General features: G+C 38.6%; 3 protein-coding genes across 4 annotated transcripts; 2 read left to right on the top strand and 1 right to left on the bottom strand.

Moving 5' to 3' along the window:
- The first annotated feature begins 33662 nt into the window (after positions 1-33662).
- On the top strand, positions 33663-37256 carry LOC116314664. The gene is made up of 5 exons (XM_039612576.1): positions 33663-34106; positions 34351-35021; positions 35110-35155; positions 35590-35937; positions 36816-37256. Exons 1-5 carry the CDS (start codon positions 34065-34067, stop codon positions 37008-37010), a joined length of 1302 nt encoding a protein of 433 aa, XP_039468510.1. The 5' UTR covers positions 33663-34064; the 3' UTR covers positions 37011-37256.
- A 3603-nt stretch (positions 37257-40859) lies between these two features.
- LOC120440350 lies at positions 40860-42589 on the bottom strand. Its single transcript, XM_039612683.1, has 6 exons — positions 42516-42589; positions 41945-42090; positions 41613-41844; positions 41444-41519; positions 41085-41362; positions 40860-40949 (listed from the first exon to the last, which is right to left on the bottom strand). The coding sequence occupies exons 1-6, from the start codon at positions 42555-42557 to the stop codon at positions 40860-40862; spliced, it is 864 nt and encodes a 287-aa protein (XP_039468617.1). The 5' UTR covers positions 42558-42589.
- A 2304-nt stretch (positions 42590-44893) lies between these two features.
- Positions 44894-58174, top strand: LOC116333565 (butyrophilin-like protein 1). Of its 2 annotated transcripts, XM_039612616.1 has the most exons (7): positions 44894-45065; positions 49833-50168; positions 50509-50516; positions 51888-51909; positions 52607-52885; positions 56561-56658; positions 56810-58174. In XM_039612616.1, exons 1-6 carry the CDS (start codon positions 44990-44992, stop codon positions 56638-56640), a joined length of 801 nt encoding a protein of 266 aa, XP_039468550.1. In that variant the 5' UTR covers positions 44894-44989; the 3' UTR covers positions 56641-56658; positions 56810-58174. The 2 variants fall into 2 exon arrangements, with proteins under 2 accessions (XP_039468550.1, XP_039468551.1); XM_039612617.1 differs by lacking the exons at positions 50509-50516; positions 51888-51909 and having other exon boundaries at positions 44895-45065.
- Positions 58175-71302: the final 13128 nt, after the last annotated feature.

Consider the following 71302-nt stretch of genomic DNA (forward strand, 5'->3'; position numbering starts at 1 on the left):
AGTAAATCTGCTCAGTGATATAACTTCTTCTATGCTGCAGTGCTTTTGCTAGATTATAGAATTTCTTCTAAATCAAAGTATTTCATGTAAATCATAGAGCAGTTTTACAGTCATCTTACTGTTAAGCCATAAATTACGTTTGTTTGAGGGGTGGAAATCTGTCCTCCTCTCACTTTTCAAACTCTGAAAATGAAGCCGTTTCTTCTCTCATCATATCTCCGTGACGGAGGTAAAAGGAGCAATGAAAATCGCAGTGAAAGTTCAGCAAAGTCTGCTGATTCACCCAGTACAAGAATTGTGCTTTATCCCACCTAGTTTTGGAGTTACATGACGTTTTGTAACTCCAAAATCGGCGTTTTACGCTCTCACCGCGATCTAAATCTGACAGTTCATGTCCCCGTTTTCCAAACCGCTGCTCTATTTCCCAGTGGCACAGTTGGTAATGACGCCGGTCGGCAGCCCAAAGCTCACGGGTTCAATTCCACCTTGGTTAACATTTTTTTTTTCCCTAGAAATTAATACAGTATCACAGACAAGTAATTCATATTCATCATTTATTACAATTCTGCAAAGTTTTATGATTTTAGCAGCTTTTCTAATATGGACCTCAGATTCTTCTTAACACTCCATGGCACAAATACTCTTCCCTTTAGGCTCAGTGTATCTGTGTGTATCAATATTTTTCCCATTTTAAAGTATTACTCCTCCATAATTGCATTTCTGTTAAATCAAAGTACTTTTACTACATCTTAGTACTTCTGCTCAATCATAGTATTTCTGCTGAATCATAGTATTTTTGCCATATCATGGTATTTGTGATAAAGCATTGTATTTCCACAAAATAACAGTATTATGTACTGTTATATTATTACTGCTCATAGTATTTCTGCCAAATCATAATATAACTGCAAAATAAAGATTTTTGAGCCAAATCATAGTGTTTGTGCTAAATCCTAGTAAATCTGCTCAGTGATATAACTTCTTCTATGCTGCAGTGCTTTTTGCTAGATTATAGAATTTCTTCTAAATCAAAGTATTTCATGTAAATCATAGAGCAGTTTTACAGTCATCTTACTGTTAAGCCATAAATTACGTTTGTTTGAGGGTGGAAATCTGTCCTCCTCTCACTTTTCAAACTCTGAAAATGAAGCCGTTTCTTCTCTCATCATATCTCCGCGACGGAGGTAAAAGGAGCAATGAAAATCGCAGTGAAAGTTCAGCAAAGTCTGCTGATTCACCCAGTACAAGAATTGTGCTTCTATCCCACCTAGTTTTGGAGTTACGTGACGTTTTGTAACTCCAAAAATCGGCGTTTTACGCCTCTCACCGCGATCTAAATCTTACAGTTCATCTCCCCGTTTTCCAAACCGTTGCTCTGTTTCCCAGTGGCACAGTTGGTAATGACGCCGGTCGACAGCCCAAAGATCACGGGTTCAATTCCACCTTGGTCAACATTTTTTTTCCCTAGAAATTAATACACTATCACAGACAAGTAATTCATATTCATCATTTATTACAATTCTGCAAAGTTTTATGATTTTAGCAGCTTTTCTAATATGGACCTCAGATTCTTCTTAACACTCCATGGCACAAATACTGTTCCCTTTAGGCTCTGTGTATCTGTGTGTATCAATATTTTTCCCATTTTAAAGTATTACTCCTCCATAATTGCATTTCTGTTAAATCAAAGTACTTTTACTACATCTTAGTACTTCTGCTCAATCATAGTATTTCTGCTAAATCATAGTATTTTTGCCATATCATGGTATTTGTGCCAAAACATTGTATTTGTACAAAGTCATAGTATTTCTTCTAAATCATATTATTTCAATCAAATCTCAGGAATTGTGCTAAAACACAATATTATTACCAAATCATAGTATCTGTACCCAAACATATCTGTTCAACTTATTTAACTCTTCTCAACAGTCCAACACCTCTTCTTCACCCCGTTTCAGCAGAATTGAGTTTTTTCACCCCTTTTCAGCACAAATCCCAGCTTTTTCAGGTGTTTTCAACAGAAATCTCTTTCATTTCTGATTGCTGATGTCTTTGTTTTTCAGCCACCCGCCCTCTTTCCAGGTGGCGCAATCAGTAATGACACGGCTCTGCAGCTCAAAGGTCGTGGGTTCAATCCCACCTTGGTCAACATTTTTTTTCACTACAAATTTATACACTTTCACAGACCTGTAATTTATATTGCTAATTTTTTCACTACAAATGAGTAGTGCAAAACATACTATGTCTGCAACATCACAGTATATCTGTTATGTTATAGTATTACTACTAAATCACAGTATTTCTGTCAATTCAAGGAGGCTGACTGTTACTAAGTGCATCAGTGTACATAGGTCATCTCTTGTGTTGGAGTGCCCTCTTGTGGCGCCTTTTGGGTAGTGCCTTAGTAAACGTGAACACTGCAAAAAGTGGTATCAGACTGGTTTGTAGTGGAGGAATTTGGTGCCAGTTTCTTTCATCTTTAATCCGTATTCATGTTGTAATGTAGTAGTACCACAATATGGCAGAAACACTATGTTTTGGCACAACACGTAAAAACGGCTGCACCTGTTTTGGCGGGAAAAAGTACACAGCCTCTCTGATTGGTGGATTCAAATTCAGCAGCTCCCAGGCTGCTTGACTGACCTAGAAAGTTTCTTCTCTCCCTGTTTGTGTGTGTGTGTGTGTGTGTGTGTGTGTGACAGAGAGAGAGAGAGAGAGGAGAGAGAGAGAGAGAAAGCCTTTTATGGGATGATCTCATTGTAAGATTCAAATTCAATATATTTAGACTGGTTGACTGAATTTGATCCTGTGTGTCTCTCTGTACATGTGTGTTTCCATAGGTGTCCATATTTGTGATTGTGTGACTGTTATACTTTTTTTTTTGCTGAGTTTTTTTTTTTTTTCATTTAACAAGTACATTTGAAGGATCCTTAGCATGATCAGCATTTTTCAGCTGTCCATTTTGCTTTTCCAATTTTTCTGTTTAAGTTATTACTATTGTGCTGAATCATACTATTTCTGCTATTTTACAAGATTTGTGCTAAATATAGTATTTCTGCCAAATATAGTATTTCTGATTAATTATAGTTTTTCTACCAAATCATAGTATAGTATTTCTGCTTTTTATAGGATTTGTGCTTAATATAGTATTTTTGCTTTTTATAGGATTTGTGCTTAATACAGTATTTCTGCTAAATGTAGTATTTATGCTTAATCATACTATTACTATATATTTCTGCCAGGTCCCCAGGCAGCCAATTCTCTGAGGACTGAGACATTCAAATTTACATATCAGGGCCTGCACGGCTTCCCAGCCAGCCAATCATATCTGAGGTCTGCCCTTTCTTCTCTCGTCATATCTCTGCGTCGGATGTACAAAGAGCAATGAAAATCGCAGTCAAAGTACACCAAAGTCCGCTGATTCACTCAGTACAAGAATTATGCTTCTACTCCACCTAGCTTTTGAGTTACACGACGTTTTGTAACTCCAAAAATGGCATTCTTCGCCTCGCACCGCGATCTAATTCTGACTGCTCATCACCCTGTTTCCCAAGTGCTCACTGTCTTTCCCAGTGGCGCAGCTGGTAATGACACGGGTCTGCGACCCAAAGGTTGTGGGTTCAAGTCCACCTTGGTCAACATCTTTTTTGCCCTACAAATTAATACACTATCACAGACCACTAATTCATATTCATCATTTATTACAATTCTGAAAACTTTTACCAGCTTTTCTAATATGGACCTCAGTTTCTTCTTAACACTCCATGGCACAAATACTGTTCCCTTTAGGCTCTGTGTATGTGTGTGTGTATCAATATTTCTCCCATTTTAAAGTATTACTCCTCCATAATTGTATTTCTCTTAAATCAAAGTACTTTTACTACATCTTAGTACTTCTGCTCAATCATAGTATTTCTGCTAAATCATAGTATTTTGCCAAATTATGGTTTTTGTGCCAAATCATAACATTTGTGTTATGTTATAGTATTACTACTAAGTGGAGGAATTTATGTCATGTTACATTATATGTGCTGATTACAGTATTTCTGCTAAATCATAGTATTTCTACTATATTATATTTTTCTTTCTAAATATAGCATTTCTACTATATAATTGTATTTCTGCTATGTTAAAATATTTGTGCTAAACCAGTGTATTTGTGCTGAAACATAGTATTTCTGCCAAATGTAGTATTTCTGTCAAATTACAGCATTTTTGCTATGTTGTACTGTTTCTCTAAATCATAGTATTTCTGTAATGTTTAAGAATGTTTGGCTAAATATATTCTTTCTGTCATCTTATACTATTTCTCCTAAATTCTTGTATTTTTGAGAAGTTATCGTGTTTCGGCAAGTTACAATGTTTCTGCTAAGTTCTGCTATGCTATTGTATTTCTGCCAAGTATTATGTTTCCTCTAAGATATTGCAGTTCTGCTAAGTTACTACATTTTAGCAACATTCCTTTGCTTCTGCAAAGTTTTACAATTTCTGCAACTTTTCAGCTTTTTCAGCTAGTTTCAGCTGACAGCTTCAGCGTTCCAGCATCCACACTGCATTTTCGCAGGAAATGCAAATTTTCTAGTTCTTTATTATTCTTAGGACTTCCGTGACGTTTTTGCCGTCTATCTACTGCCTCAGTTTTCAGCCGATTTTCTCCGTTCAAACTCTATACTGTTCTGCTCTTTCTGCTAATGTGTGCTATGACTTTTGGTGTTTATTACTATTATACTTTTTAAAATATTACACTTTTTCCTTTAATTTGTCCCTTTGAAATGAATGGAAAACTTCTACAATTCTGCTAAAACTTGCTTGTTTTTGAAACTTAACTACTTTGTCATACTTTCACCTAGAAACTCCATTCAAACTTTAAAATGTTCTCAGACTATTGGGCTATTCCTGAATGATTCAGCTTTTCAGATCTTCTACCGTTTTAATTTTATACCTCTTTAAGTTTTCAGTGGCAAAATTGTGATTTTTCAGAAAATACATGCGTTGTTATGGTTGCTATGCAATTAACTCAGAGTGTGCACTCGTCCTTTCTGAATTTTCTCTTCATGTCTGAACAACTTCTTGCTACTCGCTCAATTTCCACTCAACCCCACAAATTATACATCAAAACGTAGGTATTTTGCTGGCTTTCAGAAAATGTCACTATCATTGTTGTGGGAGTTATAGATTTTTGCAAATCTCCTCAGAGTAACATAAAGTCTCAAAACTCTCCATAGAAACTCAATGGAGAGTTTCTTCAAAATCAGCGCTGGAATTCTCTAATGAGAGGCATTTTCAAATCGTCATATCTCCTTAACGAAACAAAGTTGAGACATCACGCTTGTGTAATATATCTTCAGACATCCCTGATGCTCACAATTCAAGAATTTTTCCTCACCTATTACCGTTTGGCCATGAATTACACTTGTTTGAGGGTAGGAAATTTTTCCTCGCTCAGATTTCTTCAGATTTCAAACTCTGGAAATGAGGCACTTTTTTTCTCTCGTCATATCTTTTGATTGATTTCAACAGAGACCTGAAAATTTCCATGACTGTTCACCAAAGCCTGCTGTTTCTTACGGTGAAAGAATGATTTTGATGCTCCATATAGATTTAGAGTTAGAAAACGTTGTTTGAGGGCAAGTCAAGGCAGTTTTGCTTCGCCTCTACTCAGTTACAGTGTATTACAAGTCATATATCTTCAATAATTTATATTTTATCTCTGAATTATGAAGGCCTGAAGTTTTCCCCATCTCTTCTGAACAAATCGGTGTCAGAATGAGCGTTCTAGCCCCTACGGTTAGGAAATTATGGCCATTTGTTCGAGGGGAATCCTGAATGTGAGAAATACACTGCAGAAAACTCATAGCTGTCTCTGTGTCTGTGTGTGTAAGTGCTGATTACAGCAGGTGCAGCCAATTTAGCTGACCTAGATATACCAAGCCCAGACTCTTAACAGCCCCTGTACACTTTGCTCTATGTGTATGTGTGTGTGTATATCAATATTTCTCCCATGTTAAAGTATTACTGCTCCATAATAGTATTTCTGCTAAATCATAGTATTTTTGAAAAATCATGGTATTTGTGCCAAATCATGGTTTGGGGACAGAACCATAATATTTATTTTATGTTATGAGATTACTACTAAGTGCAGGAATGTCTGTTATGTTATAGTTTATGTGCTGAATATAGTATATCTGCCAAATCATAGTATTTATCCCAAATCATAGTATTTATGCAAAATTACAGTATTTCTGCTAAAAAGCAGAAATAGTACCTTTTAGCAGAAATTTCTGTGAAAAGATATTATTTATGTTAAAACATAGTATTTCTGCTAAATCATAGTATTTCTGCCAAATCATAGTATTTGTACTTATTCATAGTACTTGTGCCAAATCATAGTATTTGTACCCAATCATAGTATTTCTGCAATATGATCGTATTTGTGCCAAATCATGGTATCTTTTGCCAAATCATGGTATTTGTGCCAAATCATGTTATTTGTGGCCAGTTAAAATTTCTGTTATATTAGTGTTACTACTAAGTCATAGAATTTCTGTTATGTTATAGTATATCTGCTGATTATGGTATATGTGCCAAATAATAGTATTTATAGCAAATAATAGTATTACTGCCCAAACATAGTATTTCTTGTAGTATTTGTAGTAGTAGTTGTTGTAGTATTTGTGCAAAAACATAGAATTTCTGCAAAATCATAGTATATCTGTTATGTTATAGTATTACTACTAAGGCATAGTATTCCTACCAAATCATAGCATTCAAAATCATAGTATTACTGCAATTCCATAGTATTTGAGCTAAATCGTAGTATTTGTGCAAAACCATACTATGTCTGCAAAATCACATTATATCTGCTATGTTATAGTATTACTACTAAGGCATAGTATTTCTACCAAATCATAGTATTCCTTCAAAATCATAGTATCACTGCAATTTCATAGTATTTGAGCGAAATTGTAGTATTTGTACTAAATCATGGTACTTGTACCAAATCATAGTATTTTTGCAAATCATATTATTTGAACCAAAACATTGTATTTGTAACGAAGTCATAGTATTTCTTCTAAATCATAGTATTTCACCCAAATCTCAGTAGTTGTGCTAAAACCCAGTATTATTGCCAAATCGTAGTATTTGTACTGAAACATAGTATTTGTGCCAATAAGAGTATTTGTACTAAATCATAGTACTTGTGCCAAATCATAGTATTTCTGCCATATTGTGCTAGTTGTGCAAAAACATAGACTGTCTGCAAAATCATAGTATATCTGTTATGTTATAGTATTACTACTAAGTCACAGTATTTCTGCCAATTCAGTAGTATTTGTACTAAATCATACTACTGTGCCAAATCATAGTATTGAAATCAAAATATAGTATTTGTACCAAAGCATTGTATTTGTAATGAAGTTCAGTATTTCTGCCAAATCATAGAATTACTGCAATTTCATAGTATTTTGAGGAATCCCTTTTGTTATAGTATTACTTCTAAGTCATAGTATTTCTGCTTTGTCATAGTATTTGTACTGAAACATAGTATTTCTGCCAAATCATAGTATTACTTCTAAGTCATAGTATTTGAGTGAAATTACAGTGTTTCTGCAAAAACATTGTATTTCTGCAAAATCATAGTATTTCTCTCATCTTAAAGTACTCAATTATTGTATTTGTGCCAAAGTTTAGTATTTCTGCCAAATGATATTATCTCTGCTAAATCATAGTGTCTGCCAAATCATAGTATTTGTGCCAAATTATGGGATTTTGCCAAAACATGGTACTTGTGCGAAATTATAGTATTTGTGCCCAATTAATATTTCTGTTATGTTATAGTATTACTACTAAGTCGTAGAATTTCTGTTATGTTCTGCCAAATCATAGTATTACGGCTATTTCAAAGTATTTGAGTGAAATTACAGTGTTTCTGCAAAAACATTGTATTTCTGCTAAATCATAGTATTTCTGTTATCTTAAAGTACTTGCACTCAATTATAGTATTTGTGCCAAAGTTTAGTATTTCTGCCAAATCATATTATCTCTGCTAAATCATAGTGTCTGCCAAATCATAATATTTGTGCCTAAGCGGACATTTGTACCAAAACATAGTATTGCTGCTATATCATAGTATTTGAGCCAAATCATAGTATATGTCCTAAAACATAGTATTTCTGCCAAATCATAGTATTTGTCCTAAAGCATAGTATTTCCACAAAATCACAGCATTTCTGCTATGTTATAGTATTTGTGCTTGTAGAAAAACCTGTGTTAGTGTGAGCTACATTACCCAGCAGCCTCTGAGCAGTGAGGGAATTCATGGGACTTCTGAGCTAGATGGTCTTCCTTTGTTCCTGGGCTAACGATTGAGGAGAGAGCTGCTGGGAAGGGGGCAAATAGCCCATCCTGTATTTGTTGGGGATGGTGTGTGTCACATAAACGTGAGTTAATGTTCCATGCTTAAGATGTTTACCCTGCTACTTGTGTGTATTGGTTTTAGTTACCTTTAGCGTATGTGCTAGTTAGCGATAGCTATGGCAGCACAGTTATTTGATTATTTTGGGCTTGTTCCTGCTTTGTTTGTTCCCCTGCAAATTTATGTGAATTTGTACACTGTAATATTGCTGTATTACGTAGTGGCTAAGTAGGAGGCTGACTGTTACTAAGTGCATCAGTGTACATAGGTCATCTGTTGTGTTGGAGTGCCCTCTTGTGGCGCCTTTTGGGTAGTGCCTTAGTAAACGTGAACACTGCAAAGAAGTGGTATCAGACTGGTTTGTAGTGGAGGAATTTGTTGCCAGTTTCTTTCATCTTTAATCCGTATTCATGTTGTAATGTAGTAACTTTTGTGGCTAAATACCACAATATGGCAGAAATACCATGTTTTGGCACAAATACTTTGATTTGGTATACTTTAGCTTCTTCACCCCTTTTCAGCAAAATTTTCATCTTTTTCACCCCTTTTCAGCACAAATTCCAGCTTTTTGGCGTTTTCAGAAAAAAACTCTTTTCAGCAGAAACTCTGCTGATTCACCTCTTTTCAGCGCAACGTTCTGCTTCTTTGCCTCTTTTCTGCAGAAATTCTGCTGATTCACCTCTTTTCTGCAAAATTTTCATCCTTTTGCCTCTTATCAGCACAGTTCTCAGCAGCTTCTGATAATTTCAGCACAATTGTCAGTCTATCTACCTCTTTTTGTGAGAATGAGTTTGGCTCAGTGAGATGAGTAGCTGCCTTGAGACCAGGAGGTTCGAGGGGAATCCTGAATGTGAATGTGAGAAATACACTGCAGAAAACTTATACCTCTCTCTGTGTCTGTGTGTGTAAGGGCTGATTACAGCAGGTGCAGCTAATTTAACTGACCTAGATATACCAAGCCCAGACTCTTAACAGCCACAGTTCCCTTTAGGCTCTGTGTATGTGTATGTTTGTGTGTCTGTATCAATATTTCTCCCATGTTAAAGTATTACTCCTCCATAATAGTATTTCTGTTAAATCAAAGTACTTCTACTACATCTTAGTATTTCTGCTAAATCATACTATTTTGGCCAAATCATGGTATTTGTGCCAAAGCATAGTATTTCCACAAAATAACAGTATTTCTGCTATGTTATATTATTACTGCTCATAGTATTTCTGCAAAATCTTGGTATTTGTTCCAAAGCATAGTATTTCTGCCAAATCACAATATAACTGCAAAATAAAGGGTTTTTTTAGACAAATCATAGTGTTTGTGCTAAATCCTAGTAATTCTGCTCAATCATAGAATTTCTGCTATGCTGAAGTGCTTTTGCTAGATTACAGAATTTCTGCTAAGTCAAAGTATTTCATGTAAATCATAGTATTTATACCAAGTCCCAGTGTTTCTGCCAAATCATAAATCATAAATAATGTGGCGTGTTGGGGAACAGCTAGTTCTCTCCCATCATGCCTTGGGACATGTGCTGCATTTTAGATGTTCTTGTTTCATTGTTTATGGTTACGTTACTTTTAACTGTTGTCTTCAATGTTGTGTTTATACTACGGTACAAAGTCACTGACAGTTATTGTTTTATAGGAAGAATGCAGTACCATAGGTGAGTTCTGTTATGCTGTTATTGACCCTTGAAGCACATTGTGGCACAAGCAAGTATGTTCAATAAAAAACTCCCCCTACCAGCTTGGGGTGGAAATACAGGCTCAATCTCTCCCTGTGAGCTTCTTTGCAAGATTAATCTGCATGCCACAATAATTTTAATAAAGCAAAGTTAAGATGAGAGGCTTGTGCCAATTCATCTTCAGACACTGCTGACACTCACGGTTGGAGCAGTTTTTACTGTCGAGCCATAAATTATGTTTGTTTTCAAACTCTTGAGCCATAAATTACGTTTGTTTTCAAACTCTTAAAATGAAGCCGTTTCTTCTCTCGTCATATCTCCGCGACGGAGGTACAAAGAGCTATCGCAGTCAAAGTTCATGAAATTCTGCTGATTCACCCAGTAAAGGAATTGTGCTTCTATCCCACCTAGTTTTTGAGTTACACGACATTTTGTAACTCCAGAAAACGGCGCTACGCCTCTCACCGCGATCTAATTCTGACTGCTCATCTCCCTGTTTTCCAGGCACTGGCTCTCTTTGCCGGTGGCGCATTTGGTAATGACACGGGTCTGCAGCCCAAAGGTCGTGGGTTCAATTCCACCTTGGTCCACATGGTTTTTTTTCACTACAAATTTATATACTATCACAGACCTGTAATTTATATTGCTAATTTATTACAATTCTGCAAAGTTTTATGATGTTAGCAGTTTGTCTAATACGGACCTCAGATTCTTGTTAACGCTCCATGGCAGAAATACATACAAGTACACAGCCTGATGAAGCAGACAGAAGCAGTACCTCTGATTGCAGAAAGTATTACTACTCCATAATAGTATTTCTGTTAAATCAAAGTACTTCTACTACATCTTAGTACTTCTGCTCAATCATAGTATTTCTGCTAAATCATAGTATTTTTGCCAAATCATGGTTTTTGTGCCAAAACATAACATTTCTGTTAAGCTATAGTATTACTAATAAGTGGAGGAATTTCTGTCATGTTATAGTATATGTGCTGATTACAGTATATCTGCCAAATCATAGTATTTATCCCGAATCATAGTATTTTACAGTATTTCTGCTAAAAGCAGAACTAGTACCTTTAGCAGAAATTTCTGTCAAAAGATATTAGTTATGTTAAAACATAGTATTTCTGCTAAATCATAGTGCTTGTGCCTATTCATAGTATTTGTACCCAATCATAGTATTTCTGCCATATCATCGTATTTGTGCCAAATCATGGTATTTGTGCCAAATTAGAGTATTTGTGCCCAATTAAAATTTCTGTTATGTTATAGTATTACTACTAAGCCATAGCATTTCTACCAAATCATAGCATTTCTTCAAAATCATAGTATTACTGCAAATTCATAGTATTTGAGCGAAATCGTAGTATTTGTGAAAAAACATACTATGTCTGCAAAATCACAGTATATCTGTTATGTTATAGTATTACTACTAAGGCATAGTATTTCTGCAAATAAGAGTATTTGTATTAAATCATAGTAGTTGTGCCAAATCACAGTATTTCAGCCACATTGTGCTAGTTGTGCAAAAACATAGACTGTCTGCAAAATCATAGTATATCTGTTATGTTATAGTATTACTACTAAGGCATAGTATTTCTGCAAATAAGAGTATTTGTATTAAATCATAGTAGTTGTGCCAAATCACAGTATTTCAGCCACATTGTGCTAGTTGTGCAAAAACATAGACTGTCTGCAAAATCATAGTATATCTATTATGTTATAGTATTACTACTAAGTCGTAGACTTTCTGTTTTGTTATAGTATCTCTGCTGAATATAGTATATGTGCCAAATCATAGTATTTATAGCAAATCATAGTATTTGTGCTAACACATAGTATACTGCCACATTATAGTATTTGTGTAAAACCAGAATGTCTGCAAAATCATCATATATGTGTTATGTTATAGTATTACTACTAATGCATAGTCAAAGGAATTTGCAAAGAAAAGCGTCTGGACTTCTTTGAGTTGCTTGAAGACGTTTCACCTCTCATCCGAGAAGCTTCTTCAGTTCTAAGGTCAAATGGCCGAGAGTCCCAGATTTAAACCCAGTGGGAGTATCCCCCAAAGAGGGACAAAGGACCCCTGGTGATCCTCTAATCACATGAGCCAAGGTGTGAGAAAGCGGTGTGGTACCTAATCAGCCAGGGTTTCGGGTGAGCTCATTGTGAAACCTGGCCCCACCTTGTCATGTGAATTCCTGAGGTCAGATGGCCCAGGATGTGAGTGGGCGCATAGGCGTCTGGGGAGGGAACTCAAAACTGGATTATAGATGGCAGACAGTTGGTGTCGTAAACCACCACCTCTGTTCAAAGATGGTCGCCCCACTGGGTTTAAATCTGGGACTCTCGGCCATTTGACCTTAGAACTGAAGAAGCTTCTCGGATGAGAGGTGAAACGCTCTTCAAGCAACTCAAAGAAGTCCAGACGCTTTCCTTTGCAAATTCCTTTGACTACGATGACCTGGATGACTGAGAACCTTCACAGACATACTAATGCATAGTATTTCTAACAAATCATAGAATTCCTTCAAAATCATAGTATTACTGCAATTTCATAGTATTCTCAGGAGTTGTGCTAAAACGCAGTATTATTGCCAAATCATAGTATTTGTACTCAAACATATCAGTTCAGCTTATTTAACTCTTCTCAACAGCCCAACACCTCTTCTTCACCCAGTTTCAGCAGAATTGTGAGTGTTTTCACCCCTTTTCAGCACAAATCCCAGCTTTTTCAGGTGTTTTCAACAGAAATCTCTTTTTAGCAGACATTCTGCTGATTCACCTGTTTTCAGTGCAACGTTCTACTTCTTTACCTCTTTTCAGTAGAAATTCTGCTGATTCACCTATTTTAAGCAGAATTTTCAGCCTTTCACCTCTTATCAATACAAATCTCAGTATCTTCTGCTCATTTCAGAGGAAACCATTTCACCTCTTTTCAGTAGAAATTTGAACTTCTGTACCCCTTTGAAGCAGAATCTTTGCCTTTTCACCTCTTTTCAGCAAAAGTTTCTGTTTTTTTCACTTGTTTTCAGCATAATTTTTCAGTTTCTTTACCGCCATACAATTTTTGCAGCTTTTCATCTTTTTCAGTCATTTTCAGCAGGCAACTTCAGCGTTAAGCCATCCACACAGCATTTTCAAGAGGAAATGCAAATTGTGGATGCTGGAGGCATCCACACTATTGTTTTCCTGTTTTTCTTTATTGTGTGGATGCCCTAAAAGGGCTTCCACACTATTGAGTTCCTGTTTCTCTTTATTCTTTATTATTCCTCTAGTTGCTTCCGTACACTTTTTGGCACTTAACTACTTTCTCAGTTTTCAGCTGATTTTCTCAGTTCAAACTCTATACTGTTCTGCTCTTTCTGCTAATGATGGCTATGACTTTTGGTGTTTATTACTGTTATACTTTTTAAAAATTACACTTTTTCCTTTAATTTGTCCCATTGAAATGAATGGGAAACTTCCACAATTCTGCTAAAACTTGCTTGTCTTTGAAACTTAACTACTTTGTCATACTTTCACCTAGAAACTCCATTCAAACTTTAAAATGTTCTCAGATTATTGGGCTATTCCTGTCTGATTCAGCTTTTTCAGATCTTCTACCGTTTTAATCTTATCTCTCTTTAAGTTTTCAGTTCCAAAATTGTGATTTTCAGAAAATACATGCGTTGCTATGGTTGCTATGCAATTAAGTCAGAGTGAGTGCTGGTCCGTTCTGAATTTTCTCTTCATGTCTAAACAACTTCTTGCTACTCACTCAATTTCCACTCAATCCCCACAAATTATACATCAAAACGTAGGTACTTTTGCTGGCTTTCAGACAATGTCACTATCTTTATTGTGAGGTTTACCGTTTTTCGCAATTTGCCTCGGAGTGACACAAGGTCTGACAAGTCCCCATTCAAAGTCTATGGGAGGTTTTGAAATTCAGAGCTGAAATTCTGTAACGGGAGGCATTTTCAAATTGCCATATCTCTTTAACAAAGCAAAGTTAGGACATGAGGCTTGTGCCAATATATCTTCAGACACTGCTGACACTCACAGTGCAAGCAGTTTTACAATTATCTTACCGTTGAGCAATGAATTACGTTTGTTTGAGGGTGGAAATCTGTCCTTCTCTCAGTCTTCAAACTCTGGAAATGAAGCCGTTTCTTCTCTCGTCATATCTCCGCGACGGAGGTAGAACGAGCTATGAAAATCGCAGTCAAAATACACCAAAGTCCGCTGATTCACCCAGTACAAGAATTATGCTGCTAGCCCTCCTAGTTTTTGAGTTACACGACGTTTTGTAACTCCAAAAACGGCGTTTTTGCCTCTCACCGCGATCTATTTTCTGACTGCCCAAGTATCTGTCTTTCAGACCGCCGCCCCCTTTCCAGGTGGCGCAATCAGTAATGACACGGCTCTGCAGCTCAAAGGTCGTGGGTTCAATCCCACCTTGGTCCACGTGTTTTTTTTTTTTCACTACAAATTTATACACTATCACAGACCTGTAATTTATATTGCTAATTTATTACAATTCTGCAAAGTTTTATGATTTTAGCAGCTTTTCTAATATGGACCTCAGATTCTTGTTAACGTTCCATGGCAGAAACAAGTACACAGCCTGATGAAGCAGACTGAGGCAGTACCTCTGATTGGTAAATTTGAGCAGAACCAGGTTGTTCTTTCATTTCATTTCTTTATTTATTTCACACATGGTTCAACAGTGTTTCTTTTTCTACATACAGAACCTTCTGCCTCTTTTCAGCAGAAATTCTGCTCATTCACCTCTTCTCTTGTGTTGGAGTGCCCTCTTGTGGCGCCTTTTGGGTAGTGCCTTAGTAAACGTGAACACTGCAAAGAAGTGGTATCAGACTGGTTTGTAGTGGAGGAATTTGTTGCCAGTTTCTTTCATCTTTAATCCGTATTCATGTTGTAATGTAGTAACTTTTGTGGCACAAATACCACAATATGGCAGAAACACTATGTTTTGGCACAAATACTTTGATTTGGTATACTTTAGCTTCTTCACCCTTTTCAGCAAAATTTTCATTTCTTTCACCCCTTTTCAGCACAAATTCCATTTTTTTGGGCTGTTTTCAGAAAAAAACTCTTTTCAGCAGAAACTCTGCTGATTCACCTCTTTTCAGCGCAAGTTTCTGCTCCTTTGCCTCTTTTCTGCAGAAATTCTGCTGATTTACCTCTTTTCTGCAAAATTTTCAGCCTTTTCACCTCTTCTCAGCACAATTCTCAGCAGCTTCTGCTCATTTTAGCAGAATTGTCGGTCTCTCCTCCGCTTCTTGAGAGAATGAGTTTAGTTCAGTGAGATGAGTAGCTGCCTTGAGACCAGGAGGGCCAGGTTCGAATCCTGCTTAGGGTGACATGTTTTTTTTCACCACCATACAACTTTTTGCAACTTTTCATCTTTTTCAGCTTTTCAGCAGACAGCTTCAGCGTTAAGGCATCCACACAGCATTTTCGCAGGAAATGCAAATTTTCTAGTTATTCTTCAAGTTGCTTCCGCACGCTTTTTTTTTGCCGTTTAACTACTGCCTCAGTTTTCAGCCGATTTTCTCCGCTCAAACTCTATACTGTTCTGCTCTTTCTGCTAATGTTTGCTATGACTTTTGGTGTTTATTACTGTTATACTTTTAAAATATTACACTTTTTTCCTTTAATTTGTCCCATTGAAATGAATGGAAATCTTCAGAAATTCTGCTAAAACTTGCTTGTTTTTGAAACTTAACTACTTTGTCATACTTTCACCTAGAAACTCCATTCAAACTTTAAAATGTTCTCAGACTATTGGGCTATTGCTGTGTGATTCAGCTTTTTCAGATCTTCTACCGTTTTAATTTTATACCTCTTTAAGTTTTCAGTTGCAAAATTGGGATTTTTCAGAAAATACATGCGTTGCTATGGTTGCTATGCAATTAACTCAGAGGGTGCACTCGTCCTTTCTGAATTTTCTCTTCATGTCTGAACGACTTCTTGCTACTCGCTCAATTTCCACTCGACCCCCACAAATTATACATCAAAACGTAGGTATTTTTGCTGGCTTTCAGAAAATGTCACCATCATTGTTGTGGGACTTATAGATTTTTGCAAATCTCCTCAGAGTAACATAAAGTCTCAAAACTCTCCATAGAAACTCAATGGAGAGTTTCTTCAAAATCAGCGCTGGAATTCTCTAATGAGAGGCATTTTCAAATCGTCATATCTCCTTAACGAAACAAAGTTGAGACATGAGGCTTGTGCCCATATATCTTCAGACATCCCTGATGCTCACAATTCAAGAATTTTTTTCCCACCTATTACCGTTTTGAGATGAGTTACACTTGTTTGAGGGTAGAAAATTCGTGCCTTGCTCAGATCTCTTCAGATTTCAAACTCTGGAAATGAGGCACTTTTTTTCTCTCGTCATATCTTTTTGATGGATTTCAACAGAGACCTGAAAATTTCCATGACTGTTCACCAAAGCCTGCTGTTTCTTACGGTGAAAGAATGATTTTGATGCTCCATATAGATTTAGAGTTACAAAACGTTGTTTGAGGGCAAGTCAAGGCAGTTTTGCTTTGCCTCTACTCAGTTACAATGTGTTACAAGTCATATATCTTCAATAATTTATATTTTATCTCTGAATTATGAAGACCTGCAGATTCCCCATCTCTTCTGAACAAAACGGTGTCAGAATGACCGTTCTAGCTCCTACGGTTAGGAAATTATGGCCATTTGTTCGAGGGGAAACCTTAATGTGAGAAATACACTGAAGAAAACCCATAGCTCTCTGTGTCTGTGTGTGTAAGTGCTGATTACAGCAGGTGCAGCCAATTTAGCTGACCTAGATATACCAAGCCCAGACTCTCAACAGCCCCTGTACACTTTGCTCTCTGTGTATGCGTGTGTGAGTATCAATATTTCTCCCATGTTAAAGTATTACTCCTCCATAATAGTATTTGTGCTAAATCAAAGTACTTCTACTACATCTTAGTACTTCTGCTCAATCATAGTATTTCTGCTAAATCATAGTATTTTTGAAAAATCATGGTGTTTGTGCCAAATCATGGTTTTGGGGCAAAACCATAATATTTATTTTATGTTATAGTATTACTACTAAGTGGAGGAATGTGTGTTATGTTATAGTATATTTGCTGAATATAGTATATCTGCCAAATCATAGTATTTATCCCAAATCATAGTATTTGTGCAAAATTACAGTATTTCTGCTACAAAAAGCAGAAATAGTACCTTTAGCAGAAATTAGTGTCAAAAGATATTATTTATGTTAAAACATAGTATTTCTGCTAAATCATAGTATTTCTGCCAAATCATAGTATTTGTACTTATTCATAGTACTTGTGCCAAATCATAGTATTTGTACCCAATCATAGTATTTCTGCAATATGATCGTATTTGTGCCAAATCATGGTATCTTTTGCCAAATCATGGTATTTGTGCCAAATCATGTTATTTGTGCCCAGTTAAAATTTCTGTTATATTATAGTGTTACTACTAAGTCGTAGAATTTCTGTTATGTTATAGTATATCTGCTGATTATAGTATATGTGCCAAATAATAGTATTTATAGCAAATCATAGTATTACTGCCCAAACATACTACAATTTGGCAGAAATACTATTTGTGCAAAAACATAGAATTTCGGCAAAATCATAGTATATCTGTTATGTTATAGTATTACTACTAAGGCATAGTATTCCTACCAAATCATAGTATTCCAAATCATAGTATTACTGCAATTCCATAGTATTTGAGCGAAATCGTAGTATTTGTGCAAAACATACTATGTCTGCAAAATCACATTATATCTGCTATGTTATAGTATTACTACTAAGGCATAGTATTTCTACCAAATCATAGTATTCCTTCAAAATCATAGTATCACTGCAATTTCATAGTATTTCAGCGAAATTGTAGTATTTGTACTAAATCATGGTACTTGTGCCAAATCATAGTATTTTTGCAAATCATATTATTTGAACCAAAACATTGTATTTGTACTGAAGTCATAGTATTTCTTCTAAATCATAGTATTTCACCCAAATCTCAGTAGTTGTGCTAAAACCCAGTATTATTGCCAAATCGTAGTATTTGTACTGAAACATAGTATTTGTGCCAATAAGAGTATTTGTACTAAATCATAGTACTTGTGCCAAATTATAGTATTTGTGCTAAAAGATAGTATTTCTGCCACATTATAGTATTTGTGTAAAACCAGAATGTCTGCAAAATCATCATATATCTGTTATGTTAAAGTATTACTACTAAGGCATAGTATTTCTGCAAAATCATAGTATTTTTGGAGAAACATAGTATTTCTGGTAAATCATAGCATTTCTACCAAATAATAGTATTTCTGCCAAATCATAGTATTTGTTTCAAATCATAGCATTCCAACCAAATCATAGTATTTGTGCCAAAACATTGTATTTGCACAAAGTCATAATATTTCTTCTAAATCATAGTATTTCAATCAAATCTCAGTAGTTGTGCTAAACGCAGTATTATTGCCAAATCATAGTATTTGTACCCAACCATATCAGTTCAACTTATTTAACTCTTCTCAAGACCCCAACACCTCTTCTTCATCCCGTTTCAGCAGAATTGTGAGTTTTTTCATCACTTTTCAGCACAAATACCAGCTTTTTTCGGTTGTTTTAGCAGAAATCTCTTTTTAGCGGAAATTCTACTGATTCACCTGTTTTCAGTGCAACGTTCTACAACTTTCCTCTTTTCAGTAGAAATTCTGCTGATTCACCTATTTTAAGCACAATTTTCAGCCTTTCATCTGTTATCAGTACAAATCTCAGTATCTTCTGCTCATTTCAGAAGAAACTTTTTCACCTCTTCAGTACAAATTTGAACCTTCTTACCCCTTTTAAGCAGAATCTTTGCCTTTTCAACTCTTTTCAGCAAAAGATTCTGCTTCTTCACCTGTTTTCAGCAGAATTTTTCAGTTTCTTTACTGCCATACAATTTTTGCAGCTTTTCATCTTTTTCAGTCATTTTCAGCAGACAGCTTCAGCGTTATGGCATCCACACAGCATTTTCGCAGGAAATGCAAATTTTTCTAGTTATTATTATTTTCCTTTTTCCGCCTGAAATTTTGCAGTGTATCTCGACCCGCAGTTTTTAGACAAGCTTCATATATGTTACCTCATTTTGTGCGGCTGGATCTGGAATGGTGTGCTATGACTTTTGGTGTTTATGAATATTATAGTTTTTAAATATTAATATTTTAGTGAAAATTTTCCGCGCTCCTCTGCCAAACAGTTTTGAGAATAGGGGTACATATGTTACATCATTTTGTGCGGCTGGAGCTGGACTAGTATGGTGTGACTTTTGGTGTTTATAACTTTTATAGTTTTTGAAATATTTAGATTTTAGTGCAAATTTAGGCCAATTTCTAGGCTCCTGAGAAAGATTCTGCTTTTGGCACCATAGAAACAGACTTCATTTGTGGTGTCTTGGCTCTCTCTAGTGGTATACCGGGAGTAGTACAGCCGAAAAGATTTATCCTTGTGTTGAAAACTCCATATCCCACAATTCATAGCACGCCTCTACAGAGTGAACAATGGCGGCCACCACTTCGTTTTATATGTCTTTTATTCGTGTTTCTAGGTCACAAAATAAGCTTTTAAGATATTTTCAGGCGAGAATGTAGGTGTGTAAACTTCAAATATCTGCTTGTTTTATCAAGACATCCCATATTTAGCGACAGTGCTCTGACCACGTTGGTCCTGCCTGACAGCTAGCCGGTTACCTAGCTAGCTGCCGACTTGGCTGCAAATGGATAGCGAGGGACTCTCTCTCTCTCCTTTCACCTCCCGGTCTCTCGCAAATGCTCGCATAGAATCGGAGTTACAGCTGGATGTGGAAAAAATAACTGAGTTGTTTGGTGGTGGAGCTACAACAGAGGGCAGCTACCCACCGGTGTGTGACAGAAAGGACATGCCGCCAACGAGACATATGAGGCCGGGCAGGTGATTGCTAACGCGGTGGTCAATCATGGATCAGGGAAAGCGAAGGCAGGAGCGTGAGGTGAACTGAATTTCAGGTAAGAAGTTATGAACTGCACTCTATTTGGGTCAGATATAAACAGAGTTTAGGTGTAGTTTATTTTCGTTGTTGACTTTTTACAATCGTACTGCGTGCTAGCTAGCACGACGGGAGTTTATATACAGCTGTGTGTGCGCTAAGTTACTGACGTTGGACTTTATTTTATTCATAATGGTTAGTTCGTAGAGTTGCCGCACAAAGCGGAATCGTGCCACATTCAGAGAAAATATTACGATTTATTCTGTCGTTACTGAAGCCTCCCCTGTCATTCTCTCGCCTGTTGAAACTTCAGTCATGAAACTGATCAATGATCGGCTTTTCTCTCTTGTTTGTTTATCGCGCTAAACAACAGCAGCACGTTTAAGCTTGATCAGCTGTTGTTAGAATCATGGATCAGGAAAGCGAAGGCAGGAACGTGAGGTGAACTGAATTTCAGGTAGGAAGTTATGACCTGCACTCTATTTGGGTCAGATATAAACAGAGTTTAGGTGTAGTTTATTTTCGTTGTGCTGACTTTTACAATCGTACTGCGTGCTAGCTAGCACGACGGGAGTTTATATACAGCTGTGTGTGCGCTAAGTTACTGACGTTGGACTTTATTTTATTCATAATGGTTAGTTCGTAGAGTTGCCGTACAAACGGAATCGTGCCACATTCAGAGAAAATATTACGATTTATTCTGTCGTTACGAAGCCTCCCCTGTCATTCTCTCGCCTGTTGAAACTTCAGTCATGAAACTGATCAATGATCGGCTTTTTCTCTTGTTTGTTTATCGCGCTAAACAACAGCAGCACGTTTAAGCTTGATCAGCTGTTGTTAGAATTCATTTGCTTTTAATTTCTAGTATCAGCTGATGTTTGCTGCAGCCACAGCTGTAAAACGGCTGTTCCAAACCAGATATCCTTACTGAATCATCAGAGCTGAACAGGTGATGGAGAAACAGGTTTACCCTTAGGTGACATGAATGAGTTGAAGGAAGTTATGAACTGTTTCTGAGAGACAAACACCAAGCTCATTTTTTTTGTGTAGCTGACAGCTGGTAACTGTGCAGGGGCGGATCTAGCAAAGCTTTTGCCAGGGGGCCAGGTAGGGCATTAACAGAGAAAGGTGGACACAAAGATATACTTTTCTTTCTTACTCTCATACAGGGAGTGCAGAATTATTAGGCAAGTTGTATTTTTGAGGAATAATTTTATTATTGAACAACAACCATGTTCTCAATGAACCCAAAAAACTCATTAATATCAAAGCTGAATGTTTTTGGAAGTAGTTTTTAGTTTGTTTTAGTTTTAGCTATTTTAGGGGGATATCTGTGTGTGCAGGTGACTATTACTGTGCATAATTATTAGGCAACTTAACAAAAACAAATATATACCCATTTCAATTATTTATTTTTACCAGTGAAACCAATATAACATCTCCACATTCACAAATATACATTTCTGACATTCAAAAACAAAACAAAAACAAATCAGTGACCAATATAGCCACCTTTCTTTGCAAGGACACTCAAAAGCCTGCCATCCATGGATTCTGTCAGTGTTTTGATCTGTTCACCATCAACATTGCGTGCAGCAGCAACCACAGCCTCCCAGACACTGTTCAGAGAGGTGTACTGTTTTCCCTCCTTGTAAATCTCACATTTGATGATGGACCACAGGTTCTCAATGGGGTTCAGATCAGGTGAACAAGGAGGCCATGTCATTAGTTTTTCTTCTTTTATACCCTTTCTTGCCAGCCACGCTGTGGAGTACTTGGACGCGTGTGATGGAGCATTGTCCTGCATGAAAATCATGTTTTTCTTGAAGGATGCAGACTTCTTCCTGTACCACTGCTTGAAGAAGGTGTCTTCCAGAAACTGGCAGTAGGACTGGGAGTTGAGCTTGACTCCATCCTCAACCCGAAAAGGCCCCACAAGCTCATCTTTGATGATACCAGCCCAAACCAGTACTCCACCTCCACCTTGCTGGCGTCTGAGTCGGACTGGAGCTCTCTGCCCTTTACCAATCCAGCCACGGGCCCATCCATCTGGCCCATCAAGACTCACTCTCATTTCATCAGTCCATAAAACCTTAGAAAAATCAGTCTTGAGATATTTCTTGGCCCAGTCTTGACGTTTCAGCTTGTGTGTCTTGTTCAGTGGTGGTCGTCTTTCAGCCTTTCTTACCTTGGCCGTGTCTCTGAGTATTGCACACCTTGTGCTTTTGGGCACTCCAGTGATGTTGCAGCTCTGAAATATGGCCAAACTGGTGGCAAGTGGCATCTTGGCAGCTGCACGCTTGACTTTTCTCAGTTCATGGGCAGTTATTTTGCGCCTTGGTTTTTCCACACGCTTCTTGCGACCCTGTTGACTATTTTGAATGAAACGCTTGATTGTTCGATGATCACGCTTCAGAAGCTTTGCAATTTTAAGACTGCTGCATCCCTCTGCAAGATATCTCACTATTTTTGACTTTTCTGAGCCTGTCAAGTCCTTCTTTTGACCCATTTTGCCAAAGGAAAGGAGGTTGCCTAATAATTATGCACACCTGATATAGGGTGTTGATGTCATTAGACCACACCCCTTCTCATTACAGAGATGCACATCACCTAATATGCTTAATTGGTAGTAGGCTTTCGAGCCTATACAGCTTGGAGTAAGACAACATGCATGAAGAGGATGATGTGGACAAAATACTGATTTGCCTAATAATTCTGCACTCCCTGTATAAAATATTTAGCTTTTATTAAATAGTTATCTGAATCTTACAACCAAAGTTTGTATAATAATACACAAGATTGGCTGTAGACCATTGTTCATCATTCAGAACACTGTGTAAAAATAACAAAAACAAAAAGTCAATGCAAAAGTGCATAAATATTTATTTTACGTGTTTGATATGTGTGGCGGGGCGTGGTCTGCAGTGCCGCTGCAGGGGAGGTGGACCCACCTGAGGGGCATCTGCAGTCACACCTCTCGGGCGTAGTCTGTGCTCTCTCGGCTGTTTTTTGGGTGTGTGTCGGGCTGTGAGTTGAAAAGCTACAGCTGGCTGGGAGGGTACACCAACCATGTGTGAAAAGTGGTCCATAACGCACTGGTTCAAAGTGTGTTCGTGCAAACATTGTCGGGGTCTGCCGTGGTACAGAGGGACTTCTGCTTATGAACCTGTGTGCACAGCGTCTGCAAATCGGGGCTGTACAAAGTGACCTCATCTTTACCCAAAACTGTAAGCTGTCATCTGTGAGGCGCGAGCGGTGTTTGTTTTTACCATAATTCATGGTGGAGAATGGCTGCTCTTCTGAGTTTTGCTGTCTGTAGCCGTATGAATGGAAAACTACACAGATTAGCAGCGGCATAGGCACACATAAAATTTCTTCTGAAATTTTCGCTTTCTAGTTTTATCAGTAATATTGTTTACAGGGTTCATATTGCATTGAATATGTTTGTCATCACATTCATTCTATTTACAGGTTGAGTTCATTTTATACACATTGCATAACTGTGCTTGTTTAGAGTTGATGTTCTATCCAAGAGGGTTTTAAGCTTCACTGGTGAGAGTGTCCAGGTGATACATGTTGAGGGAAGATGAGAACATAGCAGGTTAATTGCATGCATGCTTACAATACACATAAATCTAGTAGCAGGCCTGAGCGAAGGCCCAAGTGTCTTCTGCTTTTCTTTGAGACCTGCTGCAATTCTGTCTACTTAGTGATTGAGGACGAGGGTCCATTATTAGCCCTTAGAGGCCCTGAAGCTTGAAGTTATTACCTTAAAAGGAAGGTGTTATCAAAGAGAAGTTATATGTCTGTTCATAGTTATTAGAGATGTACAAGATGTACCCTTGTCTGTAAACAATGACTGGACATAATGTATTTTTGACCTGTATGACCTGTATTGACGTGTATGTGGGGGTGTCATCCTCTATGCTATAAAACCAGAACTCAGTGTATTTTTGTCAGAGCAAAACAGGCCATATGCTGATGGTTGTTCTCCGTTGTCAATAAACTCATCGTTTGATTGCACTTTTCTGGGCCTCCGTCGTTTGTTGTCTGGTCTGCAGTTGATCGATCTCGCTTCACCACTTTTCACACACGGTTGCTGTACGTATACAGCTGGTTGTAGCTTTTCAGCTCACAGCCCGACAACACAACAGCAGAGAGAGCACAGACTTTAAGGCGGCGAGGCGTGATTGCGGGTGCCGCTCAGGAGCGTCCGACTCCCCTGCAGCGGCACTGCAGACCACGCCCCACCACACACATTAACCAGGTAAAATACGTATTTAGGCAGAATTTTGCAAATGTCTATTTTTATTTTTTTTTTAGCAGCATAGTGCTTTTTTTCCAATTACTTTTTAAAAGTCAGGTCAAGGCTCCAAAAGCCCAAAGGCGATATAAGGGTGGCGGCTCATAACAGTTTTTATTTGCTACATGGATCATTTTAGTTCAGCTGGGTGTCTTTCCTTTTGTTATATTTCTTTAAGAGCTCAAAATGTGTTAATTACATAAATAAAATGTAATTTTCTCTGTAGCACTTCATGGATTTCATAAGGAACACACCTTAGTTTCTCTGTGCATTCTTTTAAAAAGCAGTTAAAAACTTTTCTGTTCAAACAAAGCCTTTTGTTGATCTAATATTTTATATTCTTTACATTATTTACATTTGATCTTTTACATTGTGTATAATGTCTATTGATTGTATTGTTTATTTTAATATTTGTGTACAGCGCTTTGTGACTGCCTGTCTGTGAAAAGTGCTTAATAAATAAACTTTACTTACTTACTTTAGTTGTTCACACAAAGCATAAAGGTAAAAAAAACAATATATACAGTGTTATCTTCATTTTAGATTTCAAAAAGTATTTGCGGCTCCCAGTGTTTTCTTTTGCGTGGAAACCGGCTCCAAATGGCTCTTTGGGTGTTAAAGGTTGCAGACCCCTGGCCCAGGTGGACGATAGATGATAACAAGTAAGACTGGTTTCTGTGTTTTACAGCTGGCGTGGACAAGGCTAAGCATCAGGCTTTCAAATGAATTAAAAGTCTGTCTTGGTCTTTCGTTGATTAGTAAGCTGGTGTGAAAAATTGCTGCCACACCGCCCCCTCGGCCTGTGCTTTCTGGTAGTTAGAATGACTCGGGGGTGTTGATTCAATTAAACTAATATAATCATCCTGCTGTAACTGTGTGTGAAGTTTTTAAATAGTCTTGCCTGATGCTTCACTGTAAAAAGTCCATATATGTCCATGTATGCTGTTGTAGTATGGCCTGGTATGATGTTAAATGCCTGGCCCAACCTCACTGAATGTGCCTGTACAAGGAACACTAAAACCAACACAGATCACAATGTGAAAGACAGCGATCTGCAGTCTCTGATAGGGCAAAATAGCATCACATGTGACTAGGGATGGGTATCGAAAACCGGTTCTTGTTGAGAACCGGTTCCCACTGTTTCAATTCCTTGGAATTGTTTGCCATTTTTGCAAACGATTCCCTTATCGATTCCACACTGGAATCGCCTCGAATGACGTCACCACGTTGCGGAGCTTCATTTACCTGGCAGGAAACACGGTGCCTAAGCGGCTCAAACGCTCAAAAGTTTGGTTATACTTTACGAGAACGGATGACAACAGGGCAACTTGCAATACTTGCAAAGTAGATATTTCATTTAAGGGAGGAAACACTACGAATATGCAAAAGCATTTGCTCACAAAACACGCGATGACCTTAAATGAATGTCGTGTTTTAATTCCGCTCGGACTCGTGAATCTCAACCCAGCAGCAGCGGTAACGTTTGCACGTCCTCTCCCGCACGCGGCAGGTAAATAATCAACTAACAGTGCATATTATGTTAGCGCGATCTGCTTTATTACAAAACCTGCCATTACTGTGCATTTAGGTGACCATGATGAGACAGACAGAGTCTGGCTGGCTCAGATTGCTGCAGTCTACCGGTAGCGTCTCCTTTCAGGCCAGGATAGACGAATGTCACCGAGCAGTGACTAAGTTTGTGGTCAAAGGCTTGCACCCATTTGCCACAGCAGATGCCCCCGATTTTCGGTAAGTGAATGTGTTTAATTGTAGGCAGGGACATTACTGGATATTCTTGTGTAATTGCTACAGAATAATTTATGTTATACTTTGTTATTGCTACAGAAGAATATTTATTTTATTATTTTACATTTACAATTATTTTCCTGGGGACCCTGTGACACCCCATTGAAGAGCCATAGGCTGTGGATCTCTTAAGATCTCACTGTTGGGTTTGTAAGGCCATGTTACTCCTAAATTTCTATCTTGTTCAAGATATAAAACAAAGTTCTAAGCTAATCGACCTTAGTGTTCCCCTTTTTTAAAAAGAATCGATAAAGAATCGAATCGTTAAACAGAATCGAAAATGGAATCGGAATCGTGAAAATCTTATCAATACCCATCCCTACATGTGACACAACTGAGGCAGAGGAAGTAAAACTAAATGTAAGAACAGGAGGCTGCTAGAATAAAACAGGAAGTAATAAAATAAAAGAACATCTAACATAGAAACTGAGAGTTAACAACACAGGAAACACGAGAGGGTGGGAGAACTGAAAGAAGGAAATCAATACGTGCAACTGACCCAGAACAGAAAATACACAGAAAACTAAGTGACCTTCAAAATGCAAAAATACTATAAATGACTAAACTTAACCTACAAAAGAAAGAAGGCAAAACCTTTTAAATAAAACATGAAAGCAAACTAAGAGTCAGCAACAAATATTTAATAAAAATTAAATATTGAAAGTCCCAAACTAAAAAACACTGCACCATGACAGGTTGGGAACCACTGAGCTACCATCACAACACTACATGTTCACATCACTATTAAAATTACACAGTAATACTTCATGATTACTTTTACTTTCAATATTTATTGTGTATTTTGCAGTCAATCAAAAAATTGTAAATATAGTAAAGAGTAAAGAATAAAAACGTCAGTGTAGCAACATGATTATTGGTGTCTTTGCACAGCACATACTTTGGGATGATATTCTAACTGTTACAGAGGTGCTGAATGCAGTAAAATACAGTTGAAGTTGTTTAGTTGGTTCGTTGGGTAGTTAGTCTCAGTGTTTACTCAGTTTTTGTTTGTACCTGTTCAGGCAGTTTTGTGTGTCACTCAGCTCTCAGCACCTTTGTGAGTGAAAGTTATTATTAAGTTCACGTCTGTGCAGCAGAGAAGGATCAGGATCCCCACCCAGATCCTTTTAATGCAGTGTTTACATTCATTTACTTTAACATTTACTTGAGTCCCACACAGGTTAAGTCTGAGCCTCTCACAGTTATACTGCAGTGTTGATGTGCAGTGTTTTTGTTTGAATTTTCTCCATGTTTTCAGGTCTGCTCGGGTATTTAGAAGCAGCTTTACATTACTTGTCATTTGTGACTTAAACTATAGGGTGCATACAAATATTAATAAACAGTTTATTGGATTTAACTATATAAAACAGCATTTTAGGATTTACTGTGTTCAGGATGGTGCAGTGATTATTATGGTTCCCTCTCAACAAGAAGAATTCAGTCAGAGGGAGTTGTGTGTTCTGTACTCTGGCTTTGCTCCACTCTGTCAAAGAGCCATGTGACAGGTCAGTGACCTGTCCAGGGTATACCCTGTCTGTTGTCTTGTGACCATTAAATGCAGAGTCAGAATTTAAAGTAAACTGAAATGAGTTTGTGAACTTAGAAAACCAACTAACATGTAATAAAAGTTACAGAGGGAATATTCTTAGTTTTATTATCTGTTAGCTCGTTAAAAATCTTATTGCAGCATGTCTGATGAGGCTTTGACGTTTACTGACTCTCTGGATGTCTACAACACTGAGTCGGCTGCTTTCAGAAGGTTCTGTGTTGTTATTGTAATATCTGTACTGATTTTCTAAATCCTGCCTCTGACATATGCCCCCATACAATAATAATAAAAAAATAAAATTAATACTGAAACTAATAAAGACTAAACAATATAAACAAACAACAAGAAAATTTACTCAGGAAACAAACTGAAACTAAACAGTAATAAAAAAATAAATGAAAATACAATCTAAGTAGAAAATACAAAGTTACAATGTGGAGGCTGGGCTGCTAACTTATGAGCTGACACTGTAGTTAAACTGTAGAGAGTCCAGAGTGACTCTGATATCAATCCTCTGACTCCACATGAAACAACATTTACCCCAAACCACAAAAAACTGGAGCATTACCGGGATTGGCAGCTTTAATTAATTTCAAAGTAAAACTCTTTGTTCAACTTATTCCTGGCGCTGGATCATCTGACAGCCTTTAAAACAATTTTCCTCGGGATAAATAAAGTATTATCAATCAAAACATGACTTACTGTCTGTATTCTACTGTACAGTTTCATCTTTGTCAGCATCTGGACTCTGGTCATCGGAGTCTAATCACCAGACAGCTGAATTTTGTATCACAATAATTCATTTTCAGTCTTTCCAAAATGTTTTCTCCTTATTGATCTGGAGGGGGTTATAAATTTTAGACTGATGCTTGTAAGATGTTTCTGTGTCCAGACCTGAAGTGGATGCTGAACACACCCTGTTCGCGTGCCTGCTGTTTCTGAGGAAAACTTACCCGAGGCTGCCGTCAGAGTTGTTGTTTGATTTTATTGCTTTTCTTCAGAAACTCAGATTTAAATTAATTCAGGGTCTGACACCAACCCCAGAATATATTTCACGTGTTTCCTTTTAATAAAGATTCTTTCTCAGTTTCTCTTTTCTTTCACTTTTTAATTATTTTTTTCATGGGTTTAATTTTTCCTTTTGCTAATTGATGATCAGAAAACATACCTGATGAAACAGAACTACAGTGAACCAAACATCTCATTACTGATATTTGCAAGTGCAAAGACTCCTGGGACAGTTCGTGTTTACCTCTGAAGCTGTTATCAGTGTTAACGTTTGATTTCCTCACTGCTGCAGATTATAAACCTGCCTAATGCTAATATGTTTCTGAGCGTTGTGTCCAGACCTGATGTGAAACAAAGACAAGTGTTGCAACACAACCTGTTCGTGTGGTTGATGTTTCTGAAGAGTAGCCTGAGGGTGCGCTCTTACTTAATGTGTGGGTTTGTGGTTTTTCTTCAGAAACAGGACTTGGCACTGCTGCGGTGTGTGGCTGTTAACCAAACAATCTTATTACAGATTTTGCAAGAAGAGAATTCTGCTGCAAAGGTGATACAAAGGCTTTTGAAATTATTTTTGTAAATATCTTAGAAATATGGTATCTAACCAGATACTTACTCTAGATGGCATTACCCCAGCCTCCAGTAACACTGTGAGGAACCTTTGTGTCGTTGTTGAGCCGGACTGCTTTCTTCCATCAGTGCAATATCTGTAAAATTAGAGCGTCCTGTCTCAGAGTGACACTCTGCTGCAATGCATTATTATCAGGAAATCCTAAAAACTCCCTGAAAAGCCTTCAGTTAATCCAAAATGCTGCAGCAAGAGTCCTGACAGGGACTAGAAAGAGAGAGCAGATTTCTCCTGTTTTGACTTCCCTTCATTGGCTTCCTGTTAAATCCTGAATTCAAAATCCTGCTCCTCACATACAAGGTCTTAAATAATCAGGCCCCATCTTATCTTAATGACCTTGTAGTACCATATCACCCTATTAGAGCACTTCGCTCTCACACTGCAGGCCTACTTGTTGTTCCTAGAGTATTTAAAAGTAGAATGGGAGGCAGAGCCTTCAGTTTTCAGGCCCCTCTTCTGTGGAACCAGCTTCCAGTTTGGATTCGGGAGACAGACAGTATCTCTACTTTCAAGATTAGGCTTCAAACTTTCCTTTTTGCTAAAGCATATAGTTAGGGCTGGACCAGGTGACCCTGAATCCTCCCTTAGTTATGCTGCAATAGACGTAGGCTGCCGGGGATTCCCATGATGCACTGGGTGTTTCTTCTTCAGCTACTATGTGTTTATGCATCACTTTCCATTTAATCATTAGTTATTATTAATCTCTGGCTCTCCTTCAAGCATGTCTTTATCTTGTCTTTCTCCCTTCACCCCTAACCCATCATAGCTGCTGACTGTCCCTCCCTGAGCCTGGTTCTGCTAAAGATTTCATTTTATTAAAAATGTATCTTTTCCTTCTTACTGTCACCAAGTGCTTGGCTCATAGGGTTTTTTTGATTGTTGGGGTTTTTATGTATTATTGTAGAGTCTTTACCTTACAATATAAAGCACCTTGAGGTGACTTTTGTTGTGATTTGGTGCCATATAAAATGAATTTAATTGAATAGAGTGTAAGAAGAAGATGCTTTCAGTCGATTGGATAAACATAAACTGGGAGCTGATGTGTCAGTGCTACAACCTCCTGTGGAGGACCTGGATATTGACAATGCTGGATGAAATTCACCAGAGCACTGCAGCTCTGAGATGAGCGATCATGATGGTGCAACAGTGGCGCATTTGTATTTTATCCTCCTGTTTTATTTATTAAAACATTACTATTATTGCTTTAAATCTTTTTATTGTTTCTTCTATTTGTACTTGTTGTGAAGCACTTTGATCAATGTTGGCTGTGCTTAAATGTGCTAAATAAATAAAATGACTTGTCTTGACTTGTGTACCTCCTTAGTCCCAAAAATCCTCACAAACCTGTTTCCAGTCTTCATCTGAGCTGAAGCTGGTTTAACTTCTTATAAGCTGAATCGTTTTAGACTTCCTCAGAGAAAGTATGCGTGCTTCTCCTGCTCTGAAATTTTGCCTTTTTTATGTTTGTCACTGTGGATCAACCCAGAATCAACAAGAAGGAAGAGGGCCGACTGCAGCCACGAGATTTGCCTCTGATTAGGTTTTATTTTCACTCTCTGGCATGTAGTAGAGCTGAAATGATCTTCAGGAATTATAAACCATAAAGCCTCGTGGCTGCTGTATGAATTGGCCCAAAGCTCTACTCTGAGAGTCACAGACACATTTTGGAAAAGGTTCATGATGGAGAAGTGGATGAGGTCTGAAGAGGTCACAGCTCTGGTAACACTCCGATTTAAAATGTCTTAAATGCACTGAGCAAGCGATGAAATCCTTTGATAAAAAACTTGATTGATTGTAAACAAAAATGAATCCCTGAATGACAGCGAACACATGCAGCTTTCCTCCAGCTCTGCTCTTCAGTCACATTCAGTCAGCATCATCCTTTCATGCCATCATCTGTGCTTTGAGCTCGAGGTCAGAAACCAAACATTTCACACAGAGTTTCATTCTTCATCTTTAAACAAAGGTTGGTCTTTTACACTGAACAGGAAATTTCATCCTTCTTTATTTCTACTCGCCCACCTTCATGACTCACCTTGTTTATATGGTTGCACATTCCTGAGTCACTGCAGGTTAATGACTAGTGCGTCCCACATGTTCACACAGATATGGCTCTGTTGTAAAAACTATAATCTCCTTTTTCTCCTCCACAGCCACAAAGGTCGGACAGTCCTACAGAAAATATAACTCCTATATCTGTATACTTTTTCCACTGTCACAGGTGCCACAGTTTTCTTTGATAACTGAAGATAATATGCTGTCAGTGCATGTGTGTATAATAATGCTGACACACAAAGCCATTAATCCACAGGCCGTCAGTTCTTGGACACATTTTCGTCAAACTGAGGTCATACAAAGTGAACATGAGAGTGGAACTGACAATCTTTTTTCCTTATTGACTTTGTAGCCTTTGTCATAAATGATTCCTGTATTTAATCCTGAGATAACACTCAGCAATAATAATAAAATACACACGTTCAGTAGCAATCCCAAAGTAATATTTTTACTATTAACTTTACAGTCAGTTAATCCTGTGGGGGCTTAGTAGATTCATAGTTCAACTCCTTCATCCTGAGTGAGTGGATGAAACTATCAGCCCACATATTCAGGTTCTCAGTAAACATTACATTACTGTCTGTAAAAAGACTTTAAACCTTATTTAAACCTTGTTTACACAAGGCGCAATCTGAAAAATCAGCTGGTATGAGGCCAAAGTGAGTCATAGTCTGTTCTTCAGAATCTAAGCCACGTCATTTCCCACCACATCCTATTAATTAAGATAGTGTTGGATTAGATTAGCTGTGTGCGCAGTGATTCATGAGTGGTTTATTGTGTTTTTGCTATTATGGACAGAAATGTGGACCTATTGCACGTTAATGTGTCCATGTTAAATAGAAGCAATATAACATTTTGGTTAAAACTGATCTATTCTGTTCATTTCTGGCTCTATGAGAGAGACGAGGATGGATGGAGGACGGTTAGTGAATGAGGAAGTGAGGAGCTTTATGAAAGAGGAAGTGAGGACCGCGAAGAAGATGAAGAGCAGAGAGACGGTTAGTCCAGATGACTAACTGTCTGATTATTCAACACAATCTCGGAGAGTGAGAAGATGTGTGAGGAACGGAGATTTCCAAGAACAAGGGTGATGGACACAGATGTAGTAATTACGGAGGGATAAAGCTGATGAGCCGTACCATGAAGATACAGGCGAGAGCTGTAGAAGGCAGGCTAAGAAGAGAGGTGATGATCAGTCAGCAGCTGTTTGGCTTCATGCCGAGAGAGAGCTCTGCAGATGTGATGTTTGCTTTGAGAGTGTTGATGGAGAAGAAGACCAGATGGAGCTTTACTGTGTGTTTGAGGATCAGAGAAAGCAGATGGTAAGAAAGGAGCTGTGATTCTGCAAGAAGAAGTCAGGAGTGACAGAGAAATGTGTGAGGGTGCAGAACATGTGTGAGGACGGAGAGAGAGTAGTGAGGTGTGCAGTAGGAATGACAGGTGGGTTCAAGGTGGGGGTGGGATTACATCAGGATCTGAGCTCCTTATTGTTTGCAGTGATGATGGACAGACTGACAGAGGAGGTCAGGCAGGAGTCTCTGTGGATTCTCATGTTTGCAGACGACACTGTGATCTGCAGTGAGAGTAGAGAGCAGGTGGAGGAGAGCCTGGAGAGGTGGAGGTGTGTGCTGGAGAGAAGAGGAATGGAAGTCAGTAGGCGTGAGACTGAATACATGTGTGTGAATGAGAGGGAGGCAGGTGTAACGGGGAAGGAACAGAGGCAGTGACTTTGAATACCAGGACACCGTTCTACTCAGCAAGGTGCAGATAACCAGGGTCTCTTTCTGTTATCTGGATTAATTTCACCTAAGATTGTTGATCAGGATAAGATGGCACACAAAGCTGGTTATCAGCTAAGTTGACCCAAAGTCTTTAAGTTTCTGAGCATGAGCGTGTTCATGTGAAAGAGGTGCCGTTCGAAACATCTGACCAATCACAGTCATCATAGCAACAGCAGCTGAATTTATATGGAGTTAAATCAGGGCCATAATGTTTGTTCAGTTAAAAAAAAATTTGAAATCGAAAATATGTAAACTGAAAGCAAAAGTCACATTTTAGAGTGAACTTTGAAAAAGAAAGAGTTGGATTTAAAATTTTCAGATTCAGATCTTTTAAATTAATGTACAAAAAAAATTCTTCAGGTTCGGATTTTTCTCTCAGCTTCAATTTTTTTTTCACTTTCAGATCTCTATTTTTCAGTTACAGACTTTTGGCCCTGTTTTGGCGTGGTGGGCGTGGCTACACACAGAGGGGCGGGGAATCATGAGTGACAGCAGACCGCTGCAGGCTCAAGATGGTCCATTTTTCATGTTGCCTTCAGGAAACCTGGGAATGAACATAATTTATCAAACACCTCCTGCACTGTATTATTTGATAATGTTTAGAAAACATGTCATGCATAACTGCTAAAACTCAGTTACTAAAGCTCTTTCAAGCAGTAATGTGTACAAATTACGCCGTAACTGATCAATTATGAGACGTTTTCCCAGCCACTAGAAGTGGTCATTTCCCATGCTCTCAAAGTAGCGCGCATTGTATCGGCTGGGGGCTGCTGTTAACTTGTCCCTCAGTGAACGATGGCGTCGTCTTCCAACAACACTGCTGGCGCGAACAATCAGGTGAGTGTTCAAGTTTGGAACAATTACACTGCAGTCTGTGAATACTACGAATTTAAGAAGTGGCTATTGTTACGGTTAATTTTTTTTTCTGTTTTTTTATTTTATAACGTTTTTTGCTGAAATGCTAGCTCAACAGAAACGCCTCGCTATCATTTTCGGCTGAAACTTACGTCCTAGTTGATCTGTAAGCTTGGAGAACAACAAAGTTAGTGAAGTAACGTAAAATTCTTTGTATTTAATTTAGGAGCAGCTAAAAAGAGAGATGCTTCAGCGACTACTGCATAAAGTTTCCCAGGTCATGCACAGACAACCCCTCGATGTGGACTATTTGCAGTTTGTTATCGACCATGAGATGGTCCTTTTAAGATCTTTGTCCGATCAGGTTGAGATCCCTCAAAGTATTTTAAACGCTCTGATAGAGCTGTCAACTGTGCTCAGTATGGAGGACGTCAATGAACAAACCCCCTCTCAGGTGTCAGTGTCAGAAGGAAAGCTGGGACGTCCAAATTACAATGTATCGCCTGTACAGCTCCAGATACTGACAGAAATGTTCTTATCAATCACCCAAATTGCAAAACTTCTTGGAATATCTGTGAGGACAGTGAAACGTCGTTTGCATGAATATGGCATTTCCATAAAGCAGTGCTACAGTACAACAAGTGATGAAGAGCTGGACAATTTAGTAAGCTCTATAAAGACAAGAACACCTCATGTTGGATACAGGATGATGAAAGGGATGCTTCAAGCCATGGGCCACCATGTACAGTGGAAGAGAGTGTACTCGTCGATGCACCGTGTGGACTCTGCTGGTATTTTCTCAAGAATGACAAGGCTGGGATTTGTGGTCCGAAGGACATATTCAGTGCAAGGTCCTCTTTACTTGATGCATATAGACACAAACCATAAACTAATAAGGTAGGATGAAGTCTGACAATACTGCTAAATACTGAATTATGTTTTATACCTGTTAATGCCCTAGTTGTTGTTTTTGTTGTTTTTACAGATTTGGCCTGGTGATATTCGGAGGGATAGATGGGTACTCAAGAAAGGTGATTTTCACTCTCAAAATTGAGCTGAATGAGATGTTAATTGAAAAGTGAAATACTTGTGTTTTGGTCTACCATAAAACTTACCATATACTGTAATATAGAGATCCTTCTGTAGAACAAAATGTTCCTAATCTGTCTATGTTTGTCAGTATTTGGTGACTATAAATGCTTGGTAAACTAATTCTTCAAGTTGCTAAAAGGATTTTTTTTTTTTTTTTTTTACCCTTTGCATTTGGGTGAATAGTTGATTACAAGTACTGCTACATCTCATGGCAGCTTGCTACCTTGGGAATTATGTAGCCTGCTTTTTTTTCTTGTACTTATAAATATAAAATAAATGTACCAAGCTACAATACCTGATAAACATGTTTCTATCTTTAATTATAGTAACTTGACTTGACCAAGTTTCCACTTAATGATATTTACATCTCTAGATCATGTACCTGGGTGCTGCTGCCAACAACAGAGCATCAACTGCACTTGCTTTCTTCTTGATGTTGAACAGAATAGAGCGCTTGTGGCGAGATGTGTGGATGGCTGTTTCAAGCGTGCACTATGAAACCCTTCACAACCTCGAGGATGAAGGCCTTCTGGATCCAACTGATGGTGTCCACATGTTTTGTGCCCAACATACATTTCTTCCACGTCTGCAGAGGGATCTGGATGTCTTTAGACAGGGTTGGGATAACCACCCTCTAAGGACAGAGAGGAATCTGTCCCCACAACAACTGTGGACACTGGGACTCCACCAGAATCCAGTTGATACTCCAGACACAGTGGAGGTACTAAAACAAATCTAAATTATACAATCCCTCTTTAATCAAGATTCAAAAAGTACACTTGGAGATGTTGAAAAAAACACGGTGTGCTGTCACTGCAGACTATCAGCTTTAAGTTGAGGGTATTTGCATCCAAATCAGTTAAAAGTTGTAGGAGTTACAACAGTCTGCATGTGTACCCCCACTTGTTAAGTTACCAAAAGTAATGAGACAGAACATTAATCATAACTGAAACTGGATCGCAGAGACTTCAGCAGATGTTGGGCTTCATACCTGCTGATGCTCTGTCAGTCAGCCTCTACTGCAACTGTCTTCACTTCCAGCTATTATTGAGGCATTTGCCCTTCAATTTTGTCTTCAGCAATGAAACACTGCTCCGTCAGATTCAGGTCAAGTGATTGACGTGGCCACTGCATAACATTCCACTTCTTTTAACTATTTTTTTTTTTCTGCAGAATGCTTTAAGTGATTGTCCATCTGGACCATCAAGTGCTGCCTCATGAGTTTCGAAGCATTTGGCTGAATATGAGCAGATATATTGCCCAAAACACTTCAAAATTTATCCTGCTGTTTTTGTCAGGAGTTGCTTCACTAAATACAAGAATATCACATCCCTGGCCATGGAACATCAGAAGCCAATTGTTCCATTACTTTTGGTCCCTTAAGTGGAAGGCACATATGAAAACAGTTCAAATACCTCTGCAGTTATAGCCAATCGTGTTAGTTCCATTTCAAATCCATTGCGTGGCATATATAGAGCCAAAAGTAGAATTCCCATGTTCCAATATTTATGGAGCTGACTGTTTGTCTAGAATTTCCCAACACTGTTTTTGAATTGTCATTTGAAATATCTTTTTTTTTTTTTTTTTAAATCATCACAGGAAATCGAGGATGCGTACTTGGATGTCAACTCTATTGGTGAGCTGGATGGGAGCAATCCTGGAGTAATTCTTCCATCTGTTGAATGTCCTCTATCTGAGGAGGACATGGCAAGACTAAGAGACACTGTCAATGTAACAAGGCCCTCTCAGTCACATGGCGAGACATTTATTTGGATGTACTTAACTTTGTACTAACTCACCGTTCCTAGGCGGCAACATTTTTATTTTGAATTTTCAACCCAGAGAAGGTTCATGAATAGCTCAGACTTTTATTTGATTTCATTTACACATACAAATGAACCTGCCAGGAAATGTTTATGTGAACACTCAAACATCACATTACAAACTACTTTTTTTTGTCTCTGGCACATTTTTCAACAGTGAACCTGTATGTTTTGTGTGCTTCATGCCACTCATTAAAGAACTCTGGCTGTCAATCTCCAACTTTGAAATGTGCTTCCTGAACATTAAATGGAAGGAGCAGCATTTTGAGTTACACCTCAAAACTATTGATAGACAATGCTATGCTTTACACATTGTTAAATTCCTGGCCAAGATGAAAAGCCTCCAGCAGAACCATTCTGAATTGACTATAGGACTTCATATGTTTCACAGGCAGGACAATGGTCTTAGCACAGGATGACACAACAGGATAGCAGATGCTGTGATTTCCAAAGTCAGCTTCACAATTGTGATTAAATTTTACCACCACAGCAAAGTCCTTCTTTTCTGAGGGGAGGAGAGGAACATGGCCTTGACCGGTGATCCATTGCAGAAACCTGGCAGGTGTGATAGATCTTGGGCCATCTTCGTCAGCTACATGTTCTTGACCTTCTGTTAGGATAAGAGTGAATTTTAAGACGTTTTGAAGAACCCTGGCCTTTTGGACAAAAAAAATATCTAAATATTTTAATTCGATAGAAGTGTAACTTTTGTCACAAAAACCTTAGAATATAATTTTGGAATGTGACAATTATAAACTAGACAAAAATAACCATTTACCTTCTGACTCATAAAGCAAGTCCTGAATGAAGTTAACCAGGTCCAGCTCAACCTGATGCTTGGAGGTTCCCTTCTCACTCAGCTGAGGGTGAATGGACGCCATGACAAACTCGGCATTAATCTATGATGATATTAGAAAGCAAAGCAACCCAACGGCTTGATTACTTCAGGGCTGCAGTATTCAGGCCCTAGAACTTTTCCACAGTTTGTCACATTATAGCCACAAACATGAATATATTTTATTGGAATTCAACATAAAAGACCAATAAAAAGTGGTAAACAATTGAGAATTGTAACAAAATTCATCCATGATTCCAAACATTTTTTACAAATAAATAACTGAAAAGTGTGGTGTGTGTAATTATTCAGCCCCTCAGTCAATACTTTTTAGAAACACCTTTTGCTGCAATTACAGCTCCCAGTCTTTTAGGGTATTTTCTACCAGCTTTGCACATTTACAGACTGACATTCTTGCTCATTCTTCTTTGCCAAACAGCTCCAGCTCAGTCAGATTAAATAGACAGCGTTTGTGAACAGCAGTTTTCAGATCTTGCCACAGATTCTGGATTGGATTTAGATCTGGACATTGACTGGGCCGTTCTAACACATGGAAATGTTTTGTTTTTCTATTGTTGCCCTGGCTTTACTGTATGTTTAGCAATCATCAGGAAATGTCTATGGGCAACTGACTACACTGAGACCACCAAGGGGCTGAATAATTACACACACCACACTTTTCAGTTATTTATTTGTAATAAATATTTGGCATCATGTATGATTTTGTTCCACTTCTCTAATGTACACCACTTTGTGTAGGTGTTTCATTTAGAGTTGAAATAAAATAGATTCATATTTGTGTCTGTAATGTAACAAAATGTGTAAATGTATGTAATACATACATGTAAAACTGAAAATACGTTTGTACTCACTTTCACATCTCCCCAAGGACGAAAGAGGCTGGCAGATTTCTGGGTATTGCTTAATCAGCAGGTGGAGGCCATACAGCTGCAAACCCTCCTTGAGTTGTTCCAACATTGGCTGCAATCTAAGCACAGCATGGAGTGTAATGGCTCTGTGGGTACAAAAAGAGATTAAACAACATCTTCAGATGCTATTTTTCTCACATTCATAGAAAAATGAAAACATGTCACAACATACCGGACAATCGGTTCCTTGTTTTGAACCGAGATGGCTCCAGTGAATCCACAGTTTAAAATCTCATCAGTAAGGCCCTGAAGTGACTGCTCAGTTGAAGATTCCACCTAAAAGTAATTTAACAGATGAAATTATATAGCTGCAATGTGTACTAAGGCAATATTTTTACTAGTTATACAGCACCTGGTCAATCAGTAACCGCAACTGTGAATCTGCCACTGTATTTTTATCCAGCTGTGTTGGGTTGATCTGCCCATTGCAGAGGTAACTGTAAGCCCACTGGCTGAAAAATGTAGGGGCAGGACCTCCTTGTGCCAAACTGACGACCAGAATCTCACCAACAGTCCTATTTATACAAACAGCATGAGTGTATTGCTTATAGTATAAAACATGACAGTTTTCCTTTCTTTAAAATAAACATGCCTGAAGAGTCCACTGTCAAAGTCAGTAAGGGAATAGCGTGGACTTTTTGGTGTGGTGGTTCTTCAAAGAAACGAGTCTCGATTCGGCGACCATTTCTATTGAGAGAAGAAAGTTATGAATTATCCGATGTAAAACATTCATTTAGAGCTGGGTGAAATAAGATTTTTTTCATATCACAGTATTTTTTTCATTTGAGGCAATACTGATATATATATCATAATGTGTCTCACTGATTTTGAAGGCTTAACATGACAGATGTACTGAAGCAACATCATACATCTGTTCCAGATATGTAAAATTCCATTCAAAATGAAAATAGTGATTCAAAAAGATGCCCTGCGATGGACTGGCGACCCATCCAGGTTGTACCCGCCTCTCGCCCTGTGACCGCTGGAGATAGGCACCAGCACTCCCCCGCGACCCCACAAGGGATAAGCGGCCAAGAAAATGGATGGATGGATGATTCAAAAATAAATCATAGTATACAGAAAGGTGTACTTGAGACAATAATATTGACACCTTTATCAACACCAAACCAGTAAGCTCATAACATAACATAGTCACATCACAGCCATGCTATGGTTAAAAAAGACTATTTTCCTTGTGTTACCGGTGTTTTGGTTTTCGACCTTGGTTTTCTCATTTTGGTTTTCGCCAAGAACTTTCATATCAGTCCATCCCAAATTATAAACATGATTGATGTATAGTTTAGTAAAGGAGAAATATAGTCATATTTACAACACAACTGGAGCAGAGTTCACTTAGAAGATAAAATGTATATTACAGAAGTATAAAATTTAGGGATTGGTCATTTCTTCAACATAAATAATACGAATGGAAAAGTAATTGATCTCTTTAAGTTCACCTGTGAGAAATTCTTTTCAGAAGAAGGGCACCAGTGTCGATTCCTGCTTCCCCAAAGAAGGACACCTTCAACATGGCAGTGGGTGAATTTTTTTTTGGCGTTGCCACTGCAGAAGGCCTCTCCAGAATGTTTGTTCTTGAAATAAGGATGCTGAACTGCTTCTCCACATCAACTCTTTGACAAATCGCATCCAACACATCGTCGACACTAAAAAATCAATAAATGAAAGAATAAACACTCTTTATTCAGTTCAGAGTATTAATAGTCATCTGTGTGTGATGTTTTTACCTTTTCATATGGTCCTCTTCTACTATGTTCTCCTCAATTTCATCCACGTCTATTACATTTTTGCTTCTAATAAAAATAAAGAAAAAGTTGTTGTTTAAATGGGAAATTCTCAAGATGTTATATCCTATATGTAATTTTAAAAGCCCTGCTTTTGAACTACCTTTCTCCGCATGTGCTTGCATGGATTTCAAGGAAAAAGGTGCAAATTTCAAGTTACAGATAGGACACTGAAGTTTCTAAAACAGAAATGAGAGTTAAAATATTGAATAGAGTTCGATTGTAGTTATGTTAATGGTCTATACTCATTTCTATTAAGATATTACTTCTTCATCCAATTCCTCTGTGTCGGTGTGCTCTTCAGAAGGCTGCACGGACACTATTTGGACCTCGGTTTGACATGCCTATCATAATTAATAGACATATAACATTGCTGATTAAGATAAAAAAACAAGTGGGTCAATTTTTTTTTTATTGACATTTCAATGCAATGCAATTTCATTAAAATAAATGCATATATTGTTCTAAGATGTATGTACCTCTGTGTCTTCAGCTGAAGACCCAGACTCTGTGCACTCCTGCACATGAAGAGCCAAAATATGCAATGGCAGACTTACTTTGCATGTTTGGCATTGTGCTTTGGGCATATTTTTAAATTCAACTGCATCAGGAGGTAATGGAGTAAGGTCAAATTCTTGCTGTAAAGGTACTATATACAGCAAGTTTTTCCCATTTCCTGTCATACTGCGTATTAGGGTCCCTGTGTAACCTTCAGAATCAGGAGGGACCAGTGTCAGTTTCCTTTTACCCTGACCACCTGAAAAAAGTAGAGCCCAGATCTAGTTCACATAGGTGCAAATTATGTGACTATCATGTAATAAACATTTGTTACCCCTACCTGTAGCCTTGTAGAGCAACCATCCTCCAGTCAGACCCTGCATTTTAGGATATTCACTTTGAAGAAGTCCAAATAACTGCAGAAGAAGATCAATATTGTGATGCCTGCAGACTTGATGATCTTTACAGAGACATATAAGTCTGAAAATCTATATATTTATTCCTTTAACCTCTTCATGGTTCATGTCCCTGGACATTGTGAGATGTCTTTTACCCAGTCCTGCCTGTGCAAGCTGAAATTCCTCAGAGGAGGTAGGTGTTGTTACTGCATTACAGTTCAGCAAGTACACATAGAAACTGAAAGGCTTCCATGCTTTAAAAGGTGGTGTCACAGGGATCCTTGGATTATGCATCTTTCGTTTTCCAAGAAAACTTTTTTTTCCAAAGAAACCAGGGAAAGATCTGAACGGAATTAGAAAAATACATGAAAATGACAGCACAGTTATAACACACCAAAAGGTTAAAACTTTTAAATAATTCATTTTCATATTTAATTTAAAACCTTGCCATCTCTTGATCTACAGAGGGAGGTCCCTGTTCCTGCCTTACTCCCTGTGCTGCCTGGTGCTGTCCCTGAGAAAGATTCTGAGTGAGCACAGTAATAAGATTCTGTGCAGCGGCTTCCACTGTAGAATTGTAGTTCACATTCTAAAAAACACATATATTAAAAAAAATAATAGGTAAAACATAACAGAAATTATGAAATATGTTAAACATAGGGATGCACCGATACCGGTATCGGCCTCGATACCAGATTTTCTAAAGTACTCGTTAAAACTCCCCGATACCATGGTTTGAGAAAGAAGACTGCATCCTAAGCCCGATTAGTTATGGAGTCTTTTAAAATGTTTTCCATATTTTTTTGGGGAAGGATCAAATTGTTAATATTACTTTACCTTTCGAAGTAAGTTTCAGCCGAAAATGATAGCGAGGCGTTTCTGTTGAGCTAGCATTTCAGCAAAAAACGTTATAAAATAAAAAAACAGAAAAAAAATTAACCGTAACAATAGCCACTTCTTAAATTCGTAGTATTCACAGACTGCAGTGTAATTGTTCCAAACTTGAACACTCACCTGATTGTTCGCGCCAGCAGTGTTGTTGGAAGACGACGCCATCGTTCACTGAGGGACAAGTTAACAGCAGCCCCAGCCGATACAATGCGCGCTACTTTGAGAGCATGGGAAATGACCACTTCTAGTGGCTGGGAAAACGTCTCATAATTGATCAGTTACGGCGTAATTTGTACACATTACTGCTTGAAAGAGCTTTAGTAACTGAGTTTTAGCAGTTATGCATGACATGTTTTCTAAACATTATCAAATAATACAGTGCAGGAGGTGTTTGATAAATTATGTTCATTCCCAGGTTTCCTGAAGGCAACATGAAAAATGGACCATCTTGAGCCTGCAGCGGTCTGCTGTCACTCATGATTCCCCGCCCCTCTGTGTGTAGCCACGCCCACCACGCCAAAACAGGGCCAAAAGTCTGTAACTGAAAAATAGAGATCTGAAAGTGAAAAAATTGAAGCTGAGAGAAAAATCCGAACCTGAAGAATTTTTTTTGAAAGTGAAAAAAAAAAAATTGAAGCTGAGAGAAAATCCGAACCTGAAGAATTTTTTTTTGTACATTAATTTAAAAGATCTGAATCTGAAAATTTTAAATCCAACTCTTTCTTTTTCAAAGTTCACTCTAAAAATCTGACTTTTGCTTTCAGTTTACATATTTTCGATTTCAATTTTTTTTTTAACTGAACAAACATTATGGCCCTGATTTAACTCCATAAATTTACAAAGGAAGACTAAAATTATAATATTAGAAAAATATGAAAAGGTTAGAAGAAGTAACACAGATGCTGTAGATAAATCAGCAGTGTGAGAGGAAAAGCTCTGTGCAACAATTTAGTGTCCAAAACACTGTACGAATCTGTGTGAGTGCTTTACATGTTTTGGTCAGTAAGACTGGAAATGAACTGCGATATGAATAAACTTTTTGAAGTAAAGACGAAAACCCGGCAAAAATGTGAATATGTGAATGAACAGGCTGAATCATTAAGACACAAGAAAATCTGAAGGGTTCTAATAAAGTCTTAAAATAAATTTATGTTTCCATTTGTACAAGACGGTTTTAGTTTTTATTGTTTTAGATTAACTTTAATGTTCTGAGCAAACAAAGAATAACTGCAAAAACTGAATTCCAATCTATGTTCAGGTTTAGTGGGTTTAATAAGTGTCAGATTTATGTTACCGCTCACAGAACAACCAGCCAAGAAGTTAAAAATGCATCAAGGAATTGTGTCTAAGAATCTGTATTTATTACTGATGTTCATCGGGGAAACACAGACTTTAGACCCTCCCACTATCAGCACACAGAGGTACAAGAGATCGTCCAGGAATGGTAACATTATTTTCTGTTTATCTCTAATCTAGAATCTGACCTGCTCTGCTGCAGCTACATCATTCATCATGGTGATTTACCCAATAAGAAGTGAACCTATGCCGTCACACAGAAAACCAAAATCCTGCTTTTTAGCACAGGCCTCCAGGGTCAGCCATCCAAAGCACCAGACAGTGCAGGAGACAGGCTGGTGTGACAGAGGAGGAGGCTCTGGACTGGGTGAGATGGAGGCAGACGACTCCTAAAGAGGGCAGCCAGAGGAGGAGGAAGACGACTCTAACGACCAGAATAACTTTGTCTCAAAGAGCTTATTGACTATTTGAACAGATGTGAACCACACAGCAGCTTTAACATCCATAAACAAACACTAATCAATACAACAGTTTTAACCTGAAACTCTTGAACTATTCATAAGTCCATTAAAGTGGGCATACTGGCCCATTGCACATATTTTTATTCTTGAACATTATTAGAGTTTTAAAAAGTTCTTATGTGACCTCATACTGAGCCGTGGTGCAGCCCCTCAGTTCATCCCAGACTGTCTCACACAAACAGGAGCTTCTGTGCTCAGATAAATCCAAGAGCAGAAAGAAGTGTGAAGTGATTACTGTAGTGTACTCACAGGGATTACTGTACATACACTGACGTCATCATTTAGTCATTGACCATGTTTAATGAGGACGAGGAGGAGCAGATACAGCCTCAGCTTGGGCCAAGTTTCATTTTCATAAAGTAAAATCTATATATACATATGTGTGTGTGTGTGTGTGTGTGTGTGTGTTTTCTTCATATAGGTCATGTTAGTGTAAAAAAAACCCTGCAGCTGTCTTTGACCTTAAAGGCTGCAGATTCCGCGGTGGGAGGGTCCTTTCTCTTTACTTCAGCCTAACCTTTTTACAGTAATATACCATCTTTGCTCATTAATCTTTCTCCTGTCCGCGTTTCTGTGTAACTGTCGCTGTTAAACAATTTCAATATAAAAGGCGGTGATGTTGCGACATATCACACCGGAAGTGCAGTTATGGTTTACTACTTTAAGAGAATAGAAACAAAGTGTTTTGGAGTGCGTCAGTGCGCTGGGAGGAGGAGTGGCTCCGAGCTCCTTTTTTCAAGAGATGCAGTAACGTTTGATCCTGAGAGGGTTTCTGCAGACATGGAGCTTCTACCACTTCTGTCTCTGAGCTTCTGTTTCCTGACTTTGTCCGGACTGACGTTTGGTGCTGAATCCGGTAAGAAACTCATTGATTTAGACTGATCATGTGTGCAGGCGCAGTCACGTTTCACAGGAGCGGATGGAGCTTTAACGCTGCTTAGGGTGGCTGACTGCGGCATCTACACCTGTGACATCAGCTTTTAACGCAGCGCAGTTTTAGTGTAAAACAATGAGAGGGCAGATTAACGTGCAGCATCTTCAACAATGAAACGAAATAATTCTCTTTAGTGTTTATGGTCCATTATCAGCCATCCTGATGTGTTTTAACCTCAGGTGCGCCGCTTCCTGTAAACACATTTCTGCTTTCATTCTGCTGACACGGTGTGACGTTTGTTTGTGACTGAATGCGATTTTTTAATGCATCCAAAGTTTTATGTTATCTTAAAGTGGGTCGACAACAATAAAATGACTCATAGAATAGAGAATAATTAACCTCTCTCTCCCTCTCTCTCTCTCTCTCTCTTCCTGTTTCAGAGTTGTAGCTCTTTGGCCCCTGTACTCTTTTTTCCTCACACTCCTTGTTCCTGTCACTGTCTTCTATCACACCTGCAGTCTTCTGCTCCTTGTTACCCACCACAGTATCTGGTTGGTTGTTCAGCAGCTGCTTGTCCGTGTGGAACTGAAGTCCCTCAGAACCACAGCCCTGTTGTTCTCAACCACCATTGGTGGTGTCTCCCATCAGGACGTTTGAACGTCTAGTTCTTGTTCTTGTACACTTTCCCAGCTTCTTGGTTGTGGTGCTCACTGTACGCTATCGCAGATGTAAGCTGGGACAGCATAAAAAGTCTTGTGTTGAAAAGTCTCCGGGACATTTTTGCACAGTCTGCAGTGTGGATCCTGTAGGCTGTGGTAGACTCCTGCCTCTGTGGATCTGGTGCTAGAATGATCAGAGCCTCTGTGCTGTTCTTTGCATAGATCGATGTTCACATCAGTGAGCATTGCCTCTGATATTGTAAGCCTGGGGACTTGTGCCCTCAGTTGGGTGGTTACCTTGAATTTGGGCACAATCTCCATCTTCACCTCAGTAGGTGCATCTGTGATTGGTGCTGGCTGGGCATCATCTAGTTCAGATCCACTCTTCTTCCAGGGTCGGCTCATTATCTCCATGCTGCTCACTATTGATCCCACTCAGAGCCGGACAAAAAAAATTGGGACAAAAAAATTGGCCCCTGAAGTTTTGGCCAATGTGGCCCACCGTGATCAGTCACCCAAGTTAAATGTGTGCACATAAAGCAATGATAACACTGAGTAGTGCATGCAAAAAAACAATTTTCTGTTTAAAAGATGCATTACTTAGCAGGACTTAGGTAAGTAAAATAGGTCTTTGTGTTTCTCTCCTTCACTTCTACCCCAACAGTCTGGCCCAACTACAGACAGGGGTGATGGCAGTTAATGTTGTTAGCGAGTGCTAACCTACGTGGAACCTCCAGAGTTTGTTAAAAGTGTTGGTCATACTGCTGGTGACGGTGCAGCGGCCCTGACAGCTAACGTCTCCCTTAACTTGACACATTTGGCTGCATCGTTTCTATTTTCTTTTTCTGTTTCTCTCTCAGCTTTTCAGCTCCTCTTTTTTTTCTTTTCTTTGTCCATCTTTATCAAACACTTCTTCCACACTAAACTCTGTTCTGCAAGGGCACAAGTGCACAGAGAAGGTGGCCTGAATAATTATATCGACAAGGAAAAGAAAATTAGCCCCAGTTCTCAGAGCGAGTGATTCATTGAGTGAAAAGGCCCCGCAGGATTAATATGACTACAAAGACGAACAGTAGGCTCCATTTCCATTTCCTGAGGTTTCTACAGTCAGAGTTAAAACACTGTGTGGCCCATTAACATGAGGCTGTTACTGACTCTGATGTGCAGGTTCAAACTGGCAGGAAGAGTTTTGAGAGCTCAGCTGGTGAAAAGGACACAGACTGGATGTGTTTCAAATCTTTATCAGTGAAACATTTTTGGCCTCACAGTGTTGACACTGTTGCTGCCTGAATTAGTGATATTTCATCATGTGGAAATGAAGAAACCTGCTGCCACAGAAACTTCCTTTAACCTCTGATGAGCCACCTGGTCCTGGTGAGCTGGTTAGGGGCAGGGTTATGTTCACTTTTATCTCTTTATATGAATTTTGCATTTGCCACACTTAAATAGAAATATCATCCCAGAAGAACTGCAAGACCAAAATGCTCATGAGACACTTGAACTGAGAGGCAACATCTTCTACTTTCTGAAACTCTGCTTGTTTAGCGTGTAGCTAAAAGCCAGTCTACACATGTGGCTCACTGGTGACCTGCTGGATGTTTATGAGTTTAATACGTTTCTTGTGATCTTGCCAAATTCTCCTGAGCCCACAACTGTGCTTGTTTTCCCCATAAACACAAAAGTATGAAGATTTTTGCACCAAATCAGAAATTAAGAAATGCGTTCACAATCTTTCCACACAGCTTTGTGGCAACGACAGTAGATTAGATATCTGTCTGTTTTCAGTCACGTTTGAGCGAGAAAGTCAAGTTTCAGCATCTTCAGGAGACGGATGAGGCGTGTCCTGCACATGCACGTCTGTTTCTAAGAATCTCTTGTTTGTTCACTTTCCTCATCGCGTCTGTCAACCCTGCACACAAAGCACAATGTGTTCTGGGGAAGAAGCACTAAAGGCAGGAAGGACCCAGTCAAAGTGACTATCAATGAGTGTGCCTCTACTTCACATGCAGTCGTTTGTGTAAAAATACCGCATCAAGCAGATGCAGTCATATTAGCAGAAGTCCATTTACAGAGAGAGAGAGAGTTTACTTTAATGGACCTCTCCCTCTGTGTTCTGCCAATGATGCAGCACTTTGTTCAGTGAGCATCTTATAGTGCATTTAGCAGCAGTTTAAATTATGTATAACAAGCAAAGCGAAAACGTGGTGCTGAAAAGAGGAAGGGGAGCAGAGAGCAGGAAGAGGACTCTGGATTTGAGCTGTGCTGTCAGAGACTTTGCTGAGTGCCCAAAAGATGAAGATTAGATATTTGAGCACTTTGTGTTTTTGAAGCTGTTGATGTTATTGATTATTGCTGTATGATTAGAGCAATAATCAATAAAAAAAAAAATAGCTGCCCTGAACGCCTGGCATAAAACAACACAGATGCTGTACAACACATGTTAACAGCTTGCCCATATGATCATTAACAGAGTAAATGCAAACAGGTCAGCTAAGAAGTGTTTTTTCATGAATCCAGGTTTTAAAAGCAGGTGCTTGGATCCAAGGACAAACCAGGAAGATGCAGAGGTCACATCTGTACTGAACTTTGTGATCGTGGCCAAAAACAGAAAGAGAGAAAGTCTGAGTAAAGAAAAACAAGCAGCAGCTCACAAACTGAAACTGTTGAACCAAGTGTGAAATAAATAAATAAATGAATGAAATGAAATATGTCGGGGCTGGTGTCAGCTGACAAACTCTTATAGAAAACTCTTACAGCTGAGATACTGGGAATCAGCATTTTTGAGACTGAAGATGATGAATAATACAGGAAACACAAAAAGAATCATTTTTCAGTATCATCAAATATACAGATATGGACCCTTCAATTAAAAAGAAAGAAAACTTTAAATTGACAATAAACATTTACTGAAAATTAACTAATGAAAATCAGACACTGCTTTTGAATTGTGGTTCAGCAGAATGATTAAAAAATGAAATTCTCCTGGACAAAAATGGTCCCCTTAATTACTTTGCTACACAACCTTTGGAGGCGATCACTGTAATGAAGCAATTTTTGTAACTCTCTGTGAGACGTCTGCACCTGTCAACACTCCTCAGGAGAAAACTGCTTCAACTGTCTCAGGTTTGAAGGTTGCCTTTTGAAGACTACATTTCACTCCAGGATGCCTTGATAGTCTTGAGATTTCAAGACCTGCTGTGCCAGATGAACCAAAGCAAGCCCAAGAACATAATCGAGCCTCCTCCATGTTTCACAGCAGGCACTGTGTTATTTTCTTTATAAGCTTCATTTTTGCATCTGTGAACATAGAGCTGATGTGACATTGCAGAAAGTGACTAAATGGCAAATTCCATTCATGCTTTTTGTGATTTGCTTTTAACACTGGTGTCCTCCTCGGTCGTCTTCCATTAAGTCCACTTTGTCTCAAACAGTAACGGCTGGTGTGATTTTACACTTTACTTCACCTGGAATTCACCTCTAATCTCTTATCTCTTGGAACTTATTGATAACATTTGTCATCAGTCATCAGTTCATGTCCAGGGTGGCTACAGTCCTGTGGGCCTAAAAACTTGATTAATACAGTATATTGTACTGTAGTCACAGGAAGTGTTTGGAGACAGTCTTATAGCGTTTACCTTTAACATGCTTGTCTTTAATTGTCAGTCTCATCACCTGAGACAGCTCTGTCCTTAGCTCACTGTGGTTCATGTTCAGTGCTGTGCAGGGACATCAAACAGCACATCAACTACTTTTCACCCTTTAAATAGGCAGGCTGATTACAAGTTTAACGTCCCTATAGTCATATTATTTTTACTCTTTTCTAGGGGTACCGTGATTTTTGTCCAGGCCAGTTTAATTAGTTTGTTTTTATGAATGGGAACTGAGCTAAAAATATATGATTTTTATAGTGAAAAATTTTGCTGATTATATTTTTGTGACTTTTTTTCTTTAAAATTAAACTTGGACCTTTTGTTTTAAGTTCATGATTAGTAAAAATTAAGCGTGAACTTTCTTCTGACTGGCTGTCCCTGACTCATAAATTATTCTCACCCTATCCTCATCACTGTTTAATTCATGTTTTGTCTTTCAGGACCACCTGACACCAGAGTGATTGTGATGGAAGATGATGATGTCATTTTACCCTGCTCCCTCAGCACCAATCAGAACATTGAGAAAGAACTATTTGTCTGGAAGAAGGAAGGAACAGTTCCTCTAAAGGTGGTGTTCATGTTTGATGCCGGCACATATAGCAGAGGTCAAGATGATGAATTCAGCGGTCGAGTCTCACATTTTCCAGAACAGCTGAAGTACGGCAACACCTCCATAAGAATGAGTAAAACTAAGCTGGAGGACAGAGGAATTTATACCTGTAGTTTTCCAGTGATGCAGCCCAGTGTAAAAACATCACGCATTGAGCTTGTTGTTGGTGAGTGCTGTTATAAATCAACTGATTATTTATACATGAAACAGTCAGCATGCACATCTGGCAGGCTCTCACCCCCACAGCACATCTGCAGTGATATTTACAATATTTGGTGAACGAAGCTGAGACTTTCCCATGTGCATCATGGTCCTGCACTTATCAAAAATCTGAGTTGTCCATAGGGTTCAATAAACAAAATAAATTGAAATAAATAAAATAAACTATAACTTAATGAATACATTTTATTTTTTCCTTATATTTCAGACACACAGCTGTTCAAACTGACTTCCAAGTTGATGATAACACAGTCACCTCTAACATATGTGTGTTTGTTTCCTTTCAGAGCCCGTATTAACTTGTTAGAGCCTCCCACAGTCATGTGCACTTCTGCATGTCTGTAACTACCAGAATAAACTTTTAAATAATTTCCGAACCATAAATAGCTCATACCTGCCTGTTTGATCACTGTGAATTAAAATCTGTGATCTTTATTGTAGTCTGTTAGTTTTACCTTTAGTTCTAACACAGATCATTAGTTTGAGGATTACACAGGAAATGACTGAAGCCTTGATGTTTTTAAGCTTTTACTTCATATGTTAGATACAGTTAATCAGTCATTATGAGGGCTACAAGGCTGAAATTTAGAGGATATCATTTTCATTTTGTCTCCAAAAAATGTGCCAACTTTCATGTTGATACACAGAAGCAACTCTAAGATATTACAGACTTTAGTTCAAAGTGCAAAGCAGAGCAGCTCTAACCAGTGGCTGCAAACTTCACAGAAAATCTCTCCACAGTTAACAAATTATGAGGATTCATTCTGGTTTTTACACATCAAATGTTCCTAAATGCTGAACTCAATTACAAAACGATGTCTCAAATAACAAAAATGCATATTTATATATTTATTATAATTTAATCGCGTCTTTTTTGACAGATTAAATAATTTGCTATGATTTGTTTTCGTTCTATTTTAACAGCGAGGCCAAATACGTTGACTTCCATATATGGTCAGACAATGGATTTTACCGGCTCCAAAGGGAGAGCGGTTTCACTACGTTAACTTTCTATTGGATGACAGTAGCTGTCAATCAAACACCCATATAGCTAGTGTGAAGATGCACTTCTACATTTGGTTTATTGGATTAACGGTCTTCCAAACGTGCCGCCTTATTTCGGAGAAAGATACGGATTGGTTAACTCTGCTCGTGGACGTTTACAGATTTCAGAAATACCAAACTTGATTGGTAGAATAATTTAAAATAAATTTTAAAGTATTGATAATGTTGCAGTATTAGAAGTTTGCGTAGCTCCAATAAAACTTTACGAGAGAATAAATTCACGTTTTTCAGGTTATTTTTACTCCCGGTTAAACTAAAACGAACTGAAGTTAATTTGCGGATTATTTTTTCTTTAAATCGTGTTCATGCTTGTCTTTGGAAGTTTGTTTTTAGTCCGATAAACTTCTTTTATAAGTGATACGACAGGCTAGCAGTAAGGTTAATAACTATTTACTGCCGTAAATGTAGTCTTTGCTGTTTTTATGTCGTAAATCCTTTGCCTAGATTCATGAATCTGCTGGAAAAAGAGCGTCTGGGCTTTGAAATGACGTATAAAATGTATGTATCGGTGTTTCCGGTCATCATAAAAGTATATAGTAAAATAATTTATTAATTTTTACATGTAAACTTGGGTCGCATACAACCTCTGCGTTTCAAAAGGTTAAAGGTCCGAAACGTCCCAGGTGAGTCACGTTTGAAATGACGTCACTGTTGGTCACATTCTGTGTGTGTATATGAACTTAAACCAGCTAAGCATTGATCCACCAACGACTTTACTGTTTTGGTTAGAAGCCTGCAAAGCATTTACCCTTTTTTTTTTTCTTTTATTAAACCAGTTTTAATTGTATTTATAAATATTGTAATTTTTGTAAATATTTATAGTTTTTAAATTTTTGCTACATTATCTAATTCATTATTTGTTGAGTAACCCAAAATCTGTTATTGATCCAGGCATTGTGTTTGTTAGACATAGCTGTTCAGTCCAATAGAAAACTACCTTAAAGGTGCATATGCTCAAATTGTATCTCATCCCTCTCAGTGTAATTTAAAACTTGAAATTATCTCCACTTCCAATTTTTTAAGGGAAACGTGGATTCAAATGTGTTTTTTTTATTTTATTTTGGAGATAGTGGCTTTTCTGTAACCTCAATAGTTACTACATTATTAATTGCCTTAATCTTTTTATATGACTCAAACTTTGAGACGTCCAAACTTTTTCTCTGTATAAATTTCTGTATGTGAGTCGCAAATATTGTTTAGAGTAAAAATTTAGACACTAAATTTCTCTTGAAGCATCAGAACTGTGGTGTTAGAAAAGAAAATGCAGTAACCAATTAACTGCTATTGTTCTTACATAATCTGTCTGTTATGTTTTCACAGGTGCAGCTCAAGAGCCTTATGTTACAAATTGTGATCATACAAATGACTGGGCGCTGCTTCAGTGTGATGTTAAGAATGCTTACCCCAAACCTACAGTGGAGTGGCAGGACAGTAAGAATCAAATCATTCCTTCTGGGAAGCCACAGGTCTCTAAAACAGGAGATCGCTTCCACATCACCCTCAATACTACTGTGAAAAAAACTGACCGCTATCGCTGTGTCGCCACACAGAAGGAAATCAACCATCAGGCACATACGAATATCTATGTATATTTTAGAGGTGAGTGACATTTTAAACATTAAACAATTCTGATAATTATTGCTTTTGAAAGATTTGAATATGCTCAGAATTATGTCTGCACAGAAACAAAGGGTCAAATAATTAACTCGTGAAGATGTGGTGAATTGTCTGGAAATGCTACTAAGGTGAAAAAAAGAAAAGCTGTTATATCAGTGTTACACATGATACACAGTGGTCTTGCAAATGTCTGAGGCAATATAGTAAAAGTAAGATGACACACACTACACATTTGAGCTCTGTCTCATGAAAAAATTCAATTTTCTTCTTTCTGGAAGTTTCCTGATAAGAAATCATCAAACCTTTTAAATAAGTCATGTTTTGGTGCCTAAATCCAGGCTAAGAGTAGCCCAACAAATGGAGTGCCAAATTGTTCTTGAAACCCAAAGAATATGTAATAATACAAAAATAGCATCAAATATAAACAGAGAAAGACAGAAACAAACAGAAGAGGGAGAGTTCTGACAGTTTTTAAACTAATATCAATAAATTAAACAAGAAAACCAAAGATGAAAACGGACTCCCAGAAAGTCCCAACCGTACACTTAATACAAAAAGGACTTATAATGTGTATGGATGTGAATAGATAAGAAAGACTCAGCCACAGTCACATCACTGATTGGTTAGTGAAGCCAGTGATGCCCCAAGCTGAGAGTTTTTGGCATGGTGTTATGAAACCACTGCATCCTGATAGGCTCGTGACTTGCCAATCAAATTGGCTTTAATGGTAGTTTGCAAAATAAATAAAAATGTTGCATTACAAGGTTTGAAACCAGTGATTAAGTTCATAATCTCCTAAGTTATGTACTTATTGAGGTCATAGAATAAGAGAGCTGAAGTGCTGTTTTCTTATACATGTGGTGAATGAAGAATGAAGAAGATGATCTGAGACTGTATACCTGAGACTATACAGTCTGTATACTTCCACTGGCTTTAAATCTGTGTCAAAAATTAGACATTTGTGGTCAGACTAGAGCTAAAACACATAATTGAATAAAAACCTTTATAACATTATCAGATAGCTTGAACATAACAAATGTAATGCAATTAGACTTTATATAATGCCTATAAAAAGTATTCACTCAGGATATTTCATTATTTTATGGATTAATCAATGAAATCATGGTTAACATAATTCGGCTTGAGTTAAATGAAAGAATTCAAAATATATAGTCTAAAATAAAACTGATTGATGTAATTCAGCAGAAGTCCAGCTAGCTGACTCCATCAGTGTCACAATTACTGAAATGGAAATTGCCTGAGTGCAATTGATGTGTGTGTCAGGTCATTGCAGTAAAAAAAAACCACACCTGTGTCCATCGGTATTCCTGCTACAAATGCAACATGAAGACAACATGACAGCAAGCAACTTGGAGAACAGCTCACTGAAAAGTATAAATCAAGAGATGGCTACAAAAAGATTTCCAACTCACTGGACATACTACCGAGTTCAGTTAAAACAATTATAAATATGTAAGGTAAAAGAAGTGATTTCATTAATATTAACCCCCTTTAGGTTAGTATTTAGTAGATGCACTTTAAGTTCCAGTCACATCACTGAGTATGTGTGGATATATCGCAGTCGGGCTGGCCCATCTGGAACCTGCAATCTTTCTTACATAAAAAAGCTCAGTCAAGTTATTTAAGGATCGGGCATAAACGGTTCTTTTCAAGTCCAACCACAAATTCTTGACTGGATTGAGATCTAGGTTTTGATTCGGCTAATCTAGAACCTTGTTGTCTGTGAACCATAGCTGGAAAATAAATCTTTACCCAAGTTGTAGTTCTCTTGCAGAGTAAGTGACATTATCCTCCAGGATTTAGTGTTATATTTCTGCATCCATATTCGCCTCTACATATTAAAACGTTCCAGAGCTGCTGAGAAGCATCCCAAAAGCACGATGCTGCTACCACCTCAGTGGAGATGGTGTGGTTGTGGTGATGAGCAGTGTTTGGTGTTTGTAAAACAAAGCATCTAGTCCGATGGCCAAAGAACCTTCTTCCAGTTGACCTTTACCCACGTGTGTTTGGGCAAATTTCACAGGATATTTAATATGAGCCTGATTCAACAGGGGCTCTCTTTGACACTCTGTATATACAGTCTCTCCCATCTGTGCCACTGAAGCTTTTAAGGCCTTTAGTGTGATCATTGGTCTTGGTGACCCCCCTCACTTGTTGTCTCACTTGTTGTCTCACCTGATCACTCAGTTTGTGAGGACGACCAGCTCTACGCAGATTTAGACAAATGCCATTCTCCCGCCAATTTGAAATGACAATTTTAACTGAATGGTGTAGGATATATTGACTTTTTATATTAAAGCAGTAAAAGGGTACCAAATCATCGGGGTAAATACTTTATATAGGCATTGTAACAGAACAGCTGTGAAGCTTAAACTCTGTTGTGCATAAATGTGATTAAGCTTTCCAAAGCAAAGACTTTATATGCAGCTAAAAGCTTTGTGTGCCATAGCTAAGTGTTAAAACTCATAATTGAATTTCAGTTATTCTTTTTAAAGAACATAATTGAGACAGGGTAATTATTCTGCTACATTCTGTGTGGCAATATTTTATCTTATTTTGCCTCTAGCTAATCTTTTTCATTTACTTCTGCCCCTCCACTCAACCGTAAACTCACTGCCCAACAGGCTGCAGCACGTTTAGTTCAGCTCACATTTTGATGAGCCTGACAGTCTGTTTTGGTGAAAAGCAAAAATAACTTTAGCTGTAAATGTAAATAGTTTCGATTTGTGCAACTTTTACGTTTTATATGTCTCCTGGTGTTCAAAACTTTGGATGAGAACTGAAAACAAACCTACATTTCAGAACATTAAAGTTAAATTAAGCAAGTATTTTGTTTTTTATACTTCTAAAAATCACCTACTTTATAGGTCTGAAAATTTATCAAGTAATACTATTAAATGAGCATGACCAGACCAGAATATCAGTGATTATAGTTTTTTCCATAACTGAGCAGACCTAGCATAGATCAAATCACTTTAGTGTAATTTAACATATTAACAGCACGTGGAAGAATCTTAGACTCCTTTTCACTGATGCAGGTATAACTTCAGAAATGAGGCAGTGTGAAGGGACATAACAGAGAGAAGTTTCTGAAAGATGGAAAATCACTCAAACACACTCAGCAATGCAGTGAACTTCACTCAAAGTCAGTGATGGATTTAGTGGAAGCTGGTGGTACTGGTGGCTGTTAAAGAGGCCTCTTTAGCAGTTTCACCAATAGTTTTCATCCACTCTTGGACCTTAAAACATAAAAAATATTCTGATCTGTCCTGCAGGGTTTTACGGTTCAGTAACATTGATGTATTCATCACACAGACTGAAACATTTTGAAGTTATCTGATTGATCACAAGTGAATAAAATGACTGTACGCAGCATGGATTTGAACATCCATATATATGAATCATCAGGTGTTGGCAGCACAGTCAAACACTTCCCCCTGTATTTACACTCTGTTAATCTCACTGAGATTTTAGCTAATGAGGTTTCATCAGTAAATCATGTTTTAAAGTTAACTTATTAGTTTTCATGAACTTTATAACACCTTTTATATGTTTTCGATGCAGAGGTTGTAACCTATGTTAAATACATGTTTGCTGTAATATCATGAGTGTGACTTCATCTTTTTTGTGTTTCAGGTGACCGATCTGGGACTGGGATGATGAGAGCTACTATTGTTTCAATTATTTTTGGAATAATTGGAATAGTTGTTGTTTAATTTTACTCAAAGCTCAAGGTAAGTTTGTATAATATCGTCTTCTTTAATATCAGCTTACCCATGATGTGAGGATAATACATTCATTTATTGACCCTGTTTTAAAGAAAACAAATTTCTATTGAGATTGATTAGTTTTTTTGTTTTGCTTTTTTCCCCTGCAATTCCACAGCAAATCGAATGGGATCAAAAGCACCAGGAGGGTCTGACAGATGAGTGTTATAGTTTATCTAATTATCTTAAAAAATAGACCACGCAGACAAGTCTCTCCAGTTCTGAAATTCTCCTGATGTTGTCTGAAGCAAAGGATGGAAGAAAAGCTCCATGTCACACATCTCCATCCAGTTCTATTTTGGGGATTTAAGTCAGCTGCTTCAGTGTGAGTTTGCATGGGTGTATGTGTCCATGTCTTTTATCCAGAATGTTTAACTCATGTGTTATAGAGAACTCTTTATTTCCTGGACAAATTTCATGAAGAATTAAAAATTGTTCCAGAGCTGTTTAATGCAAGTTGTCTTATTTTAATTTGACATTTTATAAAAGTAATGTGATGATGAATCAGGATCATATAATAAGTTACAACAGTAAAACAAGATTGTCTGCCTCTCTGTGTTAGCTTAATGGTTGTGGGATACAGCAAATTTTGATTTTGATCCAATACTAAGTCATTACAGGGTCAGTATTACTAATACTGATACTTATAACTTACAAATGCAGCCTATGTAGGGAGAGCATTGTGTCGTCATTGATTAACTGAATCATCATCAGTTTGCAAAGAGCATTAAATCACTGTTTTGAATTTCTTTGAATTTTGAAAGAAAAGGTTGAAATTCAGCCTTTCAATGAATTACACTGCATTTGCATAACAGTTCATTGCCATCGGTATTTGATTATGTGTGAATGAATATCTGAAGGTGAATTGTGAACATGTTAAATAAAAATGCTCAGTGACTGAAATACATTCAGCAGCTCACACTGAATCAGGTGACTTAAACTGATAAAACACAGGTGAACTTAGCCCTGAAACTGCTCTAAATGTAGGTGAACCTGTATAATGTGCCTCCTTTAGTATGCATATCGCTTTGCTATTATCTTAAATGAGCCTGTATGCGTATTGTGTGTATTGTGACTCAGAGTGACTGGGTGATGTGGAGATGGGGAGTGGGTGGGTTGCATAATTGAGAGTCTAGAAGGGAGAATACAGAGCGCACAGATTTAAATCATGCAAGCTCATTGGCTTAAAGATAGTGTGCAAGAAGATGATTGGACTAGAGTAATGATGTCAGTATTGACAGAAAGTGGTAGTGGTCAGACTAGCAGCTGAACACAGTGATTACAAAGATGAGTGATTACAGAACTTCCTTATTGAACTTGCACATATGCTGCTGATGGATGATACTGCAATTGTACTGTAAGTGTGTTTCTGCTGTAACTGATGATTGTGCATTATAAACTTATTTCACAAAGTGCTTAAAGATTTCTGCAAGTGTACAAAAACATGAAAATAAACTCTTGTGACTTTTGTATGTCCTTGTGTCTTCAAACCTTTATTTATTATTGTGCTATCTACTGTACAATATAAAGCGCCTTGAGGCGACTTTTGTTGTGATTTGGCGCTATATAAATAAAATTGAATTGAATTGAATTGAACTTTGTAAAGGAAGATAGAAGTTATTAACTGTAGGTCATATTTCTACTTTAAAGAAGAGAATAAGAAATGAATGTAGCAGTAATAGTAGTAATACAATGTAGTAATTTAAAACAGGACTCTAACATAAACAATATCTAATATAAAGCAGTGTCAGTCACCCAATATAACAAAAAGAGATCACAGTGTCTCTACCTAAAGCAGCTGACAGGGTGTGATGGGATGACTGTTTCTCAGCAGTCGGTAACTGTTCATTAGTGATGTTCCAACGGTGTTACAGCGATGCTTCCTCCTCAGATGAAATCCACAGCAATGGATGAATGTGAAGACCTTAACATATGATTCTTCCCTATGAGGTGCTGCCCCTCAAAGTGCTTTACCTTAGTTAATTACTTGCCGGAGAAATTAATTTGTCACATTACGTTTGCATCACCTGTATTGTTGCATAATTACTATTTAACTAACACAAGTCCCCAGCCTAATGAGGACACAGCCTGACTGCTCATCAGTTTGTTGAAGTTCAGGGTCTGGCTCCTGGGCTTAGTGAGTCAGCACTCACTAAGCTTTAACATCACTCTGGGTTCTTGGCTAGCTTCACATTAGAATGTCCTTTTGTGCTATAAAACTAAAATTGATGTCCATATCTTGACTCCTGAAAAGCTGTAGATCACACCACCACCTTCTGCACATGAACTAAATTACTCTGATTGCAGTGTGAACAACCAGGAAGAAAAAAACTTTCTTTTTTCTCTTTCTACCCAGCCAGTGTGCAGATAATTGAAGAACCTTTGTAATAGAAGTAACAAGCTACTATATTTATAACTGAAATGAGATTACTGAAAAATGAAATGTGATTAAAGTTACACATTCCTTTGGAGCATGTTATGCCAACACTGCGCCAATCAATACTGAAGCATCAGCTGACGTCATGTGATTACATCCTCCTGGATTTTCATTGCAGCTGTATCAAAGAGCTGCGCAGCGTCTGAGGGTGTTGTCTCCATCCTGCAGAGATGCAGGATCAGACTTCATAATGCTGCATCATCACCATCATCTTCATTATCAGGGCTGCTGGGAATATTATATATAGATCATATGCAACAGTTGTGATTAATAATACAAATTTAAGATGAGACACAGGATATTCAGCTTGTTTGTCTCTCTGTCTTTTCCTACAGTTTGGCTGTAGCTGCAATTTGGAAGCTTTAGTGGTGGAAAGTAACTAAGTACATTTACTCAATTATCATGTTTGAATGCTCTTCTAAGGTAGCTTACTGTTAGGGTCATATAGTGAAATTAATTAAAGGAAACATCAGTAAAGTCAGCTGGGTTATGATCTGGTGACTGTGAAGACCATAACATATGATTCACATCATTTTCATCCTCACCAGAGCAACGAGTGAGCCCTGCTGAGCTGTACATGTCCACATCTGTACACATCTGTCCAAATCCTCTAAAACTTCGCTCCATTCAGAACAGAAACATTTTGCTCCAAATATTTTTTAGATATTTCCTAAACATCTATGTTTAAAGATTAACTTTATTCATCATTATAGGAGTTTGACCATCAGTGAGAACAATTTTTTATCGAAACCATGGCAGCAAAATGCCACCACATCCATTTAATTTTTATTTTAGTTCTAGCTTTAAGATTTGCCATTTGAAGCAGCTATAAACACGTTTGCCTTTAAAAAAAAATACATTAGAAGAATTGCTCTGGAGCATTAACCCACCTGGACTCATACAAATAAAAAAGCTGCAATCTGTCAAGAATCTCTGTGTGGCAGGCAGGAGTTGGACTCAAGATGCAGGCACTTAGACTCGAAGGATGAACTCAAAAAAACTCAGCTTTATTTGCTGACGGGGGGAAAGCATACAAAACTAAACTACACTGGGAAAATATAAACTTACAGTTTGCAGAGAGGCACACAAGAAAACACACAGCTTGAGGGACAACGCGACACTGACTCAGAGAAACACAGGGTTTAAATACACTGGGAAGTAACGAGGGGAATGAGACACAGAAGGAGAGCACAGCTGGGCGAAATCAGAACTGACGAGACAAGGAAGCGTAAACTGGACACATTCACATAAGACACGGACCTTCAAAGTAAAACAGGAAGTATGACACAGAGACCCGAACTTGACAGGGTGGAGACAGCAACTAAGAAACACAGAGATGTAAACGATAAGGCAGAGGGCTCTAAGAACCGAAAGACACAGAGGGAAACTTAAACATGCAGACACGGACTTACAAAGTAAAACCGGAAACACACAGACTGTTTTACAACACAAAACGCAGGGACCCGAACAGAGCACAGAGGGGAGACACAGGTAGGGATAATAAACACGATAACCAAACCCAAAGAATTAATACAAAATCAGAATAAACACCAAACACAAGATGAAACACAAAACGCTGGGTCAATGACCCAGGACCATGACACAATCACAATATTATGATATCAACTGATCCTTTAAGTCCTGTAAGCTGTGAGATTTGGCCTCCATGGATCAGACTTGTTTGTCCACCAAATCACGCAGATGTTACATTGAAAAGTAAATCCACATTGATGGCAGGACCTAAAGTTTCCCAGGAGGACATCCCTCAAAGCGCCTCGCACTGCCTCCTCCAAGTCACCTTTTTCCCATAGTGCATCCTGGTGCCAGGTGTTTCCCAGGTAAGCGATGAACCAAACCCTGTCGTCCACATGATGTTAAAGATGTGATTGATCAGACCAGGCCACCTTCCTCCATTGCTCCACGGTCCAGTTTTGATGCTCACATGGCCATTGTTGGTGCTTTCAGTGGTGGGCAGGGGTCAGCATGGGCACCCTGACTGTCTGTCATACACAACATACTGTGATGCACTGTCTATCAGAACCAGCATGAAACCTTATGGCACTTTGAGCTACAGCAGTTTGTCTGTTGCATCGGACCACACAGATGATGATCACTCAAACCCTTAAACTGTTTCTTGCTTCTAACATCAACTTTGAGGACAAAGAAGAGATCATCAGTGCTGTTCACCTCAGCTGTCAGTGGACAGACTGTTATACCTGATCAGGTATAACAATCATTAAAGGTATATTCCCTGTACATCAGAAACCGTTATTATAACGTCTATCCATAAGTAAGGAAGTCATTTCAGACCCATCAGTTTACCACCCACCCTTTCAGGAACTGTAGAAAAGGTTGTAGCTGAACGGCTGATGGCCCACTGAAATGCTGAGATGGCAAAAGTACAGATATTCTGTACTTAAGTAGAAGTACAGATACTTGTGTTAAAAAATATTCCAGTAAAAGCTGAAGTACCAGCTCTGAAATGTACTCAAAGTAAGAAAGTAAAAAGTATCTGCTTGGACGACGTTACTGCCAGCTATTTCTGTCCAAAGCTAACTGAAACTTGTGCTACATTAATGATATCAGTAGATTTGAATGAAAACTTTATTTTAGTCTATTTTTTTACTCTAATTGTACTCGGTTTGAATCAGTTAATTAGAACATCAGCAGAGAAAAAGAAGGAAGATTATTCTGCACTAACCTGCCCAGGATTTTCATGCAGCCTTTAAAAATAACACAGTTAGTGTTGGTACACACTGACTTTTATCCAAATGAATCCTCACAAAATCATGTTGGACCTGTTTCTATTATACTGACTAATTTTAATCTCACCACTGTTCTTTCTGTAGTTTTTCATTACATCCTTTTTATCATCAATTCCTTCTTAAAATGTATTAATTAGTTCTGTGCAATAGGAGATCAATTGTGTTGTATTCTCATTCATAAAATAACAATAATAATCTTCCAAAGAGCTTTATTGTCTGGATGAATAAACTTGACATAACTTCAGGTTTGAGGCTCATGAACATGAAAAAGACGTTTAAGAAGAACAAATCTGTCAACAGCATCAAATCTTAGTGGTAAATGGACTCATGGATACAGCACTTTTTTTGAACACACCCACTCATGCAGCCTTATATGATATCCGAGAAGCACTCTGATTATATGGCACGTACAAACAATAAATCAGACACTTGTTTCCTGGTACTTTGTTCTGGTCAAAGTACTCGACTCAGTTTAAACACAACTGCTGCCAACAGCTGAAGATCTGTTTGCCTTTGTTTTTGTTATTTTCAACCTGATGCTGGCATGTAGTAGAGATGAAGGGATCTTGTGTCTTTGGGAGTTTTATACCACCGAGCTTTGTGGCTACTTCCATCCACAACTGTCACTGGAAACCTCTAAGTCAAGAGGTTTCCTTATGAAGTCAAGATAACATGCTGTACAAAGCTCCAAGAGTTGAATCTGTTCATCTGGACGTAGCGTTTTGTGGGAGAAACGTTTCGTCACTCATCCAAGTGACTTCTTCAGTCTCAGCTGACTGCAGGTTTCCCCAAATCTTATAAACAGTACATTTGCATAATGACTGAAACCAGCACACTGAGGGAACAATGAGCTGTGAGGTCAGTTCCTTAATCTTAATTATGCAAATTCCCATGACCATTGATCAATGGTCATGGGAATTTGCATAAGCTCATCCAAGTGACTTCTTCAGCTGAGACTGAAGAAGTCACTTGGATGAATTTGATTCCTTATGAAGTCAAGATAACATGGTGTACAAGGGCCGACGTACAAGGCCGTAATTCCACAGGCTGTAACATCTGGCAAGTCTGAGCTTCTGCACACAGTCAGCTTGTTGTAAAATCTAATTTCCTCACAGGTGTGTCATTCAGAGGAAAAGTGGGAGTGCCGGGATTTTCTAAAATCTGCAAAAATAACAATAATAAAAATATTTAAAAAAGAGGGAAACATGTTTTAAAAAGTACAAAATCTGTTTATAAAACATGTAAAAACAAAAGCCTGAAATAATGAAAATTTATATTCATTTTGATTCCAGTGGAAGACAGTAGGACATGAACAACCATCTGTCCAAATGAAGGTTTACAGTCAGACCTGACTTCCTGTAAACTGTCAGCAGGAAATCTCTGGGATCAGCTTTACAGACGTAAAAACCACATGCATTAACTCAGCTCAGTGGGTGGATGAATCATAGCTCACTTTATGCTTTGAATTTCTTTGGACACAAACTCTAACCACGCCCACATTCTCAGGTTCTCAGTAAACATTTTATTACCGGATATAAAAAGGCTCTAACCGTTATTTAACCTGTTGTTAATGACGCGTTATGTCATAAAATCTGAAGTCTACCTGTTGATTAAGATAAACGAGAAACCCACTGTGTGTTTTTATAATTCAACTGAAGGCTGCGTGAGTCACACTTTATAACACTTCTATTGCACTCTTACATATCATAACATGACAGACTGAAACTGACCGAAGCCAGAGCAAAAGTCCAACAAAAAAAAAATGGAGCTCATGAAATAGTGCAAAACAAAAGTCTGTGAAAGGCACTGAAGCTCAGGAGACAGTTCTTAAACCTTTCAGGGGGCCGGCCTGGAGGTCGAGGGCACAACAGTCCAGTTCAAATGTTCAGGGGGCCGGCCAAGAGTCCAACAGTGGCGACGGAGCAGATCAGGGGGCCAACCACGGGGAACGTGGCGGTGGCAAAACGGGCACGACTGACCACAGTTGGACAGCTTGGCTGGCGGTGACGTGGGCGTGTACGAATACCCTCAGGTGGCTTTGCAGGTGGTCGACGATAGTGTGGATGTGGAATGTGACCCCTTGGGTGGTTTGGTGGGTTTCCGTGGACGGGCTGTCTTGACAGGCCCCGGACGTGGCCGTGGTGGGCGTGGACGTAGCTTGGCAGGCAAGATGAGACCAGGCGTGTGACAACCTCTGGCTGGGTCAAGACGAGACCTGATGGCAGCATGGCGGCTGCAGGCGATGGCGTGGACAATGTCACCTGGGTTTAAATGAGTCTAGGAACTCTAATTTTTTATAATTTAGGTTTGACAGGGGAGAGCAGTGTGAACAGTGCCAGGGACAGAGAGTGAAGCAGATAATTATTTGTTAAAATAATTTAAACACACAATAAACAAAGTACCTGTGAATAAAAAGCAAGATATAAAAACAATAAAACAGTTTACGTTAACCTAAAACTGGTATCAGTGAGAAACTTCCAGACAATGAGCAGAAAAAAATGGTGCAGTCAATAAAAGGACAAAACAACAGAGACGTCCAGCAGACGCTTCGGTACCACTCAGTCCAGAATTTGTTGAAATCCTAAATCCTGCAACCGTTCAGAAGCTCAGCTTCCCTCGGTTCTGACCCACGAGTCCTCAGCAGAGCAGCAGTACGTCCATGACTGTAGCAGCTCCTCCCACTGACGCTTCCATGGTTCTCCATCAGCGGCTGAGGCAGTGAGCCACATCTGATCAGCTTTGGAGTCGGAGACAGGAAGAATCCCATCAGCCCCAACTCAACTTCCACTCTCAGGTTCTCCTCTATGGTCCCAAGTTCTGCTGAACCAGAACCCAGTACCCTCTCCCTCCAGTACTCAACCCATCTCTACAAATCTCTCCAGGAAACATCGAGTCTCTTCTTCTTCTTCTTCTTACATTTGTATTGGCGGTTGGCAAACAACTGAAAGGTGCATTACCGACATCGAGTCTCCTCTGTTCAGGCCTTCTTAATGATCACATCTGGTACATCGCATCCTGGCTGCTGATTGGCCCTTATGCCTTGTGTCAGGCTACTCAGTTAAGTAAATTAGCCAAGCTTGGGTGAGGGAAACATAATCAGTGTGACGGCCAGTGGGCTGGCCTTGTGTTTTGCTTTTTCTGTTACCTGTTTCTTGCAGGTAGGTGGAGCTGACCCAATTATAGATGCAGCACACCTGAGAAGGCCAGTCCCAGTGTATATAAAGACACCTTGACTGAACCAGCTCACACTCTCTCTTGCTCTCTCTGTCTGGCACCCATCATGTTCATTTGGAGGTTTCAGTTATGGCTGTTATGTCCTTTAAATTGTGTTTAAGTTGCTTTACCTTATTTTCATTAAATATGTCTTACAGCCTTTAAACGCCTGTGTGTGGTCTCCCACTTGTTGTTATTTCCTATGAGCCGGGTTGTGACAAATGGGGGCTCGTCTGTGCAATTATCCTGGTTTGGTAAGCTTTCTACCATTTGATTGAGAGCTGGTCTGTTTGTAGCTGATTGCGACTAGTGCTGTTTGATTTCATCTGTTTAGGTGACTTTGTCTAGTTGTGTCTTGGCTAGGACTTGCCTTGTAGGCAATTGTTGAGTTAATTGCTGATGAGTTTGGTTATTTGTGGTGTTTTGATATTCTGAGTTTCCTGTATCACATAAAATCTTTACAGGAAATTTATGAACATCACCTGGGAGTGACACAAACCCATCTGACACAAAATCCTCAAACCCCAAATAGCTCTCTGAGTCAGACTTAGTCGAAACTAGCGTTTCCGAGACTACTGAAATTTCCCGTGCAGGAGCGGTAAGAGCATGAGGCTTAACCTGTTGCCTGTGTCGCCAACTTGCTTTTCAACAAGGGACATTCTGCTTTCCAGTGTCCATCGCCATGGCAGTAGTTGACAGACTTTACACCAAAAATAAAACTTTAAAACAAATAAAACCAAACCCACACTAAGGCCTTAAAACAGAATGACTTAAAACAATAAAGCACCATGAAAATAAAAACATGAAAGTCTCAGCACATCAACATTCTGCATTATGACACACTGATCTCCTCCTGTGTGCAGACTGTCTGTGTCTCCCTCAGCGGGTTGGTGGGTTGGTACTGAGTGCTGATAACGAGCTGAATGTTCTCTCTCTGCCTTCTTGGAGCTTTGACCTGCATTTGTGGACTTCATGATGAGCTGTGTTCACAGACAGGAAGTGTTCCTGAGCCCGCACACTGGTTCCCATCATAGAGTCTGAAGATCTCAGCTTTACAATATTGATTTTCAGTCTCGTCCGTGAGCACAGAGAATTCTCCAGATCCTCTGAATGGTGTACTTGTATAAATATTAAGAAAGATTTGCAGTTTTACATTGAGGAACATTATTCTGAAAGTGTTTCACAATGTGCAGACACAGTTTTAGCAGACTGATGAACCTCTGCCTCTGTAAGATCATCTTTTTACACCTGATCATGTCACTGACCTGCTTCTGTTTTACCAACTGTTCCTCCTGCTGTTTCTCACTCAGCCTCTTGTTGTGCAGTGTGCAGATCCCTGTGTTCTGTTTTTATTTACAACTTTTTTAATTCTGGTTGCACTGTTAAATGTTAGAACAACATTATAGTCATGAGAGCCCCATGTTGGTTAACACTTCTTTCCACCAGCTTCTTGATTCTGGACCTGCAATCATCTACAGATCTTTACTGTATCAATGCACAGGTTTGTAGAATCAGAGCTCTCATTGTTTAAAAAGGGTGTGAACTTGAAAATAGATCGACGGTTATGTGGTCCAGTGAAGTTTTGTAAAAGTTCAACACTTTGGCATAATTTGAAGTTACTGTGTGGCAGCATTTGTTCAACCCTCTTGGTCTTCACCTGGAATAAACATTTTTGATGATCTGTTCGACGCTCAGGGCCTTCGTTCATTTCAGGACTTAAGGACACGTTTTTCCCTTCCTGCATCTTCTTACTTTGTGCACCTGCAGATTGGATTTAAAAACATACGTTTCCCCTGGGACTCCCCACCTTCTTATCCCATGCTGGACTGGATCTTGCCCAAATCTGGCAGATCCTCTGTTTCCATAATTTACAACAAATGAGCCGAACATGATGTAAAGCCTCTGCCCATTGAATCTATTTGGATTAGGGAACTGGGAGACCTACAGGTTGATATAAACTGGGATACAGTATGGTCTAATCTAAGTTTGACTTCTGGGAACTTGGCACATCAACTAATTCATTTCAAAACCATCCACAGAACCTACATTACAATCTAGAAGAGATCCCAGATGAAACTACAGGCTCCGTATCACCGTCACATGTGCAACGATTCATCACCAGGCATGTTACACATGTTTCACATGTTTCACATGTTTTTGGACTGACAGTTATATCTGACTTTTGGGTCTTTGTGAACTCTGTGTTATCTGAGGTATTGGAAGAGTTTTATATCCCCAATCCTGGTCTTTGTCTCCTTAATGATACCTCTGACATCTCCTTAAAACAAATACAATGCAAAATCATGTTTGCAGGATTCACATCCACATAGAAGACAATTACAAAGCCCTGGCTCAGTCCTGACATTTGAAATCATTCTTGATGGGATGTTTTCTCTGTATCGTTAATATTGAATTTACCACTGCAGGATTACATAAAGCTCGACCCACAACTGTTGAAGTTTGGAAAATGTTCTTATCCAACATTATCTGCTGGAAGAGGCAATGACTGGTTGTAATTTGTGTACATTCTAATATTTGTATTTGCACTGTATTGTTCTCTTTGCTTTCACCATGCATTGTGACCAATGTTGTTTTAGGGAACCAATCCTGTTGTAAATCAATAAAATGTTGATCACAAAAAAAAGGTGTGAATGTTTTTATTTTAGTGATGAGTCCTGTTTGCTGTGGTGATAAGTTACTAAATTTAAATGAATTTAAAATTGTTCAAACACTACAACATGTACTAACTGTAGTTATGATGTGATGAAGAGATGCAACATCATGTAAATCTAAAGAGCTTATTCCATCCATGCAGCACATCGTTGATCACACAAATGAAACATCACATTATTTTGGGGCTGAGCATCTCGCTCAAGGGCGCTTTGCTAACCTGAGGAGCTGCATCAACCTGACCGAAGTAGTGGAGACCCTCCTACTCCTCCTCTCTTCCTCCTCCTCCTCTTCCTCCACAAAAACCTTCACAGACCTGTTTCCAGTCTGACTCCATGTGCCTGCAGTTTTTACAAGAAGGTTCAATAAAAATGTGCAGTTATATCTGAGTTAAAGCTGCTTTAACTTGTTTTATTAGCTGACTTTTTTTAGACTTTATCAAAGAAAGTATGCGTGCTTCCCCTGCTCTGAGATTTAGCCTGGTGCTACGTAAAGCTTCTATATGCTGCACTTTGTTGTGGTTAAAGTACTCGACCATTTTAAATTCATCACTGTGGATCAACCCGCAATAAACAACAAAGAAAAGAGCCGACTCTGTTTGCCTCTGTTTAGGTTTGATTTTCACTCTCATGCTGGCGTGTAGTGGAGCTGAAATGATCTTCAGGAACTACAAACCACAAAGCCTCGTGGCTGCTGCATGCATCGGCCCAAACCTCTGCTCTCAGAGTCACAGACACAGTTTCTTCACCTGTAAAAGGGCCGCGATGGAGAGGATGAGGTCTAAAGAGGTCACAGCTCCAGTAATGCTCTCCTATTTAAAATACCTGAAATGCATCAGTTGTCAGTTTTCAGTTTCACATTAACAGTGTGACAAATAATGAGTGGTGCAAAATGAAAAACTGGTAAATCTGCATTCTTCGCTCACTTTCGTAGAAGTCTACAGCTTCCCGGGTCACTGAAAGGCTGCGTCATGAATGTCTGTGGTTTCTGTACAAACACAGAGATGTGAGGCCGTTAATCCTGTCAGTGCTGGAAAGTCTGGTTTTCTGGATGACAACCAGTTTGTTGTGAAATCTGATTTCCTGACAGGAAGTCTGTCGTTCAACGTGAAAGTGACACTGGAGTTAAAAATCTTTTTTCTGTTTAATGACTTTATGCTCTGGGTTGTAACATCGTTCCTCTTTTTGGCTCTTCAAGCAACTTAAAGAAGTCCAGATGCTTTTCTTTCAAAGCTCCTTGGACTACGATGACCTGGATGACTGAGAACCTTCAAATACGTATTTGAAAATCAGTTATACAGATAACTGGGAAAAGTGAAAACTTCAATTCAGTTCATTCAGCCCCTTTATTTGTCACATGCAATGTCACACATTCATGTTACATTGCTGTGAAATTAGACCCCTTCTGACCATACATACATATATGCACAAACATCACATTGGGGAAGGCAGATCAGAGAAAGGAAGGATTATAAGAAAGACAATGAAAAATACACAACATAAGGGACAAGAGGAGAAAAAAGGAACTCTACTCAAACTGAGCTCTAATACTGAGCTCTAATGGGAGAGCAGTTTGATCCAATCGAGGCTGAAATAAAGTTGTCCCTGATAAGGTGACTGTGTTTTGACTCTCTGCCCACATCCTTCAAGTTGGCTGGAGGACTGTTGACTTTGTGAATGGACACTCTCTCTGAGTTGAACGTTGGACACACAGACGCACACTCAGCCCCCTCCCTGCTTCCAAATGTCTTTGATGCTCACTCCCAGCCGGTGCAGTCAGGCAGGTCTGGGTCCAGTGCTGGAAATGTTGTTGTTGGTTGTTGTCTACATCGGCTCACTCCACACCCCAAACTCCCTCCCAGTCTCTTTTTGTAAGATTCATGTGCTTCTGTGCTGAAGTGTTTTTTTCTGTTCTCAAACTCTCACATTAGGAGTTTAGTTTGTGTCTAATGTTCAACTGAGAGAGAGTGTCCATTAACCCAGTAAAGCAAAAGTCAACAGTCCTCCAGCCAACTTGAAGGATGTGGGCAGAGAGTCAAAAAACAGTCCTTTTATCAGGGACAATTTTGTTGCTTCAGCCAGCCTCGGCCTTCCAGCTGGTGACAGAGGTAGCAGCATGACAGAAATGATGGTTGTTTGGGTCGATGCAAACAAACTGCATCCAATTTCACAGCCAATCTAATGTCAGTCACGCTTCATGGTTCTTCTGATGTATAGACCTGAGCATTGTCCGACAGATGTTGAAGAACCTCAGCCGCCTCAGAAACTAGAGATGACTCTGGCATTTCCTATAAAGTCAGTAGTGTTTTTAGCCCAGTCCAGTTTATTGTCTATGTGTACTCCACATAGACACGTTGTCCTTCACAACGTCGATGTTAACCCCTGGACTGAAACAGGGGTCAAAGGTTTCCTCGTCTTCCTGAAGTCCACGATCAATTCCTTGGTCGTTGCCACGTTGAGCTGCAGATGATTCTGCTCACACCACGTGACAATGGAGTCGACCACAGCCCAGTAATCTGTCTCATCATCCCATCCATGAAGATGGAGGTCTCTGTGCAGTGGGTGAAGTCTGTGGTTTAGAGGGTGAGAGGAAGGGGGAGAGGACAGTCGCCTGTGGTCCCCCTGTGTTGCTGATTAGTTTGTCAGACACACACTGTGGGAGACGCACACATTGTGGTCTTCCTGTCAGGTAATCAACAATCCAGGACACCAATGTCAGCTGTGTTCCCGGTGTGTCATCACTTCCCTCGTTTTCCCTTTTGTATTTAGTGTGTGTGTCTTCCTGTGCTCATGCTGTGTGTCTCTCCTGGTGTTTCCTTGTGTGTTTTGTGTTCCCAGTATCCATTGTTCCCAGTATAGTTTATCATGATTTCCCTTGTGCCAGCAATAAAGCTGCTTTTGAGTTTACATTTTTGCCTCTGTGAAGTCTGCGTTTGGGTCCTTTTCTGCCTGTACACAGCCACAAAACTAGCCAAACCTAAAATGTAAGAATCTAAAAAACAAGTACAATGAAACTAAAGACCTGAGACGTGGAACGTGGGAAATGCAACAGGTGATACGCAGACAATCCGGCAACAGACAAAGAAAGACAGAGGGGTAACGAGGGAATGAGACACAGGAGGAGAGCAGAGCTGGGAGTAATCACACACAACGAGACCGGGAGGAAGCTAAACTGAAAACACTGAGCAACAGATGGGAGACTGTCAAAGTAAAACAGGAAGAATAAGACACACTGAGAGGTGGACATGACACTGGAACACAGGGGAGGCATAGAGACAGAAACCAAGAGACTAGAAACTAAAACAATGAAATCAATGACTATTAATAATTCAAAAACATAAAACACTGTGTCACAGATGCAGGACCATGATGAGTGGTAAGATTATTGAAAGTTTGCTTTCATGTCAGCACATTTATCATTATGTCCACGTCGTAGCACATAAAAATGTTTATTTAATATTTGCAAACAGACACATTTTCCCTGTTTTCACTCCAACATTTGTAACATTTGAAAATGTGATTTATAT

The sequence above is a fragment of the Oreochromis aureus genome, linkage group 5, assembly GCF_013358895.1.
Source record: "Oreochromis aureus strain Israel breed Guangdong linkage group 5, ZZ_aureus, whole genome shotgun sequence".
NCBI classification, from domain to species: domain Eukaryota; kingdom Metazoa; phylum Chordata; class Actinopteri; order Cichliformes; family Cichlidae; genus Oreochromis; species Oreochromis aureus.

What these genes read in the sequence shown, in the direction of transcription:
- LOC116314664 (XM_039612576.1), top strand. Translation starts at nt 34,065, where the DNA reads ATGGCGTCGTCTTCCAACAACACTGCTGGCGCGAACAATCAG. An exon ending in TAGATGGGTACTCAAGAAAG is followed by an intron (nt 35,156 to 35,589) that starts GTGATTTTCACT and finishes TTACATCTCTAG; the next exon opens with ATCATGTACCTGGGTGCTGC. An exon ending in ATACTCCAGACACAGTGGAG is followed by an intron (nt 35,938 to 36,815) that starts GTACTAAAACAA and finishes AAATCATCACAG; the next exon opens with GAAATCGAGGATGCGTACTT.
- LOC120440350 (XM_039612683.1), bottom strand. Translation starts at nt 42,557, where the DNA reads ATGGCGTCGTCTTCCAACAACACTGCTGGCGCGAACAATCAG. An exon ending in CTGCTGGCGCGAACAATCAG is followed by an intron (nt 42,091 to 42,515) that starts GTGAGTGTTCAA and finishes TGTGTTTTTTAG; the next exon opens with AATGTGAACTACAATTCTAC. An exon ending in GGGACATGAACCATGAAGAG is followed by an intron (nt 41,520 to 41,612) that starts GTTAAAGGAATA and finishes CTTCTTCTGCAG; the next exon opens with TTATTTGGACTTCTTCAAAG.
- LOC116333565 (XM_039612616.1), top strand. Translation starts at nt 44,990, where the DNA reads ATGGAGCTTCTACCACTTCTGTCTCTGAGCTTCTGTTTCCTGACTTTG. An exon ending in AAAGGTCCGAAACGTCCCAG is followed by an intron (nt 51,910 to 52,606) that starts GTGAGTCACGTT and finishes ATGTTTTCACAG; the next exon opens with GTGCAGCTCAAGAGCCTTAT. An exon ending in TATCTATGTATATTTTAGAG is followed by an intron (nt 52,886 to 56,560) that starts GTGAGTGACATT and finishes TTTGTGTTTCAG; the next exon opens with GTGACCGATCTGGGACTGGG.